This window comes from Perognathus longimembris, chromosome 7 (genome assembly GCF_023159225.1).
Source record: "Perognathus longimembris pacificus isolate PPM17 chromosome 7, ASM2315922v1, whole genome shotgun sequence".
Lineage (NCBI taxonomy): Eukaryota > Metazoa > Chordata > Mammalia > Rodentia > Heteromyidae > Perognathus > Perognathus longimembris.
Window position 1 is genome coordinate 11,876,839 of NC_063167.1, and position 60,948 is coordinate 11,937,786.

General features: G+C 49.2%; 3 protein-coding genes across 6 annotated transcripts; 1 reads left to right on the forward strand and 2 right to left on the reverse strand.

The window, feature by feature from the left end:
* Positions 1-4,887: 4,887 nt before the first annotated feature.
* Positions 4,888-7,889, reverse strand: Pla2g2a (phospholipase A2 group IIA). 3 transcript variants are annotated; one of them, XM_048349831.1, is made up of 5 exons: positions 7,796-7,889; positions 7,162-7,217; positions 6,833-6,977; positions 6,473-6,582; positions 4,888-5,309 (listed from the first exon to the last, which is right to left on the reverse strand). In XM_048349831.1, the coding sequence occupies exons 2-5, from the start codon at positions 7,199-7,201 to the stop codon at positions 5,167-5,169; spliced, it is 438 nt and encodes a 145-aa protein (XP_048205788.1). In that variant the 5' UTR covers positions 7,202-7,217; positions 7,796-7,889; the 3' UTR covers positions 4,888-5,166. The 3 variants fall into 3 exon arrangements, with proteins under 3 accessions (XP_048205788.1, XP_048205789.1, XP_048205790.1); XM_048349832.1 differs by having other exon boundaries at positions 7,162-7,214; positions 7,798-7,878; XM_048349833.1 differs by having other exon boundaries at positions 7,162-7,214; positions 7,840-7,845.
* An 18,771-nt stretch (positions 7,890-26,660) lies between these two features.
* Positions 26,661-37,123, forward strand: Pla2g5 (phospholipase A2 group V). Of its 2 annotated transcripts, none has more exons than XM_048349835.1 (5): positions 26,661-26,739; positions 29,838-29,887; positions 30,951-31,095; positions 35,225-35,331; positions 36,640-37,123. In XM_048349835.1, the coding sequence occupies exons 2-5, from the start codon at positions 29,848-29,850 to the stop codon at positions 36,762-36,764; spliced, it is 417 nt and encodes a 138-aa protein (XP_048205792.1). In that variant the 5' UTR covers positions 26,661-26,739; positions 29,838-29,847; the 3' UTR covers positions 36,765-37,123. The 2 variants fall into 2 exon arrangements, with proteins under 2 accessions (XP_048205792.1, XP_048205791.1); XM_048349834.1 differs by lacking the exon at positions 26,661-26,739 and adding an exon at positions 27,253-27,273.
* Positions 37,124-54,196: 17,073 nt separating this feature from the next.
* Positions 54,197-60,141, reverse strand: Pla2g2d (phospholipase A2 group IID). Its single transcript, XM_048349839.1, has 4 exons — positions 60,068-60,141; positions 56,515-56,659; positions 55,524-55,630; positions 54,197-54,389 (listed from the first exon to the last, which is right to left on the reverse strand). Exons 1-4 carry the CDS (start codon positions 60,105-60,107, stop codon positions 54,244-54,246), a joined length of 438 nt encoding a protein of 145 aa, XP_048205796.1. The 5' UTR covers positions 60,108-60,141; the 3' UTR covers positions 54,197-54,243.
* Positions 60,142-60,948: the final 807 nt, after the last annotated feature.

The window sequence follows — 60,948 nt, forward strand, 5'->3', positions numbered from 1 at the left end:
TGGTGTCATCTTGGCTTCTTGATGGATGAAAGTGAAGTCCCACCCCTAGGTGATGGGTGTGCCTGAATTCCTAGAGGCAGGGCCAGGGTCTTGGACAATAGGTTACTGGACCTGCCAGAGACTCCTTGAGCTCTCTTTTTTTTAAAATTTATTTATCTATATTTATTTATTTATTCATATTTTTTGCCAATCCTGGGCCTTGGACTCAGGGCCCTGGCTTCGTTTTTGCTCAAGGCTAGCACTCTGCCACTTGAGCTGCAGCGCCACTTCTGGCCATTTTCTGTATATGTGGTGCTGGGGAATCAAACCCAGGACTTCATGTATACGAGGCAAGCACTCTTGACACTAGGCCATACCCCCAGCCCCATCTTTGAACTCTTGAACTACATGTATATGACCCTGTTCTTTGACCATGGCCCTGTTTTGGCCCTGACCAGCCCAGCCGCCATTTTGCACCATGTCTCGTATCTCCCAAATCTCCTCAGGTCACCAGGGTGTCCCACTTCAGCTCTCCATTAGCATTGATCTGGTTTGTTGGGATTGTTTCTTGGCTCTTTCTTTACTCAGCTATTCTCGTGGCTCAGTTTTCTCACAGTAGTAGAGGCTGCCTGAAGTCCCTGGCTGTCTAATAAGGACTCCTGATTCAACCTCTCAGAATGTGGCTTCTCTGTATCTCACAATCGAATTCCCATGTAGAAATAATTTCTCTGAAACACTACTGAGCTAATGGTCAACCAGGCCATACCTTCAATTTGAGACTGTTTTAACAATGCATGCTATTTTCACCCCTGCCCCCAATTCTCCCTCTTTAAACGGAGGCCAGTATCTGTCTGTACTCCTGAAGACAGCTGACATGTCCTGAAGTGCTATCTTCCCGTGGCTGCCATGTAATCATAACAAATCTCCTTTCTCTGCACTCCACCAGCTCTCTTTACTTAACACATGGGTGTGAGTGACCAGATCTAACTTGGGACTCCTGGACTTGGGGCCTGGGGTTTAAGAACCAGGCTTCCTTTTCCCACCTGACAAAGGCAGAATGTCCCCGAATAGCATGGTCCTTCCTTAGATTACCAGATGCAGGTGTGGACTTGTGTGTTTAATACACAGCCTTGTGTCTAACATGTTATAATTCAATATATTTTTAAAAATTTATTTATTAAATTTTTTTTTTTTTTTTGGCCAGTCCTGGGGCTTGGACTCAGGGCCTGAGCACTGTCCCTGGCTTCTTTTTGCTCAAGGCTGGCACTCTGCCACTTGAGCCACAGCGCCACTTCTGGCCATTTTCTGTATATGTGGTGCTGGGGAATTGAACCCAGGGCCTCATGTATATGAGGCAAGCACTCTTGCCACTAGGCCATATCCCCAGCCCCTATTATTCAATATTGGCCTCTCTGACTCAGCAGCTTCAACTTTGTTCATCACTGGGAATGGTGAGAAAAACAGCTTTCATCACCGAGCCTTTGGAGGCTCAGCTGCCTCTAATGGTGGCCTCTGCCAGGTCTTATGAGTCACAACTGTAGTTCTCCATGGGCAAAAGCAATGTCCACCAGACTTAAGCCTCTGCTGGGAAACCTTGGGGGAAATCCCAAGCTGTCTTCACTGGTACAGAAAGGCTTCCAAAACTTCTAGCGTCTAAACTGACTGTGTCACTTCTTGTCGTTTGTGATTCTCTGCAAGATCCCATCAGTCACTTCCCTTTCCTCAGCCACTTTGTATGACAAGCTTATACCTAAATGCTGTAGCAGAATGTCTTGTGAGTCCTGAGCCATTATTGATCTTTACTTCCAGGTCCTCCGGGGGGTATGTGTATGGGGATGTTCCGTCTCAATAACAGGCTTGCTTTCAAGATAGTGTTATATGGAAATTCATTCATGAGATACAGAGAAGCCACCAGGAGTTTTTATTAGACAGCCAGGGGCTGTAGGTGGATACCCTCCTCCACCCCAACGACTTGCACCTTGAATACACTTAATATGGTTAGGAAACTGAGCCATGAGGGTAGCAGAGTAAAGAAAGAGTGAAAAACAACCTCAACAAACCAGGTCAACTCTAATGGGGAGTTGAAGTGGGACACCATGGTGACCTGAGGAGAGTCAGGAGACACCAGACATGGTGCAAAATGGCGGCTGAGCTGGTCAGGACCTAAATAGGGTCATAGTCAGTGGGCAGGGTCATGGGGAACTTGAGAGTTCAAGAGTCTCTTGAGGGCTGGGAATATGGCCTAGTGGCAAGAGTGCTTGTTTCATGTACGTGAAGCCCTGGGTTCGATTCCTCAGCACTACGTATATAGAAAATGGCCAGAGGTGGCGCTGTGGCTCAAGTGGCAGAGTGCTAGCCTTGAGCAAGAAGAAGCCAGGGACAGTGCTCAGGCCCTGAGTCCAAGCCCCAGGACTGGCCAAAAAAAAAAAAAAGGCAGGGGTTGGAGGCTTGACTCAAGTCGTGGAGTGCCAGCCAGTGAGTGAAAGCAAGCATCAGATATCAGATACCCAGTCTGAGTCTCAAACAACAGCAACACATAGGCAGAACATGGTACACACCTGTAATCCCAGCTGCACAGGCAGAGGGATTATGATCCAAGGTTGACTGGGCAAAACAGAAGACTCTATTTGAAAAGATAACCAAAGTAAAAAGTTCTAGAGCCGTGGCTTGAGTGGTAGAGTGCTTGCTTAATGAATATAATAAGGTTCGGAGTTCAGTGGCAGAAGAACTTAATCCTCCTCAGCACTTACAGTCATGCAACCATAAATCCCTGCTTCCAGGAAAGAGAACTCTCAGGTGTCTGGGCTGCCAGGAAGTTGTAATACCAGTATTTGGAAATTTTTTTTTTAAAGTTTCCTTTATTGGCTGAAATTTTTTAAGAAAAAAATTTGGCCAGGTGCTGGTGGGTCTTGTCTGTCATCCTGGCTATTCAGGAGGCTGAGGTCTGAAGATGAGGTTCAAAGCCTCTGAGAGACTCTTCCCTCCATTTAATAAGCAAAAAGCCAGGAATGGAGCAGTTGCTCATGTGGTAAGGCACCAGCTTTGATTGAAAAAGCCAAGTGAGAGCTTGAGGCCCTAAGTTCAAGCCCCAATATCAGCACGACTCCCCCTCCCCCAAACAACAATAATAAAACCCCTCTTAACCTTTTAAGTAAGATGTCCACTTAAATTTGTCTTTATCATAAGGTCTGCAGATTCAAAATAGGCAGAGGGAAAAATAGATTAAGAAAGTCTTCCTATGCTAACCTTATCATTACAGTTTAAAAATTACCCTTTTCCTTTGACAGAAAAAGAAACATGCATGAAAACAGACCATAATGTGGCCAACTGGAACCCTTTAAGCAAAACCTTCTTCGCATGCATGAGAATGTTGGAATCCCAAGCTAAGTGCCAGTGGCTCACACCTATCTATAATCCTGGCTACTTAAGAGGCTGAGATCAGAGGATTCTAGTTCAAGACCAACCCAGGCAGAAAGGTCTGTGAGACTGTTTCTAAAAGTAACCAGCAAAAAGTTGGATTGGAAGTCTGGCTCAAGTAGTAGAGTACCAGTTCATCAAGAAAGCTGAGTAAGTTCAAGACCTTGAATTCAAACTGCAGTAGGGAGGGGGAAGAGAGAGAGAGAGAGAGACAGAGACAGAGACAGAGAGACAGAGACAGAGAGACAGAGAGAGACAGAGATGGAGACAGAGAGACAGACAGAGAGACAGAGAGACAGAGAGAGACAGAGAGACAGACAGAGGCAGAGACAGAGACAGAGAATACTTGGGGATCTTATTTTGTTTCTGGCGAATCTCTCAGAGACAAAGCAAATCCTCTAACCTCTCTCGGACGTTATTGTTTGGGCCAGGTGTCTGACTTTGATGAGCATAGAGCATAGTTGGCTTGGCTTCTAGCTTTCCTTGGTAGAAGGCCTTCATACCAGGCTGTGGTTCTGGCTGCCTTCAGTGACTAATTCCTCTGTCAGACATGCATGCATCAGATTCCTCTTTCCTAACCTTCTGCTTTAAAAACAACCACTTCATTTGGCTAGGTCTTGACCAAAGTCATTTCCATAGGCCTCCATAGGCTCCGACAGATCAGGAGGAGCAGGGAAGGGAAGAGGATGCTGGGATTGGAGTCCTAATAGGAATGGCAGCTGGGATAGGTCAGACCCACTGTGTCACATGGAGTATTCCTTGGTTATTCTCAAGCCAGAGGACCAGACCAATGTCATCTCTGTTGGGATGAGAGGATCAAGGCTTAGGATGGTGATGTGGGCTAGAGTGGGGACAGGACAGCCAGTTTGATGCCACAGCCTAGACTATGTTTTCCTCTCTGTTTTTATTGTTTTTATAAAGGGGATGTACAGAGGGGTTAGCATTACATAAGTCACGTATTGAGTACATTTCTTTTTGGACAATGTCACCCCTTCCCTTCCCTTGCTGTCAGTTTTCCCCTCTTGTCCCCATCCACAAGTTGTATAGTTCATTTTCAACATAGAGTACCACTGCTACATTTGTTCACCCTTTGTCCCTCCATTTCTGTTACCCACTCACCCTCCCAGAGACAGATAAATGAACAAACAAGATAAAAAGAAAAACAGTGACGAAGAAAATTAACCTCTTATTTCCATTTCCTGGAGTTCATTTGTATAAATTTTATGGTCAGCTGCATTGTGCCTTTGTGTTCCTCTCCTAAGAATATCCTCCCTTGGTTTCATGGTGTGTGAATGTCTAGATTCCTGCGTCATTTGCCATGTTCCAGTGGTTGTTAGACTAGCTTCCACATAGGAGAGAAAACATTTGTCTCTCTAAGCATGGCTTACCAGAGCCTGGATTTTTAACAGGAGTACTATATGCCTCTTAGTCCCATCCGGTGTTGTACCACAGTAAGAGCACACGCACAAGCACACAGACATGTTTAGATGATGACTTGTTTTATTTAGCAGACTCCCCTCCCCCAGGAGCGTACTCCCACGGCTTAGCAGGATGGCAGACATGAGGGGCATGGTGGGAGGGGTGCAGGGCAGTTTAAACTGGGGGTCGTGGGGGAAGGGGCCACTCAGACCTGTCCCAGGCTTTGGGCTGTGATTCTGGGTGGGGGCAGAAGGCCTCCCGGTGCCTCCAGGATGGGGCAGAAATGATCCCTGGGAACACAGTTGGGGTAAGATGACAGGTGTTAGAGGAGGCTCCGCATGGAGGGGCTTCTCAGCATCGGGGGTCCTTCCCTCGGCAGAAGTGGTTGGGAAAGAACTGGTACTTTATGCTGTAGCTTTTCTTGTTTCGAGCAAAACATTCAGCGGCAGCTTTGTCACATCGACACAACTGACTCCTGCAAGAGTTCTGGTTGGCTGCAAGTTAAAAAAAACCAACAAACACACCACAGATGGAGCTTGTTAGGGCTTCATGGCTATGTGAAAAGGAAGAAAGCTCAGCCCTGGCTCCACATGTTCCTGTCTCACCAGAGATAAGCACTAGGTTCTAGATTCTTCTGGCTGGATTACTGCCTTTGGGTAGCTAGTCTACCAGCATGGGACTGTCAGAAATCTAGACAGCATGCTCCTACAATTCCTTCCTCCTTCCCTCCATCTCCTCCCTCCCTCTCTCCCCCTCTCAGTCCAGAGCAGCTGTCCATCCTATCACGATGGCCTTAACCAAGCAGGTCATTCATTGTGTATCATCCTTCCTTTGTGGCCACTTGGCCTCACTCAGTCTCTTCCTAGAGTTCTGTCTGATCTGTCTGCTTCCTTTCAAGCCTCTAGCCATCCAATGGGTGAGCATACACAACTCTCCTAGGCCTCACTCACATGGCCAGTTGTGTACTAGCCACTCACTCGACATGCTGGGGGAGCCCAGTGAGACCTGCCCCCACTCCCTATCAGAACTTCTCCCGGGTTCTCTCCCTCCCTACCCTGTCAACACCTCACAGGGCCCAGATAACAACTCCTTATCTCCATGTTGCCATAGGGCACATGGCTTTTCTTCTAGCATGCCTGAATTTCACTCCACCTCTTGTGTCCTGACAACTTTTGTTTATGCCGCTCTCTCTCACCAGTATTGTGGCAGTAACTACTCACCTGGCCTCTTCTATTCTGCTCCTGCCCACCAGGCAAATTTGTTCCTATTGTTTTTGGTCAAAATCCAGATACAGCCCAGGAAGATTTGGTTTGATTCGACCCTTCCTAGTCCCAAACACCAAATCCTCCTCATATTTCCATTGGGCCTGCAGTACCCCCGGGGTACTTTTCTGGGCACATCCCCAACCTCCTCTTTCCTGTTTCTGCCTTTCTCCTGCCTGGGCTTAAATGTCAAGCTCTGCTGGAGGCACTGGGGCAGTTAGCTGTGTTTTGTCTCTTCATTTACTTCTATTGGACCCTTTCCCACCTGTGTCCTCATTTCCCTGCTTAAACTCCGCTTGGAGCTTAAGTGTGCTGGTGCCAGCGCCCTTCCCTACATGGTAAACACTCAGAAGAACTTCTAAGGAAAACCTGGTGCGGTCACAGGGCTTTCTTACCAGCACAGGTGATTTGGCCCTTTCGGTAGGTAAATTTGTAGCCTAGAAATTTCGTTCCACATCCACGTTTTATCAGACGGCTGTAGCAACAGTCGTGAGTGACACAGCACCTGATGTGGGGAGGGGGGGATGTAGGATGTCCGGTTAGCATTGTCTTCTCACCCAGGATGATGGCATCTGGAGCCCGATGGTCCGTCATCTCCACCCCCCTCCACTCTGGGCCTCAATGACTCTGGGCAGAGTCTCTGCATCATACTGGATGCTTTTCTAGCTGGGACCTGGTAGCTCCCAGTCCTGCTGGGTCCAGAAATGAGCCAAGGAAAAGGAGAGTTGAATGGAGGGGAGGGGAGGGGAACTCACCTATCTGTTGCATCTTTGGGGGTTCCTTTGCCACCGACACCACAGTGGCAACCATAGGCTCCGTAACTGGTCTCAGCTCTCTTTCCTGTCTTTAACCGGATCATCTCCCTGAACTCTACAAGGCTCCCGTGGGCCTGCATGAAGCCTGGAAGCACAGTGGGAAACGGCTTGGTGATGGCACGTTGACTCTGTTTTCCTTTCTCTCTGCTAATCTTCTACTCCCACACATGGCTTCGGTCTCCCTCCCACCCACACAGGGCTGCAGCGATGGAGGGAAACTGAGGAATGGGTGCTTCCCTCTGAGCCCAGAATTCTGAGTCCGCTCTTACCAAAGGCCATGAGCAAGGCTAGCAGCAGAAGGGTCTTCATAGTGGTGATGGATCTGTGGGGGACAAGTGTAGAGGGATTGGCCTGGATTCTTTCTTCTCTTTTCCCATCCCCCCCACCCCCCAAGTCATCCCATCATCTACCTGGTTCCTGCTCTGTTACCCAGCTAGACAATCCTGAGGCCTACAGATCTGCACGTTTGTCACACAGAATGCACACAGGGTGACCTCCAACAGTGCATTCACACGTCACTGCCTGACCCAGCTCTGAGGAGTGGCTTTCCACACATGCAGCCCCAGGCCATGGGGACCCCACAGGATGCAATAAAGAGACTGCCTCATCTGACCAGGAGCTCCTGGGCAGCCAGAAGCAGGTTCCTGCCTGGGAGCTAGGAGGAGGCTCCCGAGTGCAGAGATTGCATCTTCCCATAAAGATCTCTAACCTTGGAACCCACACTGGATTCAGGGCTTGGGGAGTCCACCCATGGATCTGACCCCCCAAAGTTTTTCTCCTGAAGTAAAGCTAAGATTCAGGCTTTCCAACCCGACGTGCATGGCACACCCTCCCTCCCTCTGCTCACAAGCAGACAGACAGACAGACACGCACACACACACACACACTCACACTCACACACATACCTAGTCAAAGGCAGCAAAGGGCAGGGATTTCTGGGTTGCTACCTCTCAGAGGACTCTGGCATAGATACTTCAGTGACTTATTTTTCCTGAACTCTAACTGCCTTTAAATAGCTTCTTCCCCTGAAAGTTTAGGGGTGGGTGAGGCGCAGGGTGAGGTATTGGTGGGCGTGGCAGGTTATCAGACTCAAAGATTTGCATACCGGTGCTCTGCCGATTCCCTCCTTCCCCCCTCTGGTGGCAAAACAAAGTATTGAAGACTAGAAAACCTTTCCTGCCATGAGTTTACCGGAATCAATGTCAGATGGTTTTGAAAGCTTTCCCAGGTCCTGACAGGGTAGATTTCCATAACGAGCACTGGCATGGCCACCAGTCAGCTCCCTCCCTGCAGCTCCTTTCCAGGAGCATTTCGGACAAGCATTTCGGTTCTTGTAGCCAGTAGGACGGTTTACTGAGCAAGGAGCACTCCTTCTCCCTTCTGTTAAGTGCGGCATTGGAGAGTAGGAAAAAGGACCGTTGGTGCAAATCATTGCACCGGTCACTCATTCATTCTCAGCAAGTACAGGCTCACCCTAAAGCCCTAGGACCTGTGCGGATACATCAGAGCAGATGATGCAGACTTTACCTGAGTCCCGCCCTTGGGGACCCCCCGCCCCCCGTGCAGTCCAGCAGGGAAAGGGGTGAAGGCGTAGATTCCTTCTCCCTAACTAGGGCCAGAGCCTCCATCTTCCCTTCTTCCTCCATCATTCTCTTCCTCTCGCATCTCATTTGAGTCCGCAAAGTCTCACTAAATGCTGCTGCTCCCCGCCCCACCGCCCGCTCCTTGACTGTTTAGAGACAGCTTCGGTAAAGCTCCCTAGAGCGATGGCTTTATTCTTCTGTTTTCAGAGACTTTTGTTTCTAAAGTAAATATCTTTTCCTCCCTGCTCTCCAATCTGTGTGAAGAACTTGGCTCGTGTAGCCCTAGGAAGCTACCCCATCACTAGTGTTAAAATATCTCTACAAGCCAGATGCTGATGGCTCACGCCTGTCATCCTAGCTGCTCAAGAGGCTGAGATGTGAGGATCATGGTTCAAAGCCAGCCCAATCAGGAAAGTCAGTGAGACTTTTATCTCTAATTAAACATTCAAAAGCTGGAAGTGAAGCTATGGCTCAAGTGGCAGAATGCTAGCTTCGAGCAGAAAAGCTCAGGGACAGTGACCAGGTTGTAAGTTCAAGCCCTAGGATTGGCAGCACACGCACACTCAAAAAGTACACCACTAGAGTAGAGGCCCATGGTCTCCTCCCCTGGGCCTCTGGCTTGCTCTCTGCCCCTCCCAGGGCTGTTGCCCTGACGAGATTCACACAGGGGCACTGGTGGGAAGGGTCCCGTCTCAGCCCAGGCAAGGCAGGCCAGGGGCTGTTTCTGGCCTTCCTGTGCCCCTCAAGGAGGGCCCTAAGGTGGATGCAGACTGAGTCACAGAGCGGAGGGCAGCTGAATGGACACTCCCCGTCTCCTCAGGGGACCCAGGATGAGTAAGAAATAAACGTCGTGTTTTCCACTAAGCTGTTGATAGTTGAGATCCCAAATGATTGCAAAATGATGTAGTTTATGCTAAGAGCTACTCGGGAATCTTCCCTCTTGAAAATGCAAATTCATTTTTGACGTAAAGAAACCTAGTTCTTTCCCTGGGGTTTTGGGGCAGGAATTAAAACATGGTTAGAGCACCATGAAATGCCAGTAAAGCACTGTGGATGATAATGAATATTGTAAGCAGTTCATATTTATTTATTTGTTTGTTCGCTGTTTGTTTTGCTGCCAATACTAAACTTGAACTCAGGGCTTTTTCTGCCCAAGGCTGGTGCCTTACCACAGGAGCCACATACACCTCCATTTCTGGTATTCTGCTGGTTAAAAATCTCCAGGATTTGTCTGCCTGGGCTGACTTTGAACCAGGAGCCTCACATCTCAATCTCCTGAGTAGCTAGGATTATAGGTGTGAGCCATCAACACTCAGCTGTAAACAATTCTTTTAATGTTCATTTTTCCTTTAAGTAGGCTGAGATGCCGGGGCTGGGTGATTTTAGCTGGCTTTCTTTCCCTTCCCTTCCCTTCTCTTCCCTCCCAGTCCTGGGGCTTGAAATCTGGGCCTGTGTGCTATTCTCGAGCTCTTTTGCTCAAGCCTAGCATTCTACCACTTGAGCCACAGCACCACTTTTGGCTTTTTCTGTGCTTATTTGGACATAAGACTCTCTTGGACTTTACTGCCCAGGATGGCACAATCCTCAGATCTCAGCCTCCTGAGCGTCTAGGATTACAGGCGTGAGCTACCAGCACCCGGCTCATGATATTAGATCCTTTTCTGGTGCTCAGGCTTCTGGGACTGAAGGGTCCTTGAGTGGAGGACCAGCCATCCAGCCTGCCCTTTGCCAGCCCCACCTGCTTTGCATGGCCCACAGACACCTTGAGGGAGAAACATACCAACCACATCTGCCTGCTGTCGAAACCACCTTTGGCCCCAGATGGCAATGCCCTATCAAGCAGCTCACACTGGATTTCTTTTGTGGTCACAGCCTTTGGGGAACGCTAGATGACCCGCAGCCATTTCCACCATGTCCACAGGAGTCGCTCTTCCCCTGGTGGCTCAGTAGAAGGCTTAGGATGGGGACAAACCCAGTCCTTCATTTGCACAGGGGCCTGCCCTGATCAGTGATCTTGGGGGGACCACCATGCCATGAGTCGTGTAGTCATCTTTGTCACACCCCCCTTTCTGGCCTCAGCTACTTGGTGAGAGCCATTTTCTGATGCTCTCGCCTTTTCTGCCAGCTGGTGGTGTAACACCAGGCCCAATCCAGGCCTCTCTTGAGTGCGTGGTGGTGTTGACAGGGGCCAGGGTAAACACCAGTGGGAAGCTGGAGTGGCAGAGCCAATGAGGGGTGTCAGAAGGAGAGAGACTGGAGAGGTGGAGCAACAAGGCTGGAGAACGACAAGGCTGGAGAGAGCCAGTGGAGAGACACCAAGGACCCTGGTTCCCGCAAGAGCTCCAAAGGGCTGTAACATGTTGTGACACCAGAGGGCGCTGTCCAAAGCTGCTTGCTGTTGTCTGCTGCCCTGGCAACTTCCAGAAGTAGAAAAGCCCACGGGCCCTGTGCTTCCAGCAACTGACCAGCTTCTCCTTGCCTACCTGAGCTTCTCCTTGCTTTCCCTCCATTCCTGCCCAGCCTACACCAAAAGGATCCCAGCTGGCTGACTCATAACACTTCAAGTGGTAGACTACATTATGAGTTGAATTGTGTCCCCTTCAGCCCTCACTTCCAGGCACCCATGAATGTGCTCTTATTTGGAATCGGGGTCTTTCTGCACAATGACAATTCTAAAACACAGATGGCCAAAGTTATAGTGGATGGAGGCACACAGAATGATATCCATGTTCATGGATAGGAAGGATTCATCGTTTTTTCACTCAGTGGTTCTCACATCTTTTTGGTCTCCTCTCGTCTGTGACAATTTTTAAATATATATATTTCTTTCTTATATGATCTTGATTTTTTTTTTTTTTTTTGGCCAGTCCTGGGCCTTGGACTCAGGGCCTGAGCACTGTCCCTGGCTTCTTCCCGCTCAAGGCTAGCACTCTGCCACTTGAGCCACAGCGCCGCTTCTGGCCGTTTTCTATATATGTGGTGCTGGGGAATCGAACCTAGGGCCTCGTGTATCCGAGGCAGGCACTCTTGCCACTAGGCTATATCCCCAGCCCTGATCTTGATATTTTTGAGAAGTACTGGTCAAGTTTCTGTGGAATGTTTCTTCACTCAGATTTGTCTGATGTGTTCTTATAGTCAGGCTGAAAGATATGTGTTTTTGGTAAGAATATGACAGAAATGATTCTCAATGAATCTTACCAACAGTAAATAAAATGAATAAATCTCCTTATCTTTTTTGTGTGTGTATTTCAGGTACTGGGACTTGATCTCAGGATTTCACACTCTTACTTGACTTTTTCCCTCATGATTAAGGCTTTACCACTTGAGTTACACCTCCACTCCCAGCTTTTTGCTGATTATTTGGAGATAAGAGTCTCACAGACTTTTCTGCCTGGGTTGGGTTGGATTTGAACCTCAACCCTCAGATCTCTCTGTCTTTGAAGTAGCTAGGATTACAGGCATGAGTCACTGGCACCTGGCTCTCTACCTTTTTAATTCAGTGCTGGGGATCAAACTTGGACCTCAAAAATGCTCGGCATCACTCTAACATTGATCCACTTCCCCAGCCCTGGCTCCTTCCTCTTGATGTTCACTTTAATGACTTGGCTATGGGGGTATCTGCCAAGTTTTTCCACTGTTGAACTAGTATTTTTTCCTTTTTTTTAAATTTAATCTCCTGGAGGGAGGTAGTTTAGGATAATGCAAATATCTCATTCTTATTATACGTTCTCCATTCTCTAATTCTAGCATTTTATCATCGACTAATAGTTTCTGGGTGTAACAATTTTTATCTGGTGTTTTGCTGGCTCCTTCAGTCCTTCAAGATGAAGCATTTGATTTTTTTCTGTAGAGGAAGAGCTTTTCCTATATCAAGGCATGGTAAATTAATGTACTATGGTTTGGATAAGTGCTTGCCGATGACTCATGTGTTAAAGGTTTTGTCTCCAGCCCAGGGTGCTCTTGGGAGGTGGTGGATGTGAGGCGGTGGAGCCTACCTGGGAAGTGAGGTCACAGGGGATGTGTCCTCCAACGTGGAAATGCGGTCCTTGGGGGGGGTGTCCTCTAAAGTGGGAGGAAGTGAAGTCATTGGGGGCATGCCCTTGGAGGGATATGAGACCCTGATTCCTTTTCTATTTCTTTGCTTCCTGCCCACCGTGAGGAGAGCAACTAACTGTTTCTGCCATGAGCTCTCACCATGATGTGCTGTCTCCCCACAAGCCCAGAAATTCATGGGACAAGTGATTATGGACGGAAACTTCCAGAACTGTGAACCCACATTGAGCTTTTCTCTTTGTTCATTTCTTAAAATCTCTTTTGAGACAGCATCGGGCTATGTATCCAGACTGTCCTCCAACTTGTGATCCCTCTGCTTCATGTCCTGAGCGTTAGGAGTACAGGCACGGCCACCATGTCCAGCTTCAGATCTTTACAAGCTAATACTTCAGGTATGTTTTTATGGCAACAGAAAGCTGGCTAACACCAAGGATGTGTGAAATGGTGCCATGTGAAGCAAGTTGAGAGCTGCTGAGAGGGAACTTACTTTCCATCCATTTTCTTCTTTTTCCTACTTCATTTCCTTGTTTTCTCCCCTGTAGGTAACTTTTAGTTATCTAGTGTGGCAATAGGTCACCACAAACTTAGCGCTTAAAAAGCCTGGGTTTATTGTCTCAGAGATAACATTGACTGGTCTTTGTTCTTCTGTGGATGTCAGCTCCTGTGCTTAGTCCTGTCCTGAGCTTCTAGAGGCCGACCTTTCAGACAAACCACTCACCCTTTCCTGCCCAGGGCAATGTGGCTTCCCAGACTGTCGGTTTGGGAAGTGCTGCTCAGAGACATCCCAGGAGCAGGAATCCAATGCTGCATTTCTCTCTCCTTCCGTCTGTCTATCTATCTCCCTCCCTCCTCTCTCTCCTTCCTTCTCCCTCTTCCTCTCTCTTGCTCCCCATCTCCCAGTCTCCCTTTCTCTTTTACACACACACACACACACACACACACACACACACACACACTTTTCTTTAACTTGTAGACTCTTAAGGTTTAAAGTTCCGCATCACCCCTGCACCCCAAACATACTGTTTCCCACCGCTCTCCACTCCCTGCTCCTGCATGGCACACAGGCATCACTGCCAAAGGAAGTCTTTCCTTGATTTCAGGGTTCAGTCCTTTCTATGGCTCTTGGCCCATGTGAGACGACATGAGTCCATTCTCACAGCACCACGGAGAGCACTTTCCCACTCTCCAAAGTCCTCTGTGTACCACCTCCTCCCCCACCCACCCAGTGCCAGCCATCTTTCCGTCAGTATGAGAAAACACCTGGGACAAACAACTGCAAGGAAGGAAAGATTTATTTCGCTTCATGGTTTTAGACGTCTGGAATCACTTGGCTCTGTGGCTTTGGGCCTGTGGCAGAGCAGAAGCTCAGGGTAGGAGCCTGTGGTGGTGGTGGTGGTGGTGGTGGTGGTGATGGTGATGGTGGAAAACTGCCCTGAAGCAGAGAGAGAGAGAGGAAGGGGCCAGGCTTCTCCCTAAAGAGCACGCCCCCAGTGACCTCACTTCCTTCTTCCAGGCCCCTATCTCCTAAAGCAGGTCCCTCCTCCTCACACCACAGGCTGAGAGCCCACCTTTAAATACCTGGCCTTTGGGGGACATTTCAAAATCCAAGCATAGTAGCTGCAGACATGTGATCTCTATAGTTTTGCCTTTTCCAGAATGTCAAAAATTTTGCAAAGGTTGGGACCCTACAAGCTGTGGCATTTTTATCCTGGCTTCTTTCCGTTAGGAAGATGGCCTTTCAGGTTCTGCCATGTCTGCCGGTGATTTGATAAGTCCCTGCTTTATATGAGTGTTTTGTGACTTAGTCGTTTAAATAGGCATGTAAAGATACCTTACAGCTTTAATGTGTGATTCTCTGATAGTGTGTGATGTTGAGCATCTGTTCTTATTTGTATTTGTCCTTTGGGTATCTCCTCCGCGTCTGCTGTGGTTGGGTGACAAGTTCACAGACCTTCAGACCTTCCCCATGACTAAACTCCCACCCCCAAGGGAAGGACTTATACATCTCAGATCCTAGCCAGAGACTGGGGCACATCAGCTTCTCAGGAAATCATATTTCAGTAAGTAATAGCAGTGCATTTCTGGGCCGAGGTCTCCACTGTCAGAGGTGGGTTCCAGAAGCACCTGTGCATCTGCTGTGGCCCTTGAACTCCTGTCTATTTTCCTCTAGCCCAGGTCTGGTGTGTGTGTGTGTGTGTGTGTGTGTGTGTGTGTGTGTGTGTGTGTGTGTGTGTGTGCTGCAGATTCTGTGTTTCAGCTTCTGAGAGGCCCCGGGTTCTCAGATATTGAAGACATTTAGCAGCCTGTCAGATGGCATAAGGAGACTGTCGGATGGCACAGGGCCAAAGCAAGGAGGGAGGGGTGGCTGCTCCAGGCTGCAGGGATTAGGGAAAGCTTTTGAAGTGGATAAGGCTGTGACCTGGAAAACAAATGCAGGCCTTCCGTCTGGAATGCCTTGAGCCCCCCTGGGGTGACAGAGGCAGCGCCAGGCTCCATGTTTGCACTGAGGCCTGAGCAGGGTGACACGTGGCTGGACAGGGGCAGAAGTTTCTCCTTACCACCTGCAGGCCTCTGTTGCTTTCAGCTCCCACTGCGATAGGTCTCCAGAAGCCGCCAGGCTGCTCTTTCTCCATCCGCAGCCTGAGGCCCCAATGTTGTGGCTGGTGGCCAGCACCCTGGGGCTCCGGGCTCTGCCTGAGGAGGCTGTTGGTGGGGACAGGCCCCAGGGGCAGGACCTGAAGTTGGGCCAAAGAGGTCAGTGATGTCACAGGGTGGCTGGATCCGGGAGGGGCAAACGGACTGGAGAGGGAGGGATGGGAGTAGGTGGGTTTGGGGCAGCTCAAGAGGGAGCCCTAGAGGGCTGAGTATAGCACTGTCAGAGAACCCTCAGACTGCTGGGGTCCTATTCCCCACACCAGTCACAACCTGAGCCTTGGGAAGCTCTTAAGGTTGAGCTTAAACGTATAGGAAGGTCATTCCTGAAGGGAGGCATAAAGCCAGGGCTGACATGAATTGAGTGGGTTAGGAGTTCCATTTATGTTCCACTGGGGCCCTGCCTGAGTTCCTTTTGTAGCCAAACCACAAGAAAATAATGCTCTATAGGAAAAGAAGTGCCCAGTCCACTTCCAGCCAGATGCCAAATAGATTCTGAGGCTGGAACTCTGCCTGTGGGAATTGCCCGAGAAATGTTCACTGGTTTGGACGAGAATTGAGACACGTGGAGCATGCTAAGATTGTGCCTGTCTGGGGCTCACATGTCTCTGACCTCCGGTGCCTTCTGAGGTCTCTCCAGCCTGTGCTACGGTTCCTCTAGCCTCTGCAAGGAACATGGGGGTATAAGGAGGCTTTGCCATGTAGAAAGAGAAAGCAAAGGCCATTCTAGATGGAGGAAACAGTAGAAACCAGACTGGAAGGTCCAGACCCACTGTGGTAGTAGGGCTTGAACCCTGGGCCTCATGAGTGAAACACCAGGTATCCTGACTTCATCAGTATACCAGAGTCAGCTTGCATTGGCTGACACAAGTCCTGATAGCCAGATTTTTGAGAACTTGGCAAGCCAGCTGTTAAAACTATAAGCATCAACTAGATATCAGTGGCTTGTGCCTATAATCCCAGCCACAGAGAGGCTGAGATCTGAGGATCTGTCCTGAGTCCTGAGATTCCAATGGACTCAAATGGATGAGAGGACAGTGACCTCAGAGCCTTGGCAGGCTAGGTCTGTGGCTGGTGTGTGAATGTCTGGATCCATTACTGGGAAGAAGAAGACTAAAAGGATTACCTATTGGCTGGGTGCTATGGCTCATACCTGTCATCCTAGCTACTCAGGAGGCTGAGATCTTAGATCTGAGGATTGAGATTCAAAATCAGCCAGGATAGTCTAATCTCCAACGAACTACCAGGAAAAAAAATCCAGGAATGGAGCTGTGGCTCAAGTGGTAGAGTGCTAGGCTTGAGTGAAAAATCTAAGGGACAGTGCGAGGTCCTGAGTTCCAGTCTCAGGACTGGCTGTGAGAGAGTCAGGGAGTTTAGTTCTGAGATCCCGAGGGCCTCTGAGCTAGAGTACCAGGCATGCATGTGTCTGTGTATATTTATATGTATGTGTATAAGTACGTGTCTGTGTATATTTATATGTATGTGTATATGTATGTGTATATGATATTGGAGGTGTGGCTGGGCCAGTGGGTTACTATGGAGCTAGGGTGGGGCATTCACTCAGTGAAATTTTCCTGATCCCCTACTATGTGCCACGTGCTGGGCCCAGAGTGGAGGCCAACACAGAGCGACCCTTATTGGATTGGAGGGGAGGCATAGCGAGCCAGCCTCGTCTGCCTGGTCCATTTCTGGGTTGTTGCCCACACTAGGTGAAGCCAGTCCTAGGTGTTAGTCCAGTTCATGGTGAGGAGGAGGAGGGAACAGAGGCCCGAGGGTGTTAGATGAGGTGTCTGGGGACACAGGGCAGGTGATTATGGAGATCTGCATTCACATGTGCATGACTTGACAATCGGGCACTGGGCTGAATCCTGATTTTAATCATTTTCTTTATTGTTGTGTCAAAACTGGGCAGATATAGCCCAGGCCAAACATATCTCCTGAAATCCTAGAGACATAAGAGTGAACCCTACCCACAGCCAATAAACCAATCACTAAGTGAGCAAGGGAGCTAAGGAGAGACTTCTCAGAAGAAGAGGGAAGAACAGCAAAGAAACACATGAGGAAATGCTTGCCATCCCTGGACATAAAGGAAATGCAAATCAGAACAACTCTGAGATTCCTTCTCACCCCAGTTAGATTGGCCAACATCATAAATTCCAACAACAAATATTTGCAGGGATGTGGGAGAAAAAGAACCTTACTGCACTGCTGGTGGGAATGTCAACTAGTACATCCACTCTGGACAGCAGTCTGGAGGTTCCTCCAAAAATGAAACATAGACCTTCCCTATGACCCAGCCATACCATTCCTGGGCATCTACTCTGAACATCACGAGCCAGGATATGATAAGGACATCTGCACATCCATGTTCATTGCCGCACTATTCACAATAGTCAAGTTATGGAAACAGCCCAGATGTCCCACAATAGATGAGTGGATCAAAAATGTGTTACCTATACACAATGGGATTTTACACAACCATGAGAAAGAAGAAAATAGTGTCATTTGCAGGGAAATGGATGGGACTAAACAACCATGCTAAGTGAGGCAAGCCAAGCTCAGAGAGACAAACGGCATATGTTCTCTCTGATGCGTGGAGATTAGATCTAAAATATACTGGGGTGTGATAAATTATACAGGATTCTAGATACTTTCACACAGTGAGACCAAAGAGGAGAGAAACACAAAGGTGCAATGTCTAAGTGCCTCTTCATATTTATATAAAATAATATACATACTGAAAGGAACTCCAAGATATGGAAATAGTAGACCTCTTTGTTTCCCTTTCTGTCTTTTTTTGTTTTGTTTTTAGTTTTTGATGAGTATCTTCTTTATCTTATGTACGGTGTAGTCACGTGTATATCTTCAGGAGGGTGATGGGAGGGTACAGAACTCGAGGGAAAAGGGTGAAAAGTGCAGCGGTGGAGCTCTCTGGACACTGATGAAAGTGAACTCTACAACTGGTGGGTGGAGATGGAAGGGAGGGACTGGGAGAGAGTGAGGGAACAGAAGACACTGTACAAAAGGAAATGGACTCATTGCCTGATTCATGCCATTGTAATCCCACTGTACATCACCTCCATAATAACAATAAAGCAAATTAATTTTTTAAAAAAGAGTGAATTCCAGAGGATAGGTGGAAGCTTACACAGCGAGTCAGGGAGAGAGGAGAGAGAGCGACAGAGACACACAGACAGAGACTCCAACAGAGACAGAGATACTGACAGAGACAGAGAGTCCTGAAGGTAGATCCCTGGAAAAAGAAACACTACACCTGTAGAATGCATCTCCTGGAGAGGCCGGACAGATGGTCAAACAGACAGACAGTCCTGAAGGAAGATCCCTGGAAAAGCAAGCCAACACCATGCCTGCAGCAGGTCTCTCTAGGCCTGGCTGGCATGGTTGGGCCTTATGAAGGCTAGAGGGAGAAGCTGGGAGGAGGAGGAGAAGGAGGAAGAGGAGGAGGAGGAGGAGGAGTCCCCTGTCTTTGTTTAAAGACGCAAACCCACCTGTCTTAGGTTGGGTGGGTCGCCTTGTCTGCCTTACCCGTCATGGGGAACTTCTTCAAAGCAAAGCAGAAGGCCCTGTCTTAGGTTTGTAAGACTGGGACCCCCTCTTACCCGTCTCTGGCTGCAGTTCCTCTCAGGGGAAATTCATTTACTTGGAGCTTGATCTTATGCAACTGGCTGGCTAAACTCATAAAAGAGTTTTGCAATAAACGTACAATGCAAGGAAGGCATAGGAAAACCATCAGCAAAAGTATCCCTGGGCCGAGCAATGTCATTAGCAGCCCCTTAACATTAGTCAAGGAAGGGATATACTGTTGAAGTTGTTCAAACAGTTCTTTTGCTGTTTTTGCCACTTCAGAGTCCAGAGGCGAAGCTTGCTCTAGCCCAGTTATTTGCCTATGGAGTTGAAAAAGATCTAAGGACAAATTATTATGGTGCCAAATACCATTAAGATGTGCTACAACTTGTTCCCAAGGATAGTTTGACCCATTATATTTATGGAGGGTCACACAAATAAAGTCAAACCCAGCATGGCAGCGCACCCGTTGCAAAGTTTGTAAAGCACGAATTTGTTCTCTCAGAGACAACACAGATTCATACAATGCTTCTAATTTTTGTTCTACCTTATCATCAATCCTGCCTTGAAAGTGCAGGGCTTGCGTAGTATTATGAGCAAGCTGATTAACATAATGAGCTGTCTGCACACTTTGTGTTAAAGCCACAGTAGCTGCTGCAGCAGAGGCAGCTAAGGTAATAAAGGCTACAATGCCTGCTATCAATAGCTCTATAAATCTTCGAGGGCGCATGAGCTCTTTTAAATGTTTTAACACTTGAATACCTGTTTCTTCATACCAAGATTCAGATATGTTCACAGGAAGCATGACAAATGGAGGCTGCTTAATAACAATTACAGAATCAGTAAGACCACTGTACAAGCAATTTGTAAAAGAGCAGTTAGTACAAGTAACATTGAAATACATGGCTCCTATAGAAATATTAAAAGGTCCATACATAATGGCATAAGGAGGTGTTACACAACTCATAATATTTTTTAAAGAAGAAGAAGTGGGCCAGGAGATATTATTTAGGGCAGCCACTAACATCCAGACATGGCGTTGAGGGTGTCCATTCATCCACCACAGACCTGGGTTGTACTTGTTGGTGAGATTGGCTCCGGACCAGTCCATCAACTGAGAATTAGTTCCTGAAATATTGGTTATAAAAGGATGTTCATGTCTACACTTTATGGGGTGCAGTTCTCCCGTGGATTCTACAATTTGAGAGGAGTTGATGCAGCGAGGTATCATGAAGGACGATGTCGAATTAGCATGTACAGAGAACCCAGTAGGCAATGAAGTCATTCTTATATTATACACTTGACTGTTATCAGGAACCCAAATTTGATGATTTATGGATTGCATTACAGTACAGCCTGGAATATGACTGTTGGAGTCAGTTGTAAAACATAAAGGGGTTCCAATGCCAGAAGCTGCAAAGTCTCCCATTTTAACGTGTTGGACAAAAGGATCTGGAGCTGTACCGTATGCTGATCTGTTGACATGGATGAACACCTCAGCTCCTTCCCAAGTCGCAGGGTGTACAATCGGTGGATCTGGCACATAAGCCCAGTGAGTCAGCGCTTGTGCCATTCTGATGAGCTTCCACAATCTGAACGCAACGCTCAGGTAGCCAGCAGGTGTCATTTTCATCCTGTGAAAAAACACAGACATGTCCTCGACCCCATGTCAATATTGGATCGGGCCTGTGCCAAATGCCTATTAAAGGATCTTTCCACTTAACTTGGGCAAAAGCTCTTTGCTCTCTCTTTTCCCAGAACCGCTGTGCTGCGGAAAGGTCATTGTAGTCCAAATTTAAAAAATTTAGTACGAATAAAGCATGAGAAAGAATATTAACAGGAGAGAGGGGGTATAATTCTCCCCCTTTTAATTTAGAAATTTGGTGTTTTAACAAACCGTCCGCCCGTTCAACAATTCCTTGACCTTGAGGATTATAGGGAATTCTTGTAGAGTGAACAATTTGGTAAGATTTGCAAAAAGTTTGAAAAGCTCGTCTGACATATCCCGGACCATTATCAGTTTTAATATGTTTAAGAAGTCCCATATTGGCAAAGCAGTGTAAGGCATGGGAAATACAATGTTTGCTAGCTTCCCCGATAGAGGAGTAGCCATAATAAAATTAGAGTAGCTGTCTATGGTAACATGGACAAAGCGGAGCTGTCCAAAAGTGGGAATGTGGGTAACATCCATTTGCCAAACATGGTTGGCCACTAAGCCTCGAGGGTTAATGCCATTGGAGGGTGCAGGTAGGAAGGTAGTACAGTTGGGACAAGCTTTTACAATTTGACGAGCTGCTTCACGTGTGATATGAAAATGCCGACGTAAGGCCCGACTGTTTTGATGGTGGGCAGCATGTGACTGCTTTGCTAAGTCAATTTGAGTGAGAAAAATTTGAGTAGCCTCATCCGTAATAGCATTGCCCTCACTTAATGGGAAGCTTAGTATGAGCACGTATAAATCCAAAAAAGCACGGACAGGTGTGAGAGAGAAGAAGAAGTTGTATCTGGCGAAAAGAGTTTGGATAGTGGAATTAGCTGTTCCAAGAAAAGGCACAGTTTCAATGACCTGAAGGGCTCGAATAACATAATGACTGTCCAAATATAAATTAAAAGCTTTAGTAGGTAAAAGTGTAAGGACCTGTAAAACTGCTTGGAGTTCAACTTCCTGGGCAGAAGAAAGACCAGTGTCCCAAGATTTAGTTTCACCATCAATAGTAAGAGCAGCGGTTCCATTAGAAGATCCGTCTGTAAACACCAAGGCAGCCATAGAAAGATGTGATAGAGATACAACCCAAGGAAATATAAAGGTGTAGGAAGAGGCAAAGTGAAGTAATTTGTTGGAGAGATAATGATGTGAAATTGTGCCCATGAAATTGGCCCAAGCAATGGCCCAGGAATCACAATGAATATAAAGCCATTCTTGCTGTTGCAAAGTATAGGGGATATAAATAACCTGTGAATCTTGTCCAAGATATTTACAAGATTCCACATGGCACATATGGACTAAGGTGGCCACCAATTCATAATAGTGAGTTAACACTTTTGAGGGAGTAGCAGGCAAGGAAAGCCATAGAAGGGGTCCCTTCTGCCAGAGGACTGCTGGTGGAGAATGAGGTGTAGTTAAAATATATGCTTCCCTAGGGGCTGAGTAATCAATATAATTTACATGTTGGGAAGAGATGGCAGAATTCCTTGCTGATGAATTCCCAATCCTCCTGAAGGCAGTAGCCCTTGACTTAAGAGTTGACGAGTAATTGCGTCACTAGGGCTAAACAAATAAACTCCCATCTTTTCCATAATATCCCTCCCCCACAAATTTATGGGCAAATGATCCAATATATAAGGTTGAAAAGTCCCAGAATGGCCCTCACCATCTCTCCAGTTAAGGATGGCACTGCTTTGTTGGGGATCTGTGGTATGGCCAATCCCCCTTAAGGATGTGAGAGATTCAGTAAGGGGCCAGTGGGAAGGCCAATGTCTCTTGGCTATCACAGACACATCTGCTCCTGTATCTAATAGGCCTCAGAAGGGCTTTTCTTGTATATAAATTGTAAGCTCAGGCCATTCCCGTTTTATGTTTTGAACCCAAAAAAAGGCTGAAGAGCCAAAACTCCTTTCTCCCCTAGGGTTTGTAGTGGCTGCAGAACTGACTGAAATTAAAGGAACAAGGACGAGCTGAGCAATTCTTTGTCCTGCAGGGATAGAGATAATACTAGCAGGTGCTGAAGCCATGATTTTTATTTCTCCAGTATAGTCCTGATCTATCACTCCTGGAATAATATGTAGGCCCCTCAGTGCAGAGCTGCTGCGGCCTAACAGTAAGCCAACAGATTCCCTCGGAAGGGGGCCAATGACTCCTGTAGGGAGGGACTGAACTCCCATTTCCAGAGTCAGTACTGTGCAGGTGGAGGAACAGAGGTCCAGTCCTGCACTCCCTGGTGTTGCTCGGAGGAGACTGGACACTGATGGTTGCTGCGGGTTGTCAGGGGATAGGCTTGAGGTTGGGGGAAGGAAGGAGCCACCCCAAATTTGTCCGTGGGGCCAGCGGCTGGCCCCTTTGCCAGTTTCCCAAAATTGGGCGGCCAGAGTCATTCAAAGTAGATCTGCAATTCTTAGCCCAATGCTTCCCCTTTTTACAATGGGGACAAATTCCAGGCATAGCTCTTCTTTTCTGATTAGGGCAGTGAGCCATTAAGTGGCCCATTTGTCCGCAGGAAAAACAGCTTCCGGGAGACCCAGCAGTATGTAGATGTCCCCTTTCCTTTCCACCTGTACGGGGGTGTGTAAGAACTCAGTTACAGTCTTCCCTTGGAGCGCTGCAGCCAGCGTGAGGCCCTGCATATAGGATGGACCAATGTCTGCACAAAGCCGAATATAGTCAGTTATTCCTCCCTTTTTCTTAAAAGGCCTGATGGCCGCTTGGCAAGCTGCATTAGCATTTTCATATGCCAATTGTTGTACAAGAACCTTGCCAGCATCCTCATCTTGGATCAGATGGCCTGTTGCTTCTAATAATCGAGAGACAAAATCTTGATAAGGTCCCTGTCTAATTTTGGAAAGGTCTTCAGTCTTACTAGAGTTAGGGAGTCTATTTCAGGAATGTTTAGCAGCAGCATTGATCTGACCATAAACGTCCGGAGTATAATTTAACTGGGTCTGGGTGTCATTGTAATCACCTTCCCCAGAGAGCTCTGCAAATGAAGCAGGTACATTATTTGTCTTGTTGGCCTCTGCTGTGGCCTGACACTGTTCCATAAATTCATACTTCCACAATAAGTAATCTCCTCCACTAAGACAAGCCCTAGCCAACTGTTTACAATCATTTGGGCATAAAGCTTCAGTAGCCAAGGTGTAGCCAAGAATGACTTGAGTAAATGGCACTGTAGGGCGATATTGAGCACAAGCATTCTTTAGATCTCCTATTTGTTTAAATGGCAAAGGCTGATGAACTCTTTCGTTATCTTCATTCTTCCTTACAGGGAATAAGTGAAAACCAGAAATGTCCTCCCCTCTTTGAGCAGCCTGTGCCAAGGAGAGTTGCAGGGTGCTATGCTTAGGGGTGAGATTAGAACTTGTCCCAAAGGGGAGTTCACTATTAGGAGGGCCAGGCGCCTTTAACAGCTCAGGCTGAGATGGTACTGGCTGTGAGACAATAACAGGCGGAGGGGGTGGTAGGAAAGGGTCAAAGTCCACCAGGATTGTGGGCGGGGGTCCACAAGTCTCTACCTTTAAAGGAGTTTGTTGTTTTGGATGAAGCTGTGACAATAGGGCTATAACTGATTCCAACATATTTGAAACATGGGTCAATCTATCTTTAGTAGGCTCATTGTATATTTTTTCCTCAGTGTCTGAGCCATCTGAGTCTTCCTTAATATCTAGCCCAGTGGGTTCAGATCTTATTAATTTTCTCAGCTCTTCCCGGGCAGCTGCATACACTTCCGGGGCTGGGCAACACTCATCAGGTCCCTGTTCAGTTTCTCTGATCGACTGATTGAATCTAATTCATTCATGTCTAGGATCCAAACAATCTCGGACCAGATTCCAGAGAGTAAAAGCATCCACTGGGGTTTTCTCAGGGCCATTTGCATCATAATGTTCCTGAATCTTTTTTCCAATTTTCTGCCAAGTTTCTAAGTTAATGTTTCCTTCCTCCGGGAACCGAGGCATGCTTCCTCAATAAAGTGAAAGAAACATTCTAACTGACTTTGGCCAACTTTCACTCCCCAGGCATGAAGCATCCCTTTGGGGGCCTGCACGTATAGAGTGCAGCTGTTACCTTGTCCCATAATTTCTTACTCCCAAAGATACTGTCTCTCTCCCACTCTCCTTTCCAAGTGTTCGGACGTCCTTACCTGAGCTGAGTCCTCTGCCGTCGTCCCAGGTGTTCAGGTCCCTGTTCGGGAGCCACTCTGCCGGAGCCAGCCGGCAGTGAAAGGGAATCCTGAATGAGGGGGGCGAGGATTAAAGAAAAGGAAAGATAGACAAGAGAAAAAAGACAAGAGACAAAGATGGGATCCGGGAGGTCTGCAGCTCAAGATTGTAACTCAAGACTGCAGCCATGTTTTATTCTTAACTTCCAGCTTATATGCAGTTTAGGAACCAGGGAATAGCATAGGATTAACTAAGGTTTAAGAAAACAGGAAGGCCCTGAAGTTGGTAAATGACAAGGGGCAGTAAAACAAGATAAAGTTGAGTGGTTTACATAAAACAGACTCTTGTGGACATAATAAAACATCTCGGGATTAGTACTGTCCTTCAAGTAAACTATGTCCTTGCATGTCCTTGAGATAACAACATAGCCAGAGGTTAGGATGAACTTTTTGCTGGCTCCCTAAGCCATGACCTTGCACGCCCTTGAGCTAACATAGCCAGAGGTTAGGATGAACTTCGCTGTTGGTTCCCTATATCAATTTAAGCCATGTCCTTGCAGGTTCTTAAGTGTATAGCCAGAAGCAGGATGAACTTTGCTGTTGGCTCCCTACAGAGGAGGAGGAGGAGGAGGAGGAGGAGGAGGAGGAGGAGGAGGAGGAGGAGGAGGAGGAGGAGGAGGAGGAGGAGGAGGAGGAGGAGGAGGAGGAGGAAGAGGAAGAAAGGGAGGAGGAGGAAGAGGAGGAGAAGGAGGAGGAGGAGGAGGAGGAGGAGGAGGAAGAGGAGGAAGAGGAAGAAAGGGAGGAGGAGGAAGAGGAGGAGAAGGAGGAGGAGGAGGAGGAAGAAAGGGAGGAGGAGGAAGAGGAGGAGGAGGAGGAGGAGTCGTCCTTGGAGGTGGAGCACTGTGACAGCTTGAGGGAGAACCCCGTGAGCAGGCCGTGTGGGCCTCCAGGAGTACTTGGGAACCGGCTCAGATCCATGATGGAGCCAGGGCACGGCATGAAAGGGTTAAGCATGGACAGAGGTCTCTGGACAGCAAGTTCATTTTGGCAGGGGAATGAAAGCTCCATTTCTACAGGAAAACGAAAGCTAGCGATGTAGGTCATTTGAGGCCAGGGAGTCCCTGGGTTTTTCCTTTTGGGCTGGGTTTTGGCTGGTTTGGGGCGGCAGGGAGAGGATGGAGAAGGGAACTGGTCGGGAAGGAGAAGGAAAATAGAGGCCAGGATTTATCTCCCATTGCTTGCCCACCACGCTGCTGCACTCGTTTAGTCCAGGCCTCACCGTCTGCTTCCCCAGCACTCCCTGGCAGGTCATAGACAACAAATAATTGGGTGGCATTGCTGGGTGAGCAGGTTCCAGCTAGAGAACCAGGCCTGGGGCTCCTCCTCGGGCAGGAGCAGGAGCATGGGGAAGGGCACTACTGCACTCCACAGTCTCTCCAGAAAAGCATACAAGGCAGAGATGAACAGAAGTATGGAGTTCGAAGCCGTCCAGGGCGGAAAAGACTGTGAGACTCTTATCTCCAATAAACTACTCAGAAAAAGCCGGCAGTGGCTCGGTGGCTCAAGTGGTAGCATGCTAGCCTTGAGCACAAAGAGGCTCAGAGACAGCACCCAAGCCTTGAGTTCAAGCCCCAGGAATGGCCAAAAATAAAAAAAAGTATGGAAGGGAGAATGATTACCATTGCCTATGTCCAGAGAGGAAGTTTGCTGTCAGTTATTTATTAGTGTTATAGTGTATTTGTCACTGCCTAAGTCTAGCACATGCATTCATTCATTTAATCCTAAAAACAATGACTGCCAGCCAGTATTGAGGAAGGTAGGATTTGAACCCAGGATTTGGAACGACATAGAGTCTGTGACATTACCCCTGAGCTACCGGTTTCCTTCCCGACTTTATTCGAGGCACCTGGATGTTTACAGTGCCCCTACAGGGCTGTAGCGGGAAGTCATTGCTTCACGTGAAGAAACAGAGGAATGTAGCGAGTGGTTCCAGGGTCACACAGCCACTCGGGTGACCAGACCACAACTTGCATTTCTCTATTTGCAAGCCCGGAGCCTCCCTCGTTCCAGGGAGAAGAAACACAGGCATTTTATATCGAGTCAGGTAAGAAAGAGGGAGGCACCGGCTGGAACTTGGAAAGCCATGTTCTGTCCCATCTCCTGAGAAAGTTGGGGTTGCAAGGTTAGCAGTGACAGGAAAAGGACAGAGGTGTGTGTGGTGGGGGGCACCAAACTCCCATCACTGTCCCTTGGTTGAGGCTAGAAGAGTTAGAATGAAATAAAAGCGATGCCTGTGAACTGGGGAAACCACAAGGATCTGGGGGCTGGGGACAAAGACGCTCTGTGATGGAGGGGAAGAGCTTGGGCCCCACTGAGAACAGCCCTGGACCATGCCTGGTGGAAAGCCACTGCCTCACAACTGTGAGCTGCCTCAGGGAAGAGAGAGGGGCGGAGGCTTGGGGGCGGGGAGAACCCCTAGGGGTATCTGCAGGGGAGCCTCAGATTTCTGTGTGAGTTAACCAGGAATCTTGGAGCCAGCCCAGGCAGGAGTGTCGGAGGCGGGCACAGTTGCCCTTAAAAACCATGCCAGTCCAGCACTGCCCCTTCTCCAGGCCTGAGGACAGAGAGGGGCTCACTGGTGAGACTCTCATTCTTGGGGCGGCCTTTGCTCAGGAGGGGAGTGGGGAGGAGAGGGGGCCCTTGGCCTCTCCGTGGGGGAGCAGGGCCCAGGGAGGGGCAACTTCCTGGTCGCCCTCATGTCTTGGGGGCCTCAGCTGCCACCTGGACAGGAGGCCTTGGTGTTGCTCCTCCTTCCCAGCCAGAGACACGAACCAGGGCATCCTGGAGCAGAGGGGTCCCATAGGTGGGCGTGGAGGACTGTCCCTCGGGGGGGGGGGGAGCAGGCCACTTGCTAGCCTGCGTTTCCCTTAATCCGCCTCTGTGCTCTCCCCCTCTCATTATGCAGCCCGGCTTCACTCTGAAATTATCTTGCGGTGGGGTTCCGTGGTCATTTGACAAAAATAGACAATGCCACATCCTTCCTTCCTTCTCCTGGGAACCGGCCTTGGGCTCCAGGGATGGTCTGGATTAGGTCTCCACTGACGCCTCTGTGAAATCTGTCTTCCTCTTCCAAACTCCTCTGTAAGATTCCTGCTGTGCTCCACAGCCGGAGGCCCAGGGAACTCAGAGATGCCCTTGGGTGATGGTTTATTTAGGTATGGTGAGGTCCACCCATCAGAAACACTTGCTTAATACCTTGCCCGGAGAAGGCCTGCAGTACCCCTTCATGGACACAAGGGGGAGCGCTAACGTGCATTGAGGAAGAAGGAGCAGAAAGGAGCCTGAGGTGGGATTTCTCAAGACAAGCTCAGTGGGGTGAGGAGTGGGTGGGGGAGATGGAGGATGGATAGCAGATTGCAGATAGCACAACATGACCTTTAGCTACTTTGTGTCACTTCAGTGCCTTCAGGTTTGTCTAGTGGGAGTGGCTCCAGACTTTTCTCCTTGTCTGGATCTTGCCTGGGGTGATTTGGGGTAGCCTAGCTGGACTGTGGGGGTTTAGAGCAGAAGTGGGGTTGCTGGGTTGTTTGGCTTGCTGATTTTCAAGCAAAATGCCTGCTCCCAAGGGAGTCATTACTGTCTCTAGAAATTAGCTAGCGGAGCCATGGGGCAGCCTCTCCCTAACTGAGCAAGACACAGCAAATATCAAAGCATCATAAAAGGAAGTAAAAGGCCCAATGTGGTGCCTCACACCTGTAATTCCAGCTACTTAAGAGGGGGAGATTGAGAGGATTGTTATAGAAGGCCAACTTCAGCAAAAAGCGAGATACCATGTCAACCAATAAGTCAGCTACACGCCATAGAGAACTTACCTGAAAAATAAAGCATAAAAGTGCTGGGGACATGGCTCAAGTGGGAGAGCCCTTGTCTAGCAAAGTGCAGAGTTCAAATCCCACATTACTAAAAGATAGAAAGTAAAGACATATTTGATACGCCTATTTAATGCTCAGTGGTAGCTGGGTAAAGTCTGTAAAAGGAGACTATTCATAAACCTTTGGGAAATTCATTTCACCTCTCCAAGCTTTAATTTCTAAAATCTGTAAGATCAGTAACTGTTATTCATTCATTCATTCATTCACTCATTCACTCATTCTTTCATTCTTTCAAAAAATAGCCATTTGTGGGATGGATGGATTTAACCGTCTATCTACCACAGCCACTGATGGTTTTGAAGGGCAATGGGTGGTGCCTGGCCCAACAGAGATGCCCAGAGCGAGTGGTAGTTACCATCTCCACCCTGTCAGCAGCACCAGAATGCACGAGAGAAAGACTTGGGCGGAAGGTGGGGTCTGGGGCCATGGTACCTGGCTGCTCAGAGCCCTGGAAGTGCAGGCTGGGGAGGGGGGACAGAACCCTCAGGAATGTTCTTGGAACTCGTTGGCTCTGCTAGACAGAGGCCAGTCCAGAGGCCCTGGGAGTCTGAAGCTGTGTGTTTGGATGCCAGGCCTTGGGTGGTGCCAGGGGTTCAGGCAGAGAGCATCGACAGGATGACCCCTAACCTGGGGACTTGCACACTGCGAGGCCCTGACCACAGCAACTGAGCAGTCTGGATCTGACCTTGTGGTCCTTAGGGGAGAGGCAGGCAGAGGCTGGTAAGGAGCCTCTGAGAGGCCGAATAGGAGTGGGGCGGTGGCCGGGGACACATGGAACTTCCTGTCTTAAGGCCCTGAACACTTTCAAGCCCACAGCCCTGCAGTGAGATGGGTTTTCAGGAAGGAAGCATTGGGAGATAGAATGCCAGAAGGAACTGAACTCGCTGGGTTTGGAGAACTCATTTGCCCCTCAAGGGGAAGGCTATGCAGGGCAGGGAGGGGCGCACGTTCTGGGGTCAAATCCTGCAGTCTACTAGTTGCTGGACTTCTGGAAAGCTTCTTGAGCTTTCTGAACTAAGGTTTTCCCACTGGCAGATGGAGCTAATGATACCTGACAGGTTGGAATGAAGACCCAGGGTCCACTTATTCTTGAGGGCAGCAGTTGGTTCTTTCTGGAAGCGTTAGCCTGGTCTTTCTGGTTGGGGGTGGGGCATCCACTGCCCAGCATGAGGGAGAGGAGCAGGTGGGCAGTGGGGGGAGGGAAGGGGAGCAGGACGGGTCTTGAGGACAATAGCTGAGAGACAAGTCATGGGTGTATTCTCTTTTCCAGAGACCCAGAGATGAAGGGCACCCTCACACTGGCTTGGTTCTTGGCTTGTAGTAAGTACTGATCCCATGACCTCTAAATGACCTCCATCCCCGAGAGAATGATGGGTAGTAGGAGGGCACCTGATTTTTGAGGTGGGAGACCAGTGCTTGAATCTTAACTTGCACTTCCAACACAGACGTAGATGCCAGTGAGGGCCCTGCCCCCTTCCCTGCCACGCCCCCCCCCCCCCCCCCCGCCTGTGTTCCTTCTCTGACTTAGGGTGCTGCTGTGGAAGGTAGCGGGAGAGGTTGTGAAAATAGGGACTTGTGAATAAGGCAGGCAGATACTCCCTTCCTCCCCCCATACAAAACAAAGTAAAGAAAACAGAAGCCGGCCACTGGTGACTTACATCTAGAATCCTAGCTACTCAAGAGGCTGAGACCTGAGGATTGCCGCTCAAAGCCAGCCTAAGTAGACCAATCTGGTGGCCTCTTATCTCCTATGAACCACCAAAAAGCTGGAAGTGGGAGTGTGGCACAAGTGGTTGAGTGCCAGCCTTGAGTGAAGAAGCCAAGGGACTGCTTCCGGCCTTGAGTTCAAGCCCTAGCAAAATAAATAAATATAAATGAATAGATAGAGATAGGCAGACAGACAGATAGATGATAGAAAGATACATAGATACTAAAACAAGGACATACAGCAAGATAAAAAAAATAGAACAGAAGACCTACCTTTTAAAAAAAATGTTCCCAGTTTGCAAGAAGAGGAAGCTGGCCTCCGTGGTGCCTACAGACCCCCGTGGCTCCAACTTTCTATGCCTTGTGTTCTAAGGCTTAGCATTAGGTGTTACATTAGGCAATGAGGTGGGAAGGAAGGAGGGGGTTTGAGGGGAGAGACAGGAAGCTCCCCACTGCCTGCTCCACACTGATAACATGACTTGGGGTTAGTGGTAGGGCCAGCTGGGCCAACTCAGGTCCACTCCTTTTAAGTCCACCCTCTTACCCATGTCTGTATGCTGCTGGCCCTCACTGGCTTAGGAGAATAAAAGAAGGTGGGAGGAGGGGCAGGAGAAGCTGGGGACTAGGCCCATGTGTGGTGCCCTCTTGTCACTTGGGAACCTGGACTGTCTTTCAGCTGTGCCTGCCGTGCCAGGGGGTCTGCTTGACCTGAAGTCCATGATCGAGAAAGTGACAGGAAAGAACGCTCTGAAGGCCTATGGCTTTTATGGCTGCTACTGCGGTTGGGGTGGCCGAGGGACCCCTAAGGATGGCACCGATCGGTGAGCCGTTGTCACCACTGCACTAACATCCCATCCTGTTCCATGTGTGTTTGCAGGATGATTATTGAGGCAGCTGTGTGTGTGTGTGTGTGTGTGTGTGTGTGTGTGTGCCGGTACTGTGGTTTGAACTCAAGGCCTAGCCTTTCACGCTCACTTCTGGTTAGTGATTAATTGGAGATAAAAGTCTCACAGACTTTCCTGCCCAGGCTGGCTTTGAACTGAGAGTCTCAGATTTTAGCCTCCTGAGTAGCTGGGATTACAGGTGTAAGCAACCAGAGGCTGGCCGAAGCTCCACTTAGAAAACTGAAGCTCAGAGAAGTTAACGGGCTGACTGAGCTATGTTAGGCAGCTCACAAACAGTCCCAGGATCTCAGCAGCTTCAGATGTTTCTTGTTTTGTTGCAGCATAACAAAAGGATCTTAATACCGTGCCTTGACGAAACCCCAGCCCTTGAGTTTGCTGACACATTTGCCATTTGAGTAGGGTTCGTGGATGGTGCTCTCCACTCTGCTCGGTCACAGCCTGGGCAGCAGCTCCGCTGGGACTGAATGATTCTCCCTGTGGAGGGCTCATGTCTGTAGCTGGCAGGTGGTCCCTGCCTGGTGGCAGAGAGCCCCAACTCTTCTCAACGAGGCCTCTGCAAGGATGTTTGTGCTTCCTCATAGCATGGCCACTCCTTGGTTCTAAATAGAAAGTTCCCAAACCGCAAGACAGAAGAGAGTAGCATTTTTATCTTCAACCCCAGAAATGTCAGTGTCACACTGCCCTTTTAATTGGGGCAGTCACAAAGGCTTTAAGGGGGAAGACACCTAAATTAGGCAAGAGGTGCAAAGTTACAAATTAGATAGATGGAATAAGCTCTGGTTTTCTATTGCACTGTAGGGTGACCATGGTTAATAACCCAATAAGCACTTAAAAAGAGCTACAAGAGAGGATTTGTAATGATGTTATCACAAAGAAAAGAATAAGGAATGTTTGAAGTAACTGACATACAAAGTACCCTAATTGGATCATTGAATAATAGCATAGAATATGCATAGTGCCATATTAGACCCCATGAATAAGTACAGTTACCAAGTGTCAAAAAAGAAAGGAAAGAAAGAAAGAGGAGACCCAGATTCCATTTCTTGACTGGGAAGTGTCACAGGTCTAGAAGAAAGAGCAAGGAGCTGAGATGCCATTCTTGGGAAAATTCAGTCTAACAATAATTATGATGCCAGCAGATTCGGATAATGGAAAGCCTTAATTAGGCAAATGGATGGCAGGTGGTTGGAGCCAAGTTTCCCACTGCTGGAGTGGGGGTTTATCAATAAACCAGGGAAAGGGATGTAGAATGGTCTCCATAGTGACAGGAAAAGACATCAGTACGTTGTTCAGCTTAATGTGGATGTAGCCATTTCCACAGAGAGATATCTAGAGATATGTAAATATGTGTGGGTTAATATAAACACATACATTTTCACCCTGTTAGCTAATACAGGCTAACAGGAAAAAAAGACCCTAGGAGCAACAAATAAGAACAGCAAAATAAATAAACAGTAGTTCCCATATTAGAATAAAAACAAAACAAAACAAAATTCCTGAGTGGGCCAGGTATTGGTGGCTCATGCCTGTAATACTAGCTACTCAGGAGATTGAGATCTGAGGATTATGGTTTAAAGCCATTCCAGGCAGGAAAGTCTGTGAGACTCTCATCTCCAGTTAACACCAGAAAACCAGAAGTAGCGCTGTGGCTCAAAGTGGTAGAGCACTAGCTTTGAGCAAAACTGCTCAACACCAAGTGCCAAGTTCAAGCTTCATGACCATAAAAGAAAAAATAAAACCCTAAGTGAGATATCCTACAAAATACCTGAGCAGAATTCCTGAAACTTTCCATCATCAAAAAGGAGAAAGAGGCTGGGCACTGATACCAGTGGCTCATACCTATAATCCTAGCCACTCAGGGGACTGAAATCTTTGAGCCAAGATTGTAAGCAAACCCAGACAAAAATGTCCATGAGACTTAAAATATTGTAAAGGTGATGTACCGAGGGGTTACAGTACATAAGTAAGGTAATGAATATATTGCCTTTTGAACAATGTTACCCACTCTCTCATTTTCTCCCACTTCCTCCCACCCCCTGATTTCCCTCCCCCTCAAATTGTAAAGTTCATTTTCAACGTAGTGTCTAGTGAGTGTCACTGTTGACTCTTATCTCCAATTAACCAGCAAAAAAGCCAGAAATACAAGTGTGACTCAGTGGTAGAGCACCAGCCTTGAGTAAAAGACAAGCAAAGGCGTGAGGGAAGTACTTAGCCATATTACCTGTTACTGTCTTTACCCACCCACACTCACTCAGGTGGCTCTGCTGAAGGGACAGGATTGAATTTTTGTACCTGCTAAGGATGTCAGCTGAAACAATATAAAAATCGCCAAAGAATAATGACCCTGATTTGGAAAGAACAGAGCAATCACTACAGCAAACTACAGATGTATTCAAGGGGATGTTTTTATTCACAGAAAAGGTAGTGTTGTATTCTGGGGAGTGAGAAAATTCACTGAGCACTGTTAAAGGTGACAAATGAGTTTTATTAGTCCATTTGCAACTGCCTTGCCCCGGGCTACCCCAGAGCTAGGAGCTGTTGCAGCCTCCAGGAGCCCGAGTTTCTTTCCTCTCTTCCTTTCCACAGGCTCCTCCTGTCCACAGGCCTCTCTGCAGGCCTCCTGTTCTCCACAGGCCTCTGTTCTTCATAGGCCTCTCCTCTCTCTGAGGGACTCTGCTTTCCACATGGCTCTCCATGGGCCTCTGCTCTCCACGGGCCTCCGCTCTGCTCTCTGCATCTGCTCTGGCTTAGACAGGCACCAGGCTTTGGACTTTCCCACAGGCCTCAGGCTCCAGGCCCCTCCACAGGCCTCAGGCTCTTCTCAGCTCTGCTCTGCTCCTCTCTGTCTGCTCTCCTCAGGCCTCTGGCTCTCAGTAGGCCTCGGCCCTGTAGTCCTCTCCTTCCTTCCAGCCCAGAGTTAGGCCACTCTGGCCTCCATTCTCTCCAGGCCCAGGCTCAGACCTCCCTGCGCCACTTGTCTGGACTCTGGCCCTCCTCTGCTGCTGGTCCAGACTTGGACCTCTGTCCGCTGCTCCTCCAGGCTTGGGCCTCTTCCATCCGTAGGCCAGGGGTCGGCCTTTCCTGTCTGCGGGCCCCGGGTCCCCTCAGGCCTGAGGGGAACCCAGGCACTGCTCAGTTCCACGAGGGACTTCCTGGTGCCTTGCTTTCTCCTCTTCTCTTCTTTTTCCCCGGAAATCCCGCCCTCTTATATCTTCCGGCCACCTGCAGTCTGGGGGTGGTGGTAGTTCTGGTCCCCTCAATGTGGGTCAGGATCCCCTTTTACACCCCGCAGTGGGGCGTGGCAATGATGACAACATGGGGCGGGCTTCTCCCTCCTCCCCCAGATTATTACAGTAGATGTTACATTAGCTGCTTGGATGCAAAGCAACAGTTTGTTGGTGATGAGCATCAGTTCATTGGTCATGAACATAAGCTCATGGGAGTGGGGGGGGGGAGGTTGGTTGCTAGGCAACGTGCTATGCAGAGTATCTTGTCTCAATTGCCAAAGTCTTCAAGAATGTTAAAGGAAAACGTTCCCCCAGTACACTTTAAATACAAGCAAGCTGTACAAAGCATAGGGTGCATATAGGATAAGAAGGAAATCCTTGCCCAAATTCTCACCTCAGGCAGGCAGGCACCATCCCTCCTCTTGATTATCTTCTGACTCTAATTGTGTGTGTGTGTGTGTGTGTGTGTGTGTGTGTGTGTGTGTGTGTGTGTGTGTACCGGGGCTTGAACTCAGGACCTGGGTACTGTCTCAGCCTTTTCATTCAATGTTAGTGATTTACTACTGGAGCCACAGCTCCACTTCTGGAATTTTTTGGTGATTCATGGGAGATAAGAGCCTCATAGACTTTCTTGTCTGGGTTGGCTTCAAACCAGGATCCTCATATCTGAGCCTTCTGAGCCACCAGGATTATAGGCATGAGCTTGCCTCTAATTTTGTTTTTGTTTTGACATGAGCATTTTGATCTTGTACACTTTCAGAGGGATGGGAGTCAGGGGAAGCCCCTCCACTCAGGACCCCAATCTCTTGCTTTGGCAGGTGTTGTTGGGTACACGATCAGTGCTACGGGTGGCTGGAGGAGGAAGGCTGTAGCATCCGGACACAGTCGTACAGATACAGATTCGCATGGGGCTTTGTCACCTGTGGTAAGGCTGGGCTTCCCATTGGGGCCAGAATCTCCCTTGCCTCAGTGTTCAGCTACTTGGTATTCCAGCCAGTCTGTCTTGGGAGGCAGAGTGTGAACAAAAGGCAGGGCTCATAGGAGCCTTCTTGGGGCTGGCATGTCTTAAGACTCATCATACACTAGGTTCCAGATGCCTTGCAGACTCCTTTATACTGCACCCCCTGCCAAAGAAAAACCCTGTGGAGTAGGCTTAGTCTCCCCCAGTGTTGTTGTTTTTTGTTGTTGTTTATGTTTTTGTCAGTCCTGGGGCTTGAACTCAGGGCCTTTGCTATTCCTGTGCCCAAGGCTAATGCTCTATCTACCACTGGAGCCACAGCCCCACTTCTGCCTTTGTCTGGGTAATTTATTGGAGATAAGAGTCTCACAAACTTTCCTGCCTGGCTGCCTTTGAACCATGATCCTCAGATCTCAGCCTCCTGAGTAGCTAGGATTATAGACATGAATCACTAGCACCCAACTCCCCACTATTTTTGTGCTGCTCCTGGGACTTGAACTGAGGGCCTCAGCATTGCCCCTGAGCTTCTTTGTTCAAGGCTAGCATTCTACCACTTGAGCTACAATTCTACTTCCAGTTTGTTTGCTTGCTTTCTTCCTCGTGTTTTTCCTTCCTTCCTTCCTTCCTTCCTTCCTTCCTTCCTTCCTTCCTTCCTTCCTTCCTTCCTTCCTCCCTCCCTCCCTTCCTTTCCTTCGATTCCTTCCTTCCTTTCTTTTCTTCTATTCCTTCCTTTTGTTCCTGCTATTCCTTCCTTCTTTCCTTCCTTCCTTCCTTCCTTCCTTCCTTCCTTCTTTTCTTCCTTCCTTCCTTCCCTCCCTCCCTCCCTCCCTCTCTTCCTCCCGCTTTCTTTTCTTTTCTTTGGAGTTAATTGGAGATAAGAGTCTCACAGGCTTTCTTTCCTGAGCTGGCTTCATGGGTCCTCAGATCCCAGCTTCTTGAGTAGCTAGCATGACAGGTGTGAGCCACTAACATCTGACTGGTCTCCCCCATGTTGCACATCGAGAGACTGAAGCTCAAAGACTGGACAGTTGACAGTGGGGTTCATACCCAGGTTCTCTGTGTTTGCAGCTAAACTTTGGAATGGATCCCCCTCTAGGAGCCTCAGTTTCTCTGAGGAGGGGCTGGGAACTCCCAAAAGACAGGAGCTAGCTTCCTGGGATTGAATGCACCCCCCCTTTCCTCAAGGTAGATATTCCCCCCATGTCAAGTCCTTGGCCTTGGCCTTGGTAGAGTGTGCTTGTTTCCTCCTCGTTCTGCATTCTGTGTCTTTTGCAGAGCGAGGGGCCTTCTGTCCAGTGCAGCTCTGCACCTGCGACCGGGACTTTGTCTACTGCCTGAAGAGGAATCTGTGGAGCTACAACCCTTATTACCAGTATTTCCCCAACATTTTCTGCGCCTAGTGGCCCTGAGGGAGCTTGTCCTGATCTGCTTCTCTTACCATAAGATATTTCTGCCTGCAGATTCCTGACAGCCACCTCCAGGACTGGGCCTTAAATCTTCCCCTCAGCTCTGCTCAGCTGGGAGGAGCCCGAGGGCCACATTTCCCACTCCAGAAAGGTGTCTCTAGTCCAGGAGGTAGCCAGTCCAGGGTCACTGGATGTCCCCCTGCGAGGTCAGCCTTGTGGATTGAGGAAGGGAGTTCTCCACAGCTCTGAGTGCGATAGAATGTTTATTTTCATCAACACATTTATCCCTCCAGGGAATTTTCCTTCTCATAAAAGCAAAATTGACTCCATAGATCTGCTTTGTTGATAATGAATAAAATTCAATCTTGAAGCTAGTGAAAAGCACACAGGCATTTCTTGCTGTGGGGAATTGTCTGATTCTGTCTGTCTGTCTGTCTGTCTGTCTGTCTCTCTGCCCTTGATATAAAACCTGGTTATCTGCAATTCTTTAGAGGCAGAGAAAGGGACAGTAAATGTAGGGTGGTTTCTTGAGTGAGCTCCAAGCCTTCTCTTGGGCTCATTTCCTTGAAATTTGGGGTCCTTCAAGCCAGACTGGGTGTCAGATAGTAGGCAGGAATGCCATCTCAGCTTTCAGATCAGAGAGGATAGTGTTCAAATCCCTGTTCTGGCTTCTCTCACTGTGAGGTCTCAGGCCACCCTCTCTGGATTTTGGTGTCTTTGAAAATGAGACTGTTAGGTTCCTGGCAGCTTAAAACAAGACTCCTAACACCTGCCTCGATGGGGGTGTGGGGTGATGGCTTCTGAGGTTCCACAGAGCAGGAATAGGGCTCGACTGGTTGAGGTGTGGGGAGCTCAGTTGTAGAACACTGGCTTAGCACCTGTGAGGCTGTGGTATCATCTGCTGCAATGAGGAGAGAGAGAGAGAGAGAATGAAAGAAAGAGGGAGGGGAAGGAAGGAGAGAAAGAGGGAGAAAGAAAATAAAAAAGAAAAAAGAATTAAGCTACAGGTGTTGTGCCAAGTTGCAAGACCACCCCCAAGAAGACCACCGAGATTCAGACACTCCGAAATGCAAAAGCAAGGCAAGGCTTTATTTAACGAGCTGCCAACTCGGGCCTCGTCCTACCCACCAACACAGCGGAGGTTAGGAGGAAGCCCCGAGCTCTGATTACACAGGGCTTATAAAGGCAAAGAACAAGGTTACAACAATCAGCTGTGCAAGCAAGATTAGCACACAGGTACAAATCTGATTGGCTCAGGGTTCGATTCTAAAATGGGGTTCACGTGGTGGGGCCTGACTTCAAAGTCTGGCACCTCATTTCCCCCTTTTTCTTTTTGGTACCTTGGGAGCCAATCATGGCTCCATTCTGTCCATTTCAATGGCTTGCATGTCTAGGGGATGATATAGAGGTAAGGCATGGGCCAGTAGGGCCCAATGTAGTAAACAAATGGCCTGTCACCATTTCTTACAAGAATATTCTCTGTACCTCTTGCATGTCTCTAGTTTATCCTGCCTCATCTTCCCAAAAACAACTCTGGTCCCTTGATTTTAAAGGGGGGCTGATGGGTGAAGATCATCCATCTTCTGTAACTTCTTCAGGCTGACTCAGGGGCGTAGACCTTACCTAGCCAGGAACCTATAACCTTAGTCTCAGTCTAACTTTCTTTTCTTGAGGCGAAGGCAAAGCGGCTGAGTTGGGTGCTTGGAGACCTCCCATGTTCCATCACGGTAGTTGTCATCCAGGGCAAAGGGGTCAGCTGGCCTGGCGTGGAATCAATGAACCCAAGTGGCGATGCCGTCTAGGGTCCCTTCCACCGTGGTTCTAAGGAGTTTAGTCTCCTGGGTAGGATTTCTTTCAGGATCTTCTTAGCCACTACATTCGCAGTCTCATGCTTTGTTGGATAGACTTCAACCCATCCTGAAAAGGTGTCTACAAAAACTAGCAAATATTTGTAATTTCTGTGAAATCTACTTCCCAATACAAAAAAACCTACAAAGAAGCTGGAATGGCAATTAAACATTTTGGTAGCCATAATTCTCCTTTTCTCACTTTGCAATAATTATTTAGGACAATTTTACTTCCAAATTTCTTATCTAGAAATGTATTCTTGATTTCCAAAGCCTTTTTAACACTAACACAACACTTTAGCTTTTATCTGCATCGGAAAAACTGAAGCTCACAGGCAATCTGAAACCAGGTGCCGCCCTTTGCTTACGGGCTGCTTGTTTCAAAAGAGCCTCTTTTTTTTTTTTTCTTCAGTCCTAATTACTGCATGGCATGAAGACCTTTGAATTTAAACTTAGTTTTGCATCATACTGCAGTCTTGAACATGTTCACACTCACACATGCACACACACATACATTTTCAAAAGATCTTAAAGTGCACTGAATAAGCATCGGCCGTACATTTTAAGACAAAAACCTTTAACAAATGATTTTAGCATTCTCCAGCCTCATTTTCCAGGGCTTGATAGTTTTAGTAAAACATTTTTAGTCTTAGTAAAACATTTTAGCGCACCAAACAATTTTCTGCTTAAAAAGGCTGGGTGGGGGTCCACCTAGAGTTCTTTCTGTGGACACTCACACTCTGATTGTGAACCATCGCCTGTACATCTTTCCAATGAGCTATGCAGGTTTGACACAAAAGAGACTGTTAGACTTACAAACAACACAGAGATGACAGCGCAGCATGGTGAGGTCACTCCCTGCCACCTGTGGGTGGCTTGGGGGGCCCTACGTCCACCCTGTCGGCGGCTGCGGGTCAGGACTTGGACTTGGGGCTGATGCGTCCGTGTCCTGGGCTGTCGGCGCCGTTGGGTTGACTGGGCAGGACCCTCCGGAGCGGAGGGCACAGCTGAAACATTTTCCTCAGAGTCCTCCTCTTGTAGAGTTAACTGGGATGGGGAGTATGGAGCGGGAAACATTTCCTCCTCAGTGCTTCCTCCCTATGTCAAAGCTCCCTCAATTTCCTCAAAGGTGGACCATTCTGACTTGCACAGGGTGATCCACTTTTCCTTTTTAAGGGCCACACCTTGGTTCTGAGCTATCTCCTTAACCTCCCTCCAGTGAGCTAGGATCAAGTCTAGGGGGCTAGATGGAGGTCCTCAAGATAATACAAAAGGAGGAAAACACACAGGCCTAAGAAAAGCTACGAGTTGGAGATCTCCCAAGCTGGCCCACAACCTCCTACAAGGGTGCAGAAGGAATGGACCCGAGTTGGCCCACAACCTCCTGTAAGGAGTGGACCCGAGTTGGCCCACAACCTCCTGCAAGGGTGCAGAAGGAGTGGACCCGAGTTACGAGTTGGAGATCTCCCAAGTTGGCCCACAACCTCCTGCCAGGGTACAGGAGGAGTGGACCCAAGTTGGCCCACAACCTCCTGCCAGATAAGCAGAAGGAGCAGACCCAAGTACAAGGTGGGCGGGTTGAGTCTCGTTTAGGAGGTCCTCCTGGTCAGTTCCGGCCAAAAACCAAACTGACTCGCGCCCTACAAGCATAAGCAAAAGCAAAACAGACAAACAGACAAATTACAGCACAAGACAAATGAACAGCGCTGTTTTCTTACCTTCGGAGTCTGGGATCTCGGGGTCTCTGGGGCTATCCCGGACGAAACCCCAAATGTTGTGCCAAGTTGCAAGACCACCCCCAAGAAGACCACCGAGATTCAGACACTCCGAAATGCAAAAGCAAGGCAAGGCTTTATTTAACGAGCTGCCAACTCGGGCCTCGTCCTACCCACCAACACAGCGGAGGTTAGGAGGAAGCCCCGAGCTGTGATTACACAGGGCTTATAAAGGCAAAGAACAAGGTTACAACAATCAGCTGTGCAAGCAAGATTAGCACACAGGTACAAATCTGATTGGCTCAGGGTTCGATTCTAAAATGGGGTTCACGTGGTGGGGCCTGACTTCAAAGTCTGGCACCTCACAGGGTTTATTACGGTTTTTAATCAAGGACTCACCTTTATAAAAGAAAAGACATTCTAGTTGGGTGCTGGTGGCTCATGCCAGTAATCTTAACTACTTAGAGTAAGGGTTATCTAAAGGAGACCACCATGTGGTTCAGGAAGAAAAAAGTTTATTTGGGAGAACCAAACTTCTGGGCCACTCTAGAGTAGAGTGTAACATATACCAGCTTGAACTAATGGCAGAGAGAGATTACATAGGGGATGGTAAGAAGGAGATGTAGGGACTGGGAATATGGCTTAGTGGCAGAGTGCTTGCCTAGCATGCATGAAGCCCTGAGTTCAATTCCTCAGCACCACATATATACAAAAAGGCCAGAAGTGGTGCTGTGGCTCAAGTGGTAGAGTGCTAGCCTTGAGCATAAAGAAGCCAGGGACAGTGCTCAGGCCCTGAGTCCAAGCCCCAGGACTGGCAAAAAAAAAAAAAAAGGAGGAGGTGTAACTGTAGCATATGAGCACGTGACCTCAGAGCCTAGGGGACCTCCCACTGTCTGAAGGAGGCGTGACTAGAGCAGATGAGGAAGTGACCTCAGAGGATGAGAAAGTGACCTCAGAGCCTGGGGGACCTCCCACTGCCTCCAGGGGCACCAGGTATCTGGTGCTGGGCAGGGACTCCTAGGCAGGGCCACATGCAGTTTTGCAAAGAGAGAGAACAAAGGGGAAGGAGTCTATTGCGGTTTTGCATGAAGAGAAAACAAAGAAAAGGGGCCATTTTTTCCCCAGGTGGACCTCACATTTAGGAGGCTGAGATCTGACGACCAGCAGTTTGAAGCCAAGCTGGGTAGAAAGGTCTGTGAGACTCTTATCTCCAATTAACTACCAAAAGGCTGGAAGTGGAGCTTGGCTCAAGTGCTAGAGCTCAGGGACAGCCCCCAGGGCCTAAGTTCAAGCCCCAGATTGGCATAACAACAACAAAAATGTTTTAACAACAAGACTCCAGGAAGAAGGAACAAGTTCCAAAACAGAGGAGCATCCTTTCCAAGAAAGGATTTTTGAGTTCTTTACATGCCCAAATAACCCTAATAACTCCCAAAGAATAATAATGAAATCTATCTTTCACATACATTTTCCAAATAAAAATGTATTTCCGTGATATTGCCTTGAATGCATTGATATTTTGACGTATACTTGATGACTACATTTAAACCCAGAACATGGAATGGGGACCACATGCCCAGTTTGCTCACAAAAAATTTAAAATCAAAACCACTTTCCAGATGCAACCTTCTGTGGCTTTGTGGACGAAGCTGGAAGCTCCTCTCAGTTGCCAGCTTCTTCAACCATGAAACACGGGATGATGTTTCCCATTCTTCCACCAGGCTAGGAGGTGACCCAGGCAGAAATTGCTGTGGACAAGCCTTCTTCCTGGGGCATCCAGCTCGGAGCCCTGAGACAGACATGTAAAAGATGCTCAAGGCAATGAATGAAGTACCATAGCCTGATGTGAGTTTGAGCTGGGAGGAACCATAAGGGATTAATAAGGGACCACTTATTGATCTAGTCAAGAATTGGGACCCTGGCAGTTGAGACTTTTCCAAAGTCACACAGCTCATCCACAATCCAAGCAGGAATAACTTAAGCCTCGAGCGCTGCCTACCACCCTACTCCAACCCAATGAGAGCAAATGGAACCCAAAGCAGTTGAGGGATTCATTCAAATTGGGGAACCTCAAGGGACTCCTAGATTCTAGTCAATGGCTTGCTCCATTCCACCTCCCCACCCTGTATTTTGCCTTTCTCACTTCCGGATGCCATATGTGGCTGGGTTCTAGGCTTCATACCCCATACCAGACACATGAAGGCCATTGAAGCCTTGTATCCACCTTCACTGTGGTAAACACCTCTGGGGAAACAAGAGCTAAGTGGTCCCCCAAACTTGGAAAGATATTCCCACTTCTGATCCACCCATCCTTTGGCTGACAGGAGCCCCGTCCAAGAGGCCACCCCCTAAAATTGCATACCTCCTCATTTCAAAGCTACTAAAATTTGTAAAGCAACCCAACATGTGCTCTGGCGAGATCTTTGTATAAAATAGGCAGGGGACACAAATCTGTATTCAATGGGTAGACTGCCTTTGCTGGCATCTGAACATGGCCTTTGGACTCAACCTTCCAACCAATATAAAATGATTTATATGAGTACATAGATGAGGGAGTTCATGGCTGCCCCCCCCCCAAACTGAAATGGATTCAAAGAGAAATCCCACTGGTGGAGACAGAGTGGGGAGCACAGAGCAAAGAAGAGCTGATGAGGTAGCAGGTGACCCTCCCTTTTGCTAGACACGACCACCTGATCTGCCACCCAGAAGGCAGGAGTGGACCCGGAAGCTCTCAGGCAGAGCTGCTTGCCTGATGCCACACAGATAATGGGGAAGACAGGTAGGAAGAAAGCAGAGGCTGCCAGATCCCTAAGCTGTGTTTTTAGCTGTCGAAGAGATGGCATCAGACTCGGAAGCTGGGGGCCTGGGCCAGCTCTTGAGACAGGCAGTGGAGGAAAACATGTTTGTGTTTTGTTCGGCGTGGGTGTGGAGAGTTCCCATTGTGTAATCTTAGCCTAAGACATGTGTCCTAGAATTCTTTTCCCTGCAGAGTTCTAGGCTGTCTGGGCCCAGGGAGGACTTTCATGTATGATTTGTGCATGCGGTGGAAGGAAAGCAACAACCATCTGTATATGTTTTTTCTTTTCTTCTTTTTTTTTTTTTTAACTTAAAAGATTGGAGCTCAGAGCTGCTGTCATATTCTGGCCTGCTCTGTGTGTGTGTGTGTGTGTGTGTGTGTGTGTGTGTGTGTGTGTGTGTGTGTGTGGTTTTTTTTTTATTGAATTTAAGCCAGACACCAGTGGCTCATGTCTGTAATCCTAGCAATTTAGGAGGCTGAGATACGAAGATCATTGTTCAAATTCAGCTTCAGCAGGAAAGTTTATGAGACTCTTATCTCTAATTAACTACCAAAAAGCCAGATGTGGAGTTGTGGCTCAAATGGTACAGCATTAGCCTTGAGCATAAAATCTCAGGGACAGCACCTCGGTCTTGAGTTCAAGCTGCAGGAACAACAACAACAACAACAACAAATGGAATTTAAAAAACAAAAAAGTCACTAAGGAACGACTTGACTGCCCTAGCCCATTCAGGTAGACAACTAACCAGCCTGCATACAGAAAGGCCAACTGGTCAACCCCTCTCCTAGAAAGGGAGTAGTGTTTGGGACCTCCAAGGAGGCCCTGCCTCTTCTGAGGGTAATACCACAAGGCTGCTTGGCCCACCTGTGTCTGCTGGATCACTTCCTTCTGCTTCTCTGATGTTGGAGCTGGATGTGGGTTTAGCTCTATGAGTGAGAGAGATAGCTACTCCTGCAAGGTGATATGACAACCAAGCTGGGGCCAAATGTACTGAGACCCACTGGGGTCTAGTCCATCTTTTTTTTTTTTTTTTGGTCTTTTCTTTTTTGGTACTGGGGAATCGAACCCAGGATGTTGCACTTTCTAGGCAAATGCTTTGCCACTGAGCTACATCCCAGCCCAAGGTCTAGTCCATCTTTGCAGATGCCACTTGTTCTGTGGGTTCCTGTTTGCCCATGCTCACTATCCTCCCTTTCATACCCAGCTGCTTTTTCAGATTCTCCAACTTGCTCACTTCTGGCTTTAGCACCAAACAGAAGAAATGCCCTCCCTTACTGTGCTAGGCCAGCTCTTTGGCTCTACGTCTATTGTTTTATTGAATTGGGAGGATATGTAGCTAGCTCACTTGGTTGTTATTTCAACCCATTGACCAGATGTCTTGAACAGCTGCCACAAGAGTGGGACCCAGAAGAGCAGCAGGGTCTGCATTAGGTTTCACACAAGCAGTGCTGTCACTTGGGCCAGGTGATCCAGCAGATCAATGGAACTTGAAAAATGTTCAGGTAAATACTCAAGGAGGCCTAAACAGGCCTCAGGGTAATGCAAAGCAAAGCTCACCAGTGGGTGCAGAGAACCCTTCCCCATCTGTCTTGCTTCAAACCAGAGGAATCAAAAGGGGTCTGTGATTCAACAAGACCCACAACAAAGCAGAAATGAATATCGCCAAGAGCTGGATGGATACATGTTCCAGCCTGGTAGGGAGAAATTAGCATGTTTTACACTATATAAGGGATAATATATCCTCCTGAGCAGAAAGATTTTTTATGGTCTGTACTTGTAAATGAATGGGAAAAAAACATGTATGGGATGGGTATGGAGTCAACAGGAGGTTGTGGGTTTGTGTCATGTCCCTTAACTAAGACAAAACTGTGTTCCCCAGAATCTCACCCTCAAGTGTTGACTTAGGGGATTGGAAGGCCCCTTGCAGAACTAGCTATGGGGTCTCTCAGTGGGAAAGCTGGAGGAAGGCAGGGATACGGTGCAGCTAAGTAATGCTGGCTTCACCTGCATGTAGATAATTCTACAATGTGGGATTTGGGCATCCTGAGGGGCAGTCTGGACAAGGGCAGGGCTCACCTTTTGGCCTCTCTGTCTGTCACTGGTGGCTTCCAGGTTGGACCTTTGGGTGGGAGGGGGACTTCTGTAGATGACATGCTAGGGAATGTCCCCAGAAGGCTGCGGGTCGTTGCACATGGAGGCGTGGCCTTCCAGCATACGTTGCACCTGACAACAAAATTCTAACTATGGTACATGCCTAGAAGCCACTGCAAGTCACAGGCCAGCCTCTAGACATACTTGGAGATCTGCTTCTGAGGCCTATACCAGCCAAGGAAGGAAATGGGAGCTCCTGCCTCTGACCAGCCAACACGGGCAGACGTAGCTTACCCCAATTTTGACCCAGGTGGCTAGATTCTCCCAGTATGGAAGTTAAGGTTGAATATGTGTCCTATGCCATGCGACCTGAGAAATGCACAGTGGGGATTTGAACCTAGATCTATGAAAATCCATAGGCTGAGCTCACTGGGCCTGAGCCTGGGCCTTCCTGCTCTTAGCCTGCCCATCCGATGTGGCATGGGGCTGGCATAGAGAGTACCCAGTGGATTGGACACCCAGTAGGTTTAATCCTGTGCATAGGGGACTCTCGGTGGCTGGACTCCCAAACCAGGCTTCTCTAATTCAGATTTCTGGGTGTGGATTCCCCCTGCCTCCAGTAGGGGGCCTGAGCAGTGGGTTCCTTTGGCCAGCACATCAGCACACCAGGAGAGACCAATGGCCATGGTGGAAACAAAGGCATTTCAGGTACCTCTGAACCCTGCGGCTGTGGATGTGTGGGGTCAGCTGGTTTGGGTGTAAGTTTTATTACATTCTGTGGTCTACCATCAAAAGTTTGAAAGACCTTCCCTCCCATGACCTCACAGGGCCCTTTGCTACCTGGGAAGTGGCAGGTATCTGAGGCCTTCATGATGCAAACCCCCAAGGATTCCCTGGGACTCAGTGTCTCTTCTCCTCAAGCCCTAAATCAGAACTGGTCTGGAGGTCCCCAAGCTCTGCTACCAAGAGTCCCAAGATGTTCATTTAGTGTGGATGTATCAGGTGTGGATGCAGTAAGTGCTTGGCCTGCAAAGCTGCTGAATGGGCTTTAGAATCATCATGGCACTAGTGCGTTCCCCACGGGACCTCATTCCTATGGTTTCAATTCTCCATGCCTCAGTTTCCTTGGTTGTGCAATGGGCCAATAGCACCTTCCTCCTTAGACATATGGTAGACACACAATCGTTGGTACCTGTCAAAGGGGTGGGCCACCCATCCCCAAAGCTATTAACGCCAGCACTCAGTCTCAAACATGAGTCCTAGAAGCAAGGTGGTTCAAGGCAGAGGCAGAGAAGCTGCTTCTCTTTTCACCCTGGGAAGCACTAGCTGCAGTGGATGTGGCCATGGCTGAGTCTGTAATTCTGTAGGTCCCACGTCGGGGAGCACTGATGGTCTCTGAGTAGGGCGAAGCAGTAGTTATGAGTGTAGTGGCCACTGTGGAGAGACCCACCTGGGCCTGGAGCAAGTAAGTCTGAGTCTGGCCATAACCACTGTGGGTTTCCATGCCCCAGCCTTTGCCTGTGTGATGTCCTGTGCCCAGAGCACCGGCTCCTACTCTACCAGCAAAGCCCATCCAAAGGCTGAGGCCCAGCTCTAACACCACCTCCACTGCGCTTCCCACCAGCAGGGGTCCTCCATCTGCTTCCAGACTCCACGGTCTTGTTCCATTATTAACACCCACAGGTAGTGCTTCAAATACAGGACAGGGACCGAGGACACAGAAATTCAACAACAACCTTTCAGTCTTGTTTGACCTTCAGGATGCTTAGATGAGGGACCATGCCAACCTGTGAGGAGACCTGGAGGCTGGGACAAGAAGTTTTGTAGTGTACCCAGGGGCTGACATCTGGTCAGGAAAGTGATGATCTGGCATGAACCCGGGACTTCCTGCCTCCCAAAGCAACCAGTGACATAGGCTGGGTATAAAGGATACAATTTATATCCTCGTGAGTACCTCGTGACTCTCACACACAGCCCCATGGGAACAGCACATGGGCCCTCCATGGGCCTGATGGGGGAGAGGAAGTTCTTCCTGTGGAGGCCGGGAAACTCTAAGGCAGCCCCAGGCACTGAGGGGTAGATGGCCTTTCAGAATGTCCAGGCCCCCAGTGCCCAATCAGAGTTGCTGGTCTTCCATCCCATTCCCCATTGGTCAGAACTGGGGGGCCTCAGGAAAAATGAATCCTGGGAGGTTGTATGGCTCACATGGTCGATGGTTTTACTTCCGGTCCAAAGGTGAGCCAAGCAGATGTTCGAATATCCTCACAAGTCTACCATGGTGACCTCAAACAGCAGGACAACCTGTGGTTCCAGTAGGAATTTTCCAGATTTCTAAAGTTGGGATGGTGTCCCAGAGGTCAGGGTGTCAGAGGCATCACCTACAGCCAACCAGGCAAGGACCTGGGGAGAAGATAAATCTTAGAACAGTCGCATCTCAAAGTCAGCTATCTATCCATTCCAAAGTGGCCAGTTCTAGGAATCAGTGGGCAACTCACTTGTCAGGTGTGAGCACCTGTGATTCAGAGACACTGAAAACTGTTCCATCTCTACATCAAAAAATAAAAATAAAAATCTCTGAGTCATCGATTCAGAACTGCTGATCTCGTACATCCAGAATGTTGCATAATGGGTTCCACATAAGTCAAAGCAAACCAGCTGCCAGAGCCAAGGTTACTCAGGTTTCAAATAAACTGGGTTGTAAACCCTGAACCTGTCATTACCTTCGATGAGCATCTATTTGTCCAGAGATGAAGCAAATACAGTTCCTCAACACCTCCCTCCACCCCTTAGAGAATTCCCCAGGCCTTTGAACATGTTACAATTTTTTATGTTTTCAGAATGACCCAATTTGAGCATCCCAAAGTCCCATTTCACTGAGTTGGGAAACAGAGAGACAGAGGAGAAACAAAGTATCTTGCTTTTGGTAGGACCCAAGTTCATGGTGGAGGCAGGGTTTGCAATAGATTCTCAGACCCTGAAGTTTGGTGGTAATCCCAGCAACCCTAGCTGGTTTCCTGTTGTTGTATTAGAGCTCCTCAAGGGCCTGGGACTCCTCTCGGTGCCCCAGTGCCTTGCCTTCTGCTTGTCACCACTCAGGATGGGGTCATGTGAACACACTCCATGAATGTTCCAATGTCAGTCACTGCGAACATTCCATCACCGGCACAGAGAGATTAAGGAGCTGTCCCAGAACTGTTCTGTGTGTCCATAGTTCTATGATGAAATTAAGTGACTGTCCTTGCTCAAAATGAAGCCCAGGAAAGGCTTCAAACTCAGCCAACTCGATTGCCATGTAGGAGGAACACATAGGAATTCCTTCTCAGTGGCCTCCATGAGCTGCCCCTCATCTCCAAAGCCAAAATGATAACTGTGGATGAGGGGGCTGAGGAGCCACTTCCTTGGAGCCTGCTGAACATTCCAGAGCTCTATCTAACCAGCTTGCTCTGGAGGAGGAAGGGAAGACAGGTCAACAAAACCTGGCTGCTGTCTCCTCCATTTCTGATGATGAGATTGACAGCCCAGCAGTAGCTGTGGTTCTCCAGATGTTCTGCCTTCCTTGCCTCCCCACAGCTGGTGAAACGGTACAGTAACTCCCTCTTTGAGGGTACTCATGAGTCTGGACCTGGGACTACAGCAGGCCCCAGGAAGGACAGTCCTGTGTGGGAGGTTCTGAGCATAGCTACCCTCAGGATGATGAGGCTTGTGCTTCTTCTACACCACTTATCAGGTAGCACAGGGCCCTGTGTTATTAAGGTACACAGATGGTGGGGATGCTTTATCTATTTTGCTTTCTAGTTAACAGTGTTTTTCATCCTCCTTACTTGGGCATCCACGGGGAATTACAAGGCAATGTTGGGGAAGATGATTATTTCCTCTACTTTCTTAGTTTGATTTGCTGAGGGCCTGTGAGTGAAACCAATGAGAAACACAGAGACAGAGTAACAGGAGAAAAGTATGCAAGTTTACCAAACATGGCCCGACATTTGGTCACCTGGGGCTGGGGACAAGGAGAAGAAGGACCACAGGCTGCTGGCAGGGTCAGGACTATGCACAGCACCCTCTCAGGTGAAGCCCGGAGCAGAAGGGGTGGGGGCTGCCTCCACTTCCTCTTGCCCCAGCCCAGGCCCAGCCCGGGAAGGAGCTTCAGAGGGGACAGCCCATGGGGATCCTCCATTTGGGGGCCTCCTAGGGGGCAGAGGCAGTGTTTCTGGCAGATGTGGAGGATTGATTTCTGACCATTGTGGAGAGGAAACTAGGAGGTGATAAAATGACATTTTCCCTTGTCCTAACCTTACCAGTGGTAGCATTCACCTGGATGAGATTAGGGTTAAAAAAAACTCTGATGAGTAGGCATATCACCCCATTGCAAATGGGAGATTGGAAAGCCCCAGTCCACAGAGCTGGGCTGTGACCCAGAGAAATGGGATTTCCATATCCCCTTCTGTCCCTGGCCTCCTCCTGCCGCCCCCCCCCCCCCCGTGTGTGATTAAGAATCATTGAAAGTATAAATCAGACAATTAAACAGAACAGGGGGCTGGTTTAGGTAGCAGAACACCTGCCTAGCAAGCACAAGGCCCCTGAGTTCAAACACCAGGACTGTACAAAACAAAACAAAAACAGGACAGGGAAAGGGAAGTAGCCCAAGGCAGGAAGGTGGCTGCTTCAGGTGGCAGGGTCATGGCAGGGGGACCACTGGCTGGGGAGGGCGCCTGTCTTGCCAAGACAGGATGTCTTGCCAATGTTAGGGAAGGCCCTGGCACTAGATGTAACAGAAACCTAAGTCTGGAGGGGAATTCAGTGTCCCTCAAGGGGACATGGAAGCTGGTGGCCCAGGGCAGGAGTCCAGCCACACAAGCCTGGCCACCCCTGTTGTACAGGGATCAGGAGTGAGCTGGGAAAAGAAGCAGGAACACGGAGGAACCTTTGCCCATCAATGGCCACTGGGCTGCGCCTTTCTTGGAGGTGGAAGCCTGGAACCAGGAGACATGACAATAGCATCAGACAGGGGCTGGAAAGGGGCTGAGTGCAGCACAAAGCGGCTCTACTGGAGGCCCGTATTGGCCATTGCCAGGATTATGAATGTATCCCTTGCTCTCCTGCTTTGCAGAGTCCTAACCCACTGTCTAGTCCCTGGGTGTGGCTGATCCCCTCTAAGGATACCAGGGCTGAATCAGGAACCATCCTAAGAAAAGACTGTGGGCGTGCAGGTGGGACACTGCCCTGTAGCCAGAGAGACCAGGGTTCGAGTTCCTGTCACTTATCAGCAAGTGAGTCATTCCTCAAGTTTCAGTTTCTGGCCCTGTGAGATGCAGATTGCATACCAAGTGTGGAGGGGGAGGGCCTGGGTGAGTGGGTCCTGGGGTATTGATGTCAGGGGTGCTGTGTCTGCCTGCTCCTCCCTCTTGGGTATTGCCTGGCACATCCTGACCTAGAGAGAACAGGAAGCTGAGTGACCACGCCTTGCTTTCTGCCCCTATTCATCCAGATGTCTGTGACAGATGTGGGTAGAGAGATTTCTGAGCCTCTTTCTGCTTCTTGTCCAGTTACAATCATTGGATATTGGGGAAGAATAAGAACCCAAGGGTATGAGGGTCTCCCTTTATCTCAGGACCCACAATCCTGACTGCTTAAGAATCCACCTGTCCCCTGCTTCCCCTCCTGGCCCTAAGTCCCAATGGCTCAAGGTGCCAGGCCTGTGACAGGTGATGGCTGAGAGTGTCACAGGGGCGGTGCAGCCCTGCCTCAGGTCCCACTCCTCCTTGTCTATGAGCACTTCTTGGTTCTCAGCCTGGCCTTCCTGGCCCTGTCAACAGCCCCAACATTCAGATTCTGCCAGCTTCCCACTCCTCAGGGATATTGACTGTCCCCCTCTTGGGGCTCAATAAATACCAAGGACTCAAAAGCCAAACTGCCCCTGCTGTCTTGGGCCACCACTGGTCTAGGGTGGCCAGTCCTGAGATAACATCAGCTGGGCAGTGGTGGTCTGGACACAGGAAGAGACAGCCTCCTCTCTGCTGGATGCTGCCGTAGCTAGGCTTGAGGCCTAGAATCCTGGCTGCTGTCTTGGTGCCACAAAGGGCCAGCCCATGAGCAAGAGAGGCCCAGTGAGGGTGACTGTTGTGATAATACCATCAAGCCACCACAGAGCCAAACCGGGAGCCACAACTGCTTGTCATGTGCGATCATAAAACCTGGGAGCCACGGTTGTTATCTGGAAGCTACTTTTCCATGGAGGTGAAGGGAGTGGGTACCACTGTTAGGGATCAAACTCAGGGCTTCACACATACTAGATACATGCTCTACTATTGAGCTGGAAGGTTCTGGACCATGTCAAAGAAGCATGATACTGGAACTTTCCAGGAAGAACTAGGAGTGGAGTCCTCCTGGTTGCTTTTTGCTAGCTTTGGGGCTATAGAAAGTTCAAGGCTTCTCTTGGCCCTTTACTCCCCTGGATTACAAATCCCCAGCTTGGCTAACACTGAAATAAGAGTCACTACACAAGAGCTACAAGCCAATGGCTCACACCTGTAATCCCAACTACTTAGGAGGCTGAGGATCACAGTTCAAACCCAGCCCTGGCAGGAAAGTGTGTGAGACTCATCTCCAGTGAACCAGCCAGAAGTGGTGGCGCTGTAGCTCAAGTGGTAGAATGCCATCCTTGAGCAAAAGAAGCTCAGGTATAGTTCTCAGGCTGAGTTCAAGCCCCAGGACACACACACACACACACACACACACACACACACACACACACACACACACCCCACACAAAAGAGTCACCGCACAGAACCACAGGGGTTCAGATGGTCAAATAGGAGCCAGAGCCCCTGACTGTCCTGATAGGTTCTGGGTAGGGGAATGTGACCCAGGAAACCTTCCAGGAGGGAAGAGCGAACACCACAGCATCTTTTCTCTTGGGAATGACTTCTGATTGGGTTTCTGCCTAGTAACAAGAATCACACAGTTAACTCGTTCTGTGCTGGACAACACTGTGCTCAGAGTGCCTTCTGCATTAATCTTACTGAGCACACACACACAGCTGTTGCTTCATCTTAGATTGCTCTGCTCAAGTGGATGGGTTTCCAAGAAAACTGCTCCATCATTTCTGACATGGATGTGTCAGAGGCTGGGGAACACAGGACAGCCAAAGCTGCCTCAGTTGCACAGCTGGAAAACACAATCACACATGAGATTGTGGGTCCTTATCTATAAGAGTTAGTCACCAGACACACACTCTCTCAGGCCCTGAGAGACCATGCTTTTGCTAACTAGTATTCTGTTTCAGACAAGATTCCAGCTGAGCCAGTCTCACAGACATCTGGGATCACCCACCTCTGGTTCTGAGAGGAAAAACAGGTTTGAGCCATAAAGGACACACAGTTGACCTGTCATTCTCCTTGAATAGCCCTCCACTCCTCACCTACAACTTTCCCTTTCCTCCCCTCTTAAAAGAATGCCCACCCTTGGCTCAGTTGGGAAGCTGATCTGTGAGCTATTCCTTCTGGCTTCTCCTTGCCTCTCTGAACACTTTTCTTGTTTGCACCATCTATCTTGTTGTTTTTTTTAATTGGGCCTATGATTCTGTGAGGAAGAAATAAAACCCAGTTTGGCTCAGAAGCTGGTAACATGATCAATCTGGAGTGTTTTCTGGAAGCAGAGGCTGAGACGAGGCTTCTTGCACAATTGGTGGATTGAGGGAGGACGTCTGACAGGCCAGTGAGGGAACCAGGCAAACAGGCCAGGCCAGGGATGTGCTGGAGCCCAGAGGTGGTTCCAGAGTGTCTGAGTATCCTACCACCCTGATCCCAGAGAAACTGGGGTGCCACGCCACCCAGAAATCCAGCACACAGGCCAGGGGCTGTGTGGTGCCCATGGGGTCACAAGTGGCTTCCCGTGGGTGGGAGTGGCCGTGGGAGTGGAGGAGGGGCAAGGCAGCCCGCAGGAGATCTGAGCAACCCTTAAGAGAAGGAGGCCGATTGGAACTTTGCTGGAGAAGGGAGCCCTAAGTCAGAAGGGGACCTGGGTGGACCGCCAACATCTGTTCAAATCCTTGTCTGTCGGTGCGCTGTGGGCTCGTCTGATCCACCCACAGTGCTCACTGAGCGTCTAGCACATGGGAAACAGAGATGAATCAGGCCCCGTTCTCCAGCCTGGAGATGGAATTACAGCCTGGTTGAGGGAAGTGGGAAAAGTTCCCTGTCTTGTTCATCACAGGAAGCACAGCACATCAAAGTCCTGGAAACATCTAGGGACCCTGAAGGGAGGAGCCCTTGGGGCTGGGGAGGAGGGGGGAGAGGGAGGGAGGGGGAGCCAGGAGAGACTGTCTCCTAGCAAGTTACCCTTCCATGCTGAGGAGCTGGACAGGGCTGTCCAGGAGAAGAGGTCCAGGTCCAGGTCCCTGCAGGAGGCTCCTTGAGCAAGCCAGGCCCTAGTGCACACGCGCGCGCGCATACACACACACACACACACACACACACACACACACACTCCCTTCATCCTTCATTCAGGAGAGTTTACAGAACCTCAGTTGGGCTGCTGATACCTGCAAGGGGCTTTGTGCTAGGGCAGCTGGTGGGAGGAACTTGGGGAATTTAAGTCCACGTGGAGTGGACTGAGACCTCAGAGGGGCCCTATCTAGCAATCAATTGGGTTACATCTTTGATGAGTGCACTGGTGGAGATGAGGCGGGGTGAGGGGGCCAACAGGGTGGTGACAGTGGCAGGAATCACCTGGCTCATACCAGAGAACCTGCCACGCCTCCCCACCCCCACCCCCACCCCAGCTGCACTGGCTCAAACACCATTCCAGCAGAGTCCTCAGCCTTGACTTTCACGAAGGGCTTGGATGCTCCTGCATCCCTTAGAGGAGTCAGCTGGAAGATCGGAAAAGCAAGCACGAGGCAGAGTCAAGCCGAAACGGAGGGTTGAGGGGGGGAGTCTTCAAAGCCAGGCTGGTGCAGACGGTCAGTTAGGACTTCCCGAGCTCCAGGTGCACTGGCGTGAGGGCCGCTCGGGGCAGGCCTCCCTCAGCACAGAGGTTTGGCACCTTGGCAGCGGGGCCTCCAGTAGTAACGAAGGCTCTTGTTGTAGGTGTCCAGGTTGCGCTTGAGGCACAAGGCCACCTCCTTGTCACAGGCGCACAGCTGCTGCTCACACCAGCTCCCCTTGTCAGCTGTGAATGGAGGTGGGCGAGGGCTCAGTGTTGGTTGCTTCCCAAAGCGGGGGCGGGGGGGGGGGAGGTAAGGGCCACGTGGTCCACGCTTCACTTCCAGACACTTTGACCCCCAATGTCTGGCTTGGCCCCCCAGCATGGCTATGATATACACATTGACTCACTGAATTACCAAGCAGGCCTCTCCAGGCTGGACAGGGGGGAGAGGCAGGGGTTCAAAGGAGGATGCCGGGAAGGTGACAGGGATACCGGATGTTCAAAATGTCAGCAGCTGAGATCTCAGCTGAGATCTGCAGAGGTTTCTTCCAGACAGAGCTGAGGAGGGGAAGGGAAGGTTCCAGGCAAGTGGAACAGAATGTGCAAAGCTTCCAGGCAGGAGGGGGCCACCTGCCTCAGTTTCACTCGCTGCAAAGTGGGGATGGAGACAGGAATGTCCCATAGTGGGAGAGGCTGGTGTGAGAATTCCAAGTACTCTGTATACAAGGGGCGCTCAATACATGCCCAATGTTATTACTAAGTCCCCCATTGACAGCATCTACTAGGACAAACCCTTTGGATTTCTCAGCCTTGGGATCTGGGGCCAAACTGGGACTGGACTCAGGGTCTGGATGTTTGGGGTGCCAGCCCAGGCCTTGTCATTTGGAACAGAGTGACTCGGTAACACATTTCCCTGCTTGAGTCCGGGTTTCCTTGTCTGTCAAGGGGAGGCTCAGGGTTTCCCTGCCTCCTCACTGAGCTGTTAAGAGGATCCATTATGGTGAATGGAAAAACCATAATCGACTGGACAGCCTGATGATTCACGGCTCCAGCTCTCCGTGGCAGGCATCCTGCCAGGCTCTGTCTGCTGTTCTCCGCTTCACCCTTGGAATAGCTTTGGGGTAGATTACAGAGGAGGACACTGAGGTTTGGAGTGGTGAACAGGGTGTCGACGGTACAGAGCTGGTCAGGGTGGGGATCTCCCTTAAACGTTCCCATATCCCCTCCCCCACGACCCACGTCCTCAGCTGCGGGCACTGGACACGCGAAAACAGTGAGGGCCAGCAGTTCATGCGTCATCTTTCTGCCTGTGAAGGCCGCCAGGGCCAAAACTCCTGTCCCGGGGCCTCCAGTCCAGCCCCGAGCCCAAGCACTCACAACATTGGACTTCTCCCTGGGAAAAGGTGAACTTGTAGCCGTCCGTCAGGGTCTTGCATTTGTGGGTCTGCAGGTGGGCGTAGCAGCAATCGTGTTTCTGGCAGCACCTGTGGGGAGGGGGCATGGAGTGGGGTCTCACGAGTCGAGTTGGGTCTCGGGCTGCCCCACCCATATGCACACTGGGAAGAGTGGGGGCTTGCTGGGCCCTGGGCTTCTTGGGGATTCTAATGTTAATATGGATCGAGTCCTTCCCTGCACCAGCTACCCACTCCATGCACTCTGTCTGTCTGTCTGTCTGTCTGTCTGTCTTTCTCCCCCTCCCCATCTCTCCCTCCTCTCTGTTGGTCCTGAGGCTGGAGCACAAGGTCTGGGTGCTGCCCTTGAGCTTTTCTGCTCAAGGCCAGTGCTCTCCCTCTTTGAGCCACAGCTCTGCTTCTGGTTTTCTGGTGTTTAATTGGGGATAAGAGTCTCAGGGGTTCTTTTCTGCCCGGGCTGGATTAGAACTGTGATCCCCAGATCTCAGCCTCCCAAATAGCTAGGAGGACAGGTGTGAACACTGCCAAGCCGAGGAATTTTTGCCGAATCCCTGTGCCATCCCATGGCAGAAGGGGCAGTGTTCTCTTCATTTTGCAGAAATGAGGAAATAGATTCAGGTCAAGCCACGTGGCCAAGGTTACAATCCTCCTGGGCCCCACTGGGGAGTGAGAGGCTAATGGAGTGTGGTTAAAAGTGGGGAGGGGGTACTGGAAAATCATGTGCAGTGGGAGTGGATAAGAGTATGACCACTGGATTGGAGGTGGGAGGGTAAGGGAATAAGACCTTCAGAGACACAGGAACCTTCTAGAAGGCCAGCTCCAGGAGGGTTGGGAATGTCTAGGTACTCAGTGGAATTTCTACCACATAGTTCATGCTCAGGGAAAAGAATTCACTAAGGGCACCAGTGGGTGTAGGGGGCTGGGGAGCATCCCAGGCTGGGGGGGGAGGGGGTTACCAGTCCGTGGCGTCTTTGGGCTGCCCTTTGCCACCCAATCCACAGTGACAGGCGTAGGGAAAGTAGTTGAGGACAGGGGACTTCCCAGTCACGTATCTGACCATCTTGTTCAGATTCAGGAGCCCACCCAGAGTGGGAGTTGTGCCTGCCAAGCATGCCAGAAAGAAAGAGAAGGAAAGAGTGTTAGGGGTTGCCAGGGGGCCCAGCCTGGGCACCTCTTCCGTGCGTGACCAGTGCATCCACCTCGGGTGAAGATCATCATCAAACCGCAACTCCTCCTCCTGAGACAGAGGGCTGCCTGGGGGTGGAGCTCCATGGGATGGCATGGCCCTGCGGTCAGTCCCAGAAACTAACTACATGAAATGTAACAGTGTATATTAATTTTCCGACTGTCCCACAAGATAAATATGATTGTTTACATCCAACTTTTTCATCTGGAATAATTTTAGATACACAGAAAAGAGGCAAAATTAGGCCTCCAAGCCCCCCACCATTCTCTTCTGCCAGCTACTTACATAATTATGGTCAGTTGTTAAAATCACCATTGGTACAATGGCAAGTGTGTGTGTGTGTGTGTGTGTGTGTGTGTGTGTGTGTGTGTGTGTGTGTGTGTAGTACTGGTGCTTGAACTCAGGTCCTGGATACTGTCTCTTACCTTTTTCTGTCAAGATTGTTCTCTACCAGTTAAGCCACAGCCCCATTTCTGGCTTTTTGCTGGTAAATTGGAGATAAGAGTCTCACAGACTTTGCTGCCGGGGCTGACTTTGAACTCAGATCCTCGGATCTCGGCCTCCTGAGTAGCTAGGACTATAAGTGTGAACCGTGGCATATGGCTAACTTAAGAGGTGCCATTTAAAAAATCCTTGTTTTACAAATGAGTAAAGAGACTCATGGTCATGGAGGGCAAGATGGAATCCAGTCCAGTTGGGTTTTATGTTCTGACTGGGGCCTCAATTTTCCACTCACTGTAAGAGACAGAATCCTGACTCACCGCCCCCCTGCCCTGGGAAATCAGAGCATGGTGAGCTTGTATGGCTCTCCTGGGAGGCAGTGTGGTTTAGAAATCAATGATTTTCATTTCAATCCTAATAACTGCAGGCCAGAATGTATCATAAGGGGAATCTGTTTTATTGGGAGAGAGAAATGCATTGTGTTGAGCTAGGAGAAATAACAAAGCTATTAAGTCAATGAATTCAAGGGGTGGGGGAGTTGGAGAGAGATGAGAAGGAGGCAGAAATGGAACTGTGTGCTGCCCCTACCCCCAAGAGATGCTTCGAGAACACAGGAATCACACTCCAGATGGAGCCAAGAGTCTCAGGAGAAGGGGCTGGACAGACCCCTTTGGTGACCTGACCATGTCCCCTTTCTCAGCTGAAAAATGTCACATGAAACTCCTCAGTCACATGGAGTAAACAGGAAACAGGGAAGAAGACTGAGGTGAGAAGAGGGGTTGGGGGAGCTTCACCTAGCGGACAAAGGTGAGCAAAGATTCTAAGCGGGTGGCTTGAGGCTGCAACTGGAAAAGTCTGGCCTGTGATGTCCCCCTATGTCCCCTCCACGTTGGGGAGCCACCCCTGCTGGTCACTGGTGGCTCTAGGGGGTTAAAGGGAAACTGCACTAAACTTTAACTACGCAGGGGTGATTGCAGGCTTCTGGAATCATCTGGGATTTCCAGCTGGAATTCTGGGACTCTTGACTTCTGTGATAAGGAATTGCAAGGCAGTGAACTAGCTGGAAAATGACTCCGATTCTACCTTGTAGACCAGCCAAAGGCCTGCATTCCGAAGCGGGCCATTCTGGGTGGCCGTCTGCCCTTCTTTGGCCTTAACATCTCTCTTTTTCCATTTCAGCTCAGAAAGATTCACGAAACCCTCACCTGCCAGGCACAGCTCACCACCTTTGCCGGACGAGAAAAGCATTTAAGTTGATTCTGAATGCTTTGGGGGTGCTTTCTCTCTTCATCAGGATAGTGAGGGGAACCCAGCCTGGGAAGTTGGGCTTCAGGAGGGGCAAATAGGGGCTTCGGGGAATTAGCTTCGCTTGTCAGCAATTTCTGTCTCCGAGGCTTCTCCCAGCCATGCTGTCTCTGAGCAGGGAGGGCAAGGGACACGTGACTCTACCCCTGGGCATGTGCCGTGTGTGTTAAACGAATGTTTTCTCTAACTCACACTTGCTCAGCATTCAGTATCTCTTCTGTTCGTTAGAACGTCGCTAACAGCCCAACAGAGGGAATGTCAGGCCACCATTTAGCAGATGAGGATGCAAGGAGGCTGGGTGGTTTGGTCACGGTCCCACTGCCAGGAGATGGTGGGACCCACATCAACAGAAAACAGATTGGACTGAATTCTATTGCTTCTCTCAATTGAGAGATGCTTCTCTTTCTGTAGACTGACTGCAAATTTCCTAGTGGTTTTTCACTATGACCTTGGAGAAGTATTCCTCTCAAGAGTATGGGAGTCCCAAGACAACGTAAAATCATCTTGTGAAAATGCAAGAGCAAGTGGGGTGTGGTAGCACACACCTGTAATCCTAGTTCTCAGGAGGCAGAGTCTGGGGCCAGTCTGGGCTGCAGAGCAAGTTTAAGCCAGCTTGAGCTATGTAATGAGACTCTGTCTCAACAAAACAAAACAAAACCCCTAAACCCCAAGCAAGACATTTCTAAAATACATATTGAGCCTCCCTCCCTCCCTCCCTCCCTCCCTCCCCCTCCCTTCTTTTCTTTTTTCCCTTCCTTTTTCTCTTTCTTCCTTACTCTTTTCCCCCCTCTCCCTTTCGTTTTATTTAGTCAGTGTCTCAGGCTGTTCTGAACTCCTGATCCTCCTGCTTCAGTTTCCCTAGTGCTGGGATTATAAGTATGCCCAGCAGCCCCATTTTTGCATTGAATCTGCTAAAGACTAAATGGAAACTGACCCCTAGATGCCCCCACCCCTGCCCCCAGCCTCCACGTCAGTGGCCAACAGAGCCCTGTTCCCAGTTCAATGGAGATAATGGGCATGGATGGGCTTTAAAACTAGAGCTCCGGCTAAGCGCCAGTGGCTCACTTTTGTAATCCTAGCTACTCAGGAGGCTGAGATCTGAGGATCATTGTTCAAAGTCAGCTTAGGCAGGAAAAGTCTGGGATAGTCTTATCTCCAATCAACCATCCAAAAAGCTGGAAATAGAGAGGTGGCTCAAGTGGTAGAGGGCCAGTCTTGAGCAAAAAAGATAAGAGAGGATGCACAGGCCCTGAATTTAAGCCCCAGTGTAGATACAAAAGTAAATAAAATAAAATAAAAATAAAGTCCTTTCTGTAGCTGCACACAGGCAAAAAAGATGGTTATTATTCCAGCAAGGGACAGGTATGCAAAGAGGGAGTCCCATTTCTGTGATCCCACGGGGGTTAGCCACCCACAGGGTGACTAAAGCCACCATCCCACGGAACAGCCACAGACTGGAAGAGTCGCCCTGGGCATGGGGGTCCTGGCTGAGGATCGGAGCAGCTCCAGCCCAGTCTAGGGAGGATGGAGGCTACCCACACAGCCCCCCTCCCCAGCACACGCCCAGTCCCGCTCACCAGCCATGGCCAGCAGCCCGCACAGCAGGGCGAGTCGCATGGTTCCACACGGGGTCGTGGAGGCAGCTGCTGGAAGTCCCCTGCCACTCGGGCCACCGCTTATATGAAAGGCATCTTCCCACCCCCAACCGGCCCCCCAGCCTTCTCTCTGCTCCAGTTTCAGTGAAGGCATCTCTGCTTCCTCTTTTCTGGGACTTAGAAATGGTACTTTTGACTTTTTAATGTCATGAAAGAATCATAACTCTAATGTAGGGGATCTGGGAAATATTTTTTTTAAAAACCAGGAAATTTAGAATCACCTCCTTGTCCTATTTCTATCTGTGTAGCCATTCAACTATCTGCTGATCCATCTATCCATCTTGCATCCATCGACTTGTCTATCATCTGTCCATATTATCTATCATCTGTCTATCTATCATCTATCTATATGTCTGTTGATCATATGTTTACCTCCTATTTATCTCCATACTTTCCCCTAACAAAACAAGGAAAACGTTCCACAAGCACTTTGCAGACTGATGCCAGTTGAGCATCTCAGACTTCTCATAAAGTCTGACCTGGTTCATAGATGAGAATCCTAATGAGGCCCAAACCCCTGGAAGGAGGGTGTGGCGGTGGAGCTGTTACTGTCCAGACTTAGATGGGCATCTCCCAGACTCAGCCCCCAGGGCTGTGCACATGACCTAGTTTGCCCCAGGTAAGAGCCTGGCCTCCCAGGTCTTGGTAGCTCATGCTGGAGCAAGATGCTCAGCTCTGCCTCGTCTACTTCCTCCCGTGTAAGACAGGGTGTGGGTGGTACGCGCTACACAGGATTGATGGGAGGACTGGATGTGGTGACCAGTGCTATGGGTCAGGAGTCAACAATAAGAGGTGGAGTGGCT

Excerpts from the sequence above, each read along its gene's own strand:
- Pla2g2d (XM_048349839.1), bottom strand. The coding sequence starts at position 60,107 with ATGCGACTCGCCCTGCTGTGCGGGCTGCTGGCCATGGCTG. Across the intron at positions 56,660-60,067 it reads CGGGCTGCTGGCCATGGCTG|GCACAACTCCCACTCTGGGT; the intron begins GTGAGCGGGACT and ends CATGCTTGGCAG. Across the intron at positions 55,631-56,514 it reads CCCAAAGACGCCACGGACTG|GTGCTGCCAGAAACACGATT; the intron begins GTAACCCCCTCC and ends CCCTCCCCACAG.
- Pla2g5 (XM_048349835.1), top strand. The coding sequence starts at position 29,848 with ATGAAGGGCACCCTCACACTGGCTTGGTTCTTGGCTTGTA. Across the intron at positions 31,096-35,224 it reads CCTAAGGATGGCACCGATCG|GTGTTGTTGGGTACACGATC; the intron begins GTGAGCCGTTGT and ends TTGCTTTGGCAG. Across the intron at positions 35,332-36,639 it reads ATGGGGCTTTGTCACCTGTG|AGCGAGGGGCCTTCTGTCCA; the intron begins GTAAGGCTGGGC and ends TGTCTTTTGCAG.
- Pla2g2a (XM_048349831.1), bottom strand. The coding sequence starts at position 7,201 with ATGAAGACCCTTCTGCTGCTAGCCTTGCTCATGGCCTTTG. Across the intron at positions 6,978-7,161 it reads AGCCTTGCTCATGGCCTTTG|GCTTCATGCAGGCCCACGGG; the intron begins GTAAGAGCGGAC and ends CTGTGCTTCCAG. Across the intron at positions 6,583-6,832 it reads CCCAAAGATGCAACAGATAG|GTGCTGTGTCACTCACGACT; the intron begins GTGAGTTCCCCT and ends TCCCCACATCAG.